General features: G+C 41.1%; 6 protein-coding genes, 1 non-coding gene and 2 pseudogenes across 7 annotated transcripts; 5 read left to right on the top strand and 4 right to left on the bottom strand.

Annotated features, from left to right (window-relative positions):
• Nucleotides 1–7873: 7873 nt before the first annotated feature.
• Nucleotides 7874–9283, bottom strand: LOC147936189 (uncharacterized). Its single transcript, XM_087468624.1, has one exon. It carries the CDS (start codon nt 9281–9283, stop codon nt 7874–7876), a length of 1410 nt encoding a protein of 469 aa, XP_087324750.1.
• A 3896-nt stretch (nt 9284–13179) lies between these two features.
• LOC104720441 (putative serine/threonine-protein kinase PBL24) lies at nt 13180–14830 on the top strand. The gene is made up of 4 exons (XM_019231000.2): nt 13180–13491; nt 13602–13791; nt 13890–14281; nt 14458–14830. Exons 1-4 carry the CDS (start codon nt 13231–13233, stop codon nt 14707–14709), a joined length of 1095 nt encoding a protein of 364 aa, XP_019086545.2. The 5' UTR covers nt 13180–13230; the 3' UTR covers nt 14710–14830.
• Nucleotides 14831–16445: 1615 nt separating this feature from the next.
• On the top strand, nt 16446–18998 carry LOC109126788 (uncharacterized; annotated as a pseudogene).
• A 4808-nt stretch (nt 18999–23806) lies between these two features.
• On the top strand, nt 23807–24598 carry LOC104720442 (NADPH-dependent aldehyde reductase-like protein, chloroplastic pseudogene; annotated as a pseudogene).
• A 1207-nt stretch (nt 24599–25805) lies between these two features.
• LOC109126864 (uncharacterized) lies at nt 25806–27836 on the top strand. The gene is made up of 4 exons (XM_087468625.1): nt 25806–26346; nt 26460–26918; nt 27207–27334; nt 27414–27836. Exons 1-4 carry the CDS (start codon nt 25806–25808, stop codon nt 27834–27836), a joined length of 1551 nt encoding a protein of 516 aa, XP_087324751.1.
• A 2084-nt stretch (nt 27837–29920) lies between these two features.
• On the bottom strand, nt 29921–30247 carry LOC147936190 (uncharacterized). Its single transcript, XM_087468626.1, has one exon. The coding sequence runs from the start codon at nt 30245–30247 to the stop codon at nt 29921–29923; it is 327 nt and encodes a 108-aa protein (XP_087324752.1).
• A 5690-nt stretch (nt 30248–35937) lies between these two features.
• Nucleotides 35938–37593, top strand: LOC104719150 (large ribosomal subunit protein uL13x). The gene is made up of 4 exons (XM_010437008.3): nt 35938–36287; nt 36799–36915; nt 37005–37092; nt 37272–37593. Exons 1-4 carry the CDS (start codon nt 36016–36018, stop codon nt 37413–37415), a joined length of 621 nt encoding a protein of 206 aa, XP_010435310.1. The 5' UTR covers nt 35938–36015; the 3' UTR covers nt 37416–37593.
• A 34-nt stretch (nt 37594–37627) lies between these two features.
• Nucleotides 37628–39346, bottom strand: LOC104719149 (uncharacterized). The gene is made up of 2 exons (XM_010437007.3): nt 39153–39346; nt 37628–38729 (listed from the first exon to the last, which is right to left on the bottom strand). Exon 2 carries the CDS (start codon nt 38621–38623, stop codon nt 37730–37732), a length of 894 nt encoding a protein of 297 aa, XP_010435309.2. The 5' UTR covers nt 38624–38729; nt 39153–39346; the 3' UTR covers nt 37628–37729.
• A 17614-nt stretch (nt 39347–56960) lies between these two features.
• LOC147936191 (small nucleolar RNA R71) lies at nt 56961–57067 on the bottom strand. Its single transcript, XR_015569744.1, has one exon. It is a non-coding gene; the product is annotated as a small nucleolar RNA R71 (small nucleolar RNA).
• Between the last annotated feature and the right edge of the window lie 13822 nt (nt 57068–70889).

Consider the following 70889-nt stretch of genomic DNA (forward strand, 5'->3'; position numbering starts at 1 on the left):
TGACCAACGAAGCATCTCCGCGCTCTCTTCCTTTCTCCGGGCCTGATGGGCCGATCAGTAATACGCTCTTGGCCCATTAGACAAGCCCGACCTAGGCCTTCTTGCCTATTGTCCGAGATGACAGATCGTGGGTACAACAGTTGCCCCCAAGTCTCCCGAGCTGAACAGTTCGGGGGACTTTTAACTTTCAAGCGATCAATTTCGGGAAACTGAATATTCCCCATATCTCCACGATTTGATCATGGTAATGATGGGATTTGCCTTCCCGAACAAGCTTCGGGGCCCCACTAGGTGGCGTGTTAACTATAAGAGAGAGAGAAAACAGTGCGAGACCTTTCACTTCCCCAGGTAATCATTACTCCCTGGTTCGGTGTATAAAGGTAAACTCGACTTCTCTCTTTCACTCTTAATCCCCAATTGTGCTTGTGTTTTCCGTTCTCCGATTTTCTCTCTTCTCCTCTGTGAACTTCTTTACTTTCGCCGGAGAATCCTTCACTCTTCCTTTATTTCTTGCTACTTTTACCGGAAAAGCATGTCTCCGCCGAAATCCTCATCGGGAAAAACCGCAAAACCCTTGATTCTGGGCGTTTTCGGCCCCCACCAGCCGTCGATTCTCTCTGCGGAGAGCATAGCCGAGATTAGAGGATCCACCGGGATTCCGTCGGAGGTCGAGATCAGATTCCCGGAGGCTCATGAGTCTCCGGAGAACCCCCCTCCAGGGTACTGCTGCGCGTTCGAGATATTCTTCTCTGCGTGCGGTCTGTCATTCCCCCTTCCCGAACTCATTGTGAAGATGATGTTCGAACTGGGCTTCGCTCTTCCCCAGATGTGCCCCAACTTTGTTCGGACTGTCTTGTGCCTTCAAACTCTGGGGGAGGAGTTCAACTACCAGCTGTTGTTGGCCGACTTCCTCCAGGTGTACACGGTGAAGACTGGTCGTACCAAAGGCACGCTTTACGTAAGCCCGCTTGCCGGGCTAAAGGTCTTTGACGACCTGCCCGAGAAGGATGAAAAGTGGCGGAAGTCCTATTTCTTCTTCCCGGTTAACGAGCTCACTTTCGGCCAGTGCGTGAGTTCGCACGTATCGAAGTGGACTTCAAAAATCGGTAGAATGGAGTTCCTTGCTAGGTCCAAGTTAAGTGTTACTTGACTTTCCATCTCACCTTTTAACTGTTTCTTTTTCAGATCACTTCGAGCGCGGATTGCTTTGCCCCACATTCGCAGAGTTCTTCTCGAGGTTCTGCAGCCAGGGACAGATCGCTTGGGATTCTTTTTCTTGCGAACGGATCAGAGAGTCCACGGCGAGGCTCGGAAGGCGTTCTCTCGTTTGTTCCACCCCCTTGAGCGTTTCGGAGATGAATTACAGGGAAGAAAGGGCGTGCCGAGCTGCCGAAAAAGAGGCAAAGAAACAGATGGCGATGGCCCTCGCCGAAGGCAAAGCTCGCATTTCTAACAAGAATTCCTCCGGCTCCTCCGTTCCTGAGGTGAGCGGGACTTCCGTGCCTCCAACTGGCTCTCCCGAGCTTGGTGCAGAATCAGCCAGGGCTCCTGCTGGCCCGCTGATTCCTCCCGTGATTGTCATTGCTGATTCTAACGACGAGCCACGGGAGGTCGCTGCTTCCCCCCCAGCACCGAAGAAAACCTCTGCTGAGGCCTCCTCTCAGCAAACTAATTCATCGAAGAAGAGGAAGGAGCCTGAGACCGCCTCCTCTTCTCGTGAAAAGGGGCGAGCCCGGAATGGCCCATTAGGGGATGAGCGAAGTAGATCTAGCTCGAAAGACAGGGGTCCCTCCTCGGAGAGGAGATCTAAGGAGGCCCCACCGCCTAAAGACTCCGGAGACTCCTCTGGAAGAAACCCTTTGAAGGAACAACACCCTTTCGCCCGAGGTAAAAATTCTTCTGAGATGCTCTTAATTTTATACCTTTGACTGTTCGATAGTTGATGACTGAAATGACTTGCTCAAAAATCTTTCAGTCCCCCCTGCTTCCCCAGCCGATCTAATGAGGAGCTACATTCGGCCCGGAGTTCGGATCCCGGCATTTGCTGACATGACCGAGGTCAATCGTGCGAACTTCTTCCGCTTTGCGGACAAAATCGGCGAGGTAAACATCCTTTGGTCTTTATTTCTGTTTCTTTCTACCATTTTATCCATTTTTGACGAGCTGAATTTTTCAGCTTATGATCGAGTTCAACTCCTCGTAGGCGTCCTACGAGGACCAGCTGTTCGTCTCCCCATCCTCTTCCGAGGTGAACCTTCTTCAAGAGAGGATCGCTGACCTAGAAGCCCAGGTAAAAGAGTACGCCAGGCTGGAGGCTGAGAATGCTAGCACCGTAGCGAAAGCCGAACAAATCCGAGCGCGGATGAAGAAGGCTGAAATAGAGGTACTCGACCTTGGGGTTGCCAACGAAGACCTCCGATACAAACTGAAGAAGGCGGGGGACCTTTACTTCGAAGCGGCGGAGGATGCGAAGGCGGCCAAGAACAGGTTGCACGAGATCGAGCTCCGCAATCAGCTACTCGAAGGTTGCAACAGCTGCGAGATTGAGAGGGTGCGAAGGGAGGAGAGGCAGGCAATGAGGCGGACTCTCCGTCCTCTGGTTGAGGAGGTGAGGGTCACCTTCGAAGAGAGGGAGAAGCTAGCTCCGCTTCAGGTCCGAGCTGCTGAGATTAGGGCGAACCGGATGCTGATCGAGGAGATCGCCAGAGGAGAGATCCAAGACATGGAGGCCGAGCTCGGACTCCTGAAAGCTGACGAAGAGGAGGCGGACGAGAAGGTTTCGAAGGTAACTCCTCGTGACCTCGACCTCTCAGTATTCTCAGATCTTTTGGCGGATACACCCGATCTCTTGTGCAGCGAGAACCCGCTAAGCGTCACAATCAACGAGTCCGGCACTAATCTCGGGCAAATGTCAAAGCAGGGAATGGACGATTTTCTGGCGAACACCAGGCCAGAAGAGGAGCTCGCAGAGATGGGCTTGGCCCTATCCGAAGCGGCGTCTGATCCCGTTCTTCCTAATCCTTAGTTTTTGTTTTGGGGTTGTTTTGGCACGGGTTGCCCCCCTGTTTGTAGTACTTATTTTCAGACTCGTTTTGGGGTGTTTTGGTCGTGGTGACCACTCCAAAAAAATTTTGTTCTGTCATCTTAAATGTGAACTTAATTTCCGCAATCTTTTGTTTTAAAAGATGATATGAGCAGGAATAAACACGAAGTAAGAACTTCGGTTAAGTAGTTCGAAAAGATGACACCCCAACTTTAATAAGTAAAGTTGAGTACGAAGTGGATACTTCGGTTTAGATAAGAAACTAAGTTTTGACTTTACTAAGTAAAGTGGAGTACGAAGTAAGAACTTCGGTTTAGAGTTTTCGCAACGTTAAGCTTTAAAGTAAAGCTGAGTACGAAGTGAAAACTTCGGTTTAGACCTACGAAGATGAACCTCGGCTTAAATGATATATGCGAAGTCAGACTTCGGCTTTTTTTTTTTTTTTTTTTTTTTTTTTGGGCAACCATTATTAATAAAAAAGTTTAAGAAAACTTTAAATTTTATTAATATGGATAGCTGGACCCGAAGTGGGCTGCCTACGTACCCTTATCGGGATCAAGCTAAATCGTAGTTCGATACAAATAAATTAACTGTAAAAGAGTTTAAGGTGTAAGGAATTCCAGGACCTCGGGACTAGTTTTCCCTCTGAATCCTCGAGCTGATACACCCCATTTCGCACCTCGCGAGTAATTCTGTACGGTCCTTCCCAGTTAATTCCCAGCTTCCCTGCATTGAGCTCCTCGGTGTTCTCGTGGACTTTTCGGAGGACTAGGTCGCCAACTGCCAAGGGCCTGCCTCGGATTTTGGAGTTATAGTACCGAGCTACTGCATTCTGGTAATTCTGGATCCGAACTAAGGCCTGGTCCCGACGTTCATTGATTGTGTCGAGAGTATCCTGTAGGTATTCCTCATTTTCCTCAGCTCGGAATGGGTTCAGTGAGGTACGGACTCCAGGGACCTCTATGTCAGCTGGGACTACGGCATCAACTCCGTAAACCAGGGAGAAAGGTGTTTCATTAGTGGCCCGGCGTGGTGTTGTTCGAATTGCCCAAAGAACGCCTTGCAGTTCGTCTGGCCAGCGCCCTTTGCGAGAATCGAGCCGTTTCTTCAAGTTAGCAAGAATGACCTTATTCATCGCCTCGGCTTGCCCATTACCTTGCGGGTAACGAGGAGTTGATTTATTGAGTCGAATCTTCCACTTCGTGCAAAACTCTACAAACTTCGAGGAGATGAACTGTGGGCCATTGTCCGTGATGATTTCGCGGGGAACACCGTAGCGATAAATTATACTTTTCAGCACGAACTGTTCCACTTCTTCACTTGTTACCTTAACGTAGGCCGCTGCTTCCACCCATTTAGAGAAATAATCGGTAAGAGCGAGCACGTATTGAACTCCTCCTGGTCCCCGATGCAATGGACCAATTATGTCCATAGACCACCTCATGAATGGGTAAGGTGCGGACACCAAAGACAGGAGCTCGGTAGGCTGGTGGATTGACGGGGCGTGCTTTTGGCATTTCTCACAAGCTCGAGAATAATTTTTGCAGTCTGTGACCATAGTGGGCCAGAAGTAGCCTTGCCATTTGATTTTGAAAGCCCGAGTCCGTCCTCCGGAGTGATTCCCATTGGGACCGTCATGAACAGCTCGCATTAGCATCGCGGATTCTTTGCCGGCAACACATGTTAGATAAGGACCAGCTACACTTCGGCGTAAGAGTATTCCGTTGTAGAAGCAATACCGCGCACTGACAATCTTGAGTTTCCTGGCCGCCCATTTGTCAGCTGGGAGTTCTCCTTTTTGCAAGTAAGCCCAGATCGGGCTCCGCCAATCGCCTGCCCCCCAGCTGTTAGAACTCGCACTGCCCGAAGTAGTATGTGGGATAACAGCTTGATTGTCAACTGATGAGCTCGTCGATTCCGGAGTTTGACTCGCGTCTAGTTCGGCCAGAGGTGGGTGAACTTCCATCGGAGTAGGCATAGCGGGGACTGGATCCTCCGATGGCAAAGAGTCCGTAGTCACCCCGCGAGCTGCCTCCTTAGGAGCCAACCTTTTTTTATTTGCCCGGGTGACGACATTCGAGCTCTCTAGACGGATGCTTGGAAACTGGATGACTTCGACGGGGATAATCCTAGTCATCGCAGGATCCGAAGTGGATGCCAGAGATGCTAAACCGTCCGCAGCGGAGTTTTCACTTCGCGGGATCTTAGTGATTTCAAAATCCTCGAATTTAGCGACTAACTCTCGTGCTGTGGACAAATAAGCCTCCATACGACCATCCTTTGTTTCGTACTCCCCCAAAAACTGGTTGGTGACCAGCTGCGAATCGCAAAAAGTTCGGAGTCGTCGGACTCCAATCCCTACTGCGAGGCGTAAACCAGCAAGGAAGGATTCATACTCGGCTTCATTGTTTGACGCGCTGAAAGCCAAGCGAAATGACTGCTCGATTACTTCGCCAGTAGGAGAAGTGAGGCGGACCCCAATTCCCGCTCCCGATCTGGAAGAAGCGCCGTCAACATACAACGTCCATGGGACTTCAACGTTGTCGCTAATTGAAATGGTTAGTGGGAGGTCGATCAAAAAATCGGCCAGCACTTGCACCTTAGCACATGTTCGAGTCCGGAACTCGATGTCGTATTCACTTAACTCGACAGACCATTTAGCTAGTCTCCCGGACTGGCTCCGACTATGTAACACCGTCCGAAGTGGTTGCGTCGTCAGGACTATGATTGTATGGGACTGGAAGTAAGGTCGCAGCTTTCTCGCCGAAGTGACAACTGCTAGGGCCAATTTCTCCATCATAGGGTACCTGGACTCCGCCCCAGTAAATGACTTACTAACATAGTAAATTGGTCGTTGCTCCCCCCTTTCTTCCCGAACCAAGACTCCGCTGACTACACCGTCTGAGACAGCTACATAAAGAAAAAGTGGCTCACCGAACTCGGGCTTAGCCAAGACCGGCGGTTCAGACAGATAGGCTTTGAGCTGGGCGAACGCCTCTTCGCACTTCGCATCCCATAAGAAGTTTTTTCCCCCTTTTCGCAACAGCTGGTAGAATGGGAGGCATTTGTCCGTAGATCGAGAGATGAAGCGGTTGAGGGCTGCGATCCGTCCATTAAGGCGTTGCACTTCGCGTAAAGTCCTAGGAGAACTCATAGACAAGAAGGCATTAATCTGCCTCGGATTCGCTTCGATTCCTCTTTCTGTGACGATATACCCCAAAAACTCCCCTGATGGGACTGCAAAAGTGCATTTCGAGGGGTTAAGCTTCATCTCGAACTGATTCAGGATGTCGAAGCAAACTTTCAGATCCGCGAGATGCGAGCTAGCTTCCATTGATTTTACCAGCATGTCATCGATATAGACTTCCATGGTCTTTCCGAGCTGGTGTTCGAACATACGGTTTACCAGCCTCTGGTAAGTTGCTCCCGCATTCTTTAACCCAAAAGGCATCACCTTGTAACAATAAATCTCGCGGTCCGTAATGAATGCAGTCTTCTCCTGGTCATCAGGGTTCATAAGGATTTGGTTGTAGTCGAAGAAGGCATCCATGAAAGACATCAGCTCGTGACCCGAAATGGACTCGACTAGCCTGTCGATATGCGGAAGTGGAAAGCAATCCTTGGGGCATGCCTTGTTGAAGTCGGTGAAATCAACGCAAACTCGTGATTTGCCATTCTTTTTTTTGACTACCACCGTGTTTGCGAGCCATTCAGGATACTTCACTTCGCGTATCTGTCCCGCCTTCAGTAGACGTTCCACGTCTTTGTTGACGATTTCAGCTCGCTCAGGACCTAGCTTCCTTCGCTTCTGCTTTACAGGTCGGAACGTCGGATCCACATTCAGCTCGTGGGAGATAACTTCTGGACTGATACCGGGCATCTTGTCTACGGACCACGCGAAGGTGGCCATATTTTCTTTTAGGAAGGTTATCAGACTGGCGCGGAACTCGCTATCCAATCCCCCTCCGATCTTGATTTCTTGATCCGGAAAACTATCATTGATAAAAATGGACTCAGTGAGGTCACCTTTTAGCTGCGTCCGAACTGGATTCTTGGAGACCTCGAGCTGTGGTTGCTATTGAACCAGGAGTTTGTGACTTGCGAGATAGCAGCTCCTTGCCGTCCTTTGGCTTCCCAGAATTTCCCGGACTCCTTCCGGGGTTGGAAATTTGACGCACTGATGGTACGTCGAGGCCACCGCCTTCATCTGGTAGAGCCAGGGAGTTCCCAGAATAACGTTATAGGCCGCAGGTCGGTCGAAAACCGTGAACTCCACCATTTTAACCACTCCTTGAGTGGACACCGGTAGTGTGATCGTGCCCAAAGACATTGACGTCTCGCTAGTGAACGAGACCAAAGGTGAGGGCGGTCCTACGATGTGTTCTTTCCCGATCCCCATTCTAGCGAGCGTCTCGAGGAAAATCAAGTCTACCGAACTCCCAGTGTCAATTAAGATTCGGCAGACCTCGTGGTTCGCCACGTCAAGTGAAATGACGAGTGCGTCATCGTGCAGAGTGTCCAGCTCTTCAGTTTCCTTCTCGGAGAAAGAAACCTCAGGTAGATCGCTTACCGTGACCCTAGCGCGCTTCGGCTGGGGGCTAGCGAGCTTCCGCTGATGGTCTTTGATCGTGGTGATGGAGTTACGAAAGAGGCGCGATCCCCCCATTATCACGTCGATTCTTTTCTTGGGGGTTTCATTGCCATCAAAATGCCTTGGTTTCTTTGAAGGTGGGGCATCTTCGTCCACCCCGGGAGTCACTTTCTGCTCCAACTCCTCGATCGTTACATTTGGCATTCCTCCCGCCACATACTTTTCTACGAGGAGATGCATCAGCTTCTTGCAGTCATGAGTGGAATGACTGTTGGTTTTGTGGAGCTCGCAATACGTGTCCTCATCTCGGACCTACTTGTTACTTGGGAGTACACCGCTCTTGGAGCGCGGTGAAAATGGAGGTTTGGATGGTGAACTCTTTGAAGAATTCTTTTTAGGAGATTGAGTGACTGCGAACGTGCTAGGCCCGGACTTCGGAGTCGTAGGCGGAGTTTTCTTGGCGGGCGCTTCGAACCGTGGTTTTCCTGTAGTCGGAGCGTTTTTTTTTTTTGCGCAGCGGCAATTTTGTCTTCCTCTGCGACTATCCAGTTCGATGCCCGGTGTAACGCGTCCTGAATGGTTGGGAACCGATTCACGGATAACTCTTCGCGGAAGCGAGATTCGTGCCAGAGGCCGTTTTTAAGCGCGGCCAGGGCTGTGGAGTCCGAGAGTCCCGGGATCTTGACCTGGATTTCCTTGAACTTTGTTATGTAAGACCGGAGAGATTCTCCACCCTTTTGGCTTAAGTTCCAAAGCTGAGCATCTGTCACCGCGGTTTCGATTAAGCTAGAATACTGCTTGATGAACGAGGTTGACAGCTCAGTGAAATTTGTTATGGAGCCGGCTGCTAGAGACGCGAACCAAAGTAGTACTGGTCCACAAAACGTTTCTGCGAACAGCTTGCAGTACCTTGCGTCGGCTTCGTGAGGCTCGAGGTCCACCCTACTAGCTGTCAACATGAAAGTCTTGAGATGATTGGTCGGATCCCCTTTTCCTTCGTAGCTCGGGAACTTAATTTTGCCAGTATCTTTGATGCGGACTTGGGCTATTTGATCAGAAAAAGGAGTTCGCCTTGACTCCTCGATCACTCGAAAGATATCCGGAGCTGAAGTGGTTGCACTATGCATCGCAGACCGCATGTCCCGGATTTCGCTCTGCATGCGGAAGATCTCGGGATTGGTAACATACTCCGGAGTCGAAGTGTTTTTATCCACAGGGAGAGGAAGACGGACTGGGACCTCGGAAGGTCTGGCGACACCGGGCTGAACCGGAGTGTGGCCATCGCCAACCAGCGATGGTGCTGTTTGCGTGTTGACTTGAGGTGGGAATGAATCTCCCGGAGTAACATTTGTTGCTGCTACCAGCGAGATGGAAGGTGGAGTAACACCGGAAAAATCCAAAGCACGTCGACGTGGGTTTTGGTCGGACAAGTGATCAACCCGATCGGCGTACGCGCGGTGGGAGGCTGAGAGTTCAGCTACGGACGTCGTGACTTCCTCCAAACGGGTGGAGACCTGACCCTCCAGGCTGTCAAAACGTTCGGTAAGAGCGGCGGAGGGGGCTTGCTGACGATCGGACTTCTCAGACAAGTCTTGTAAGAGCTTCTGAATCACCTCCAGGGATACATGACTGGGAGAGTTGGTTGCCATAGCGGTGGTTGTGTGTAGCGGATTTGTATATGAAGTCGGAACTAACGAGAGTCAGGCGATAGATCCCCTCCTTCTAGCGCCAAATGTGAGAACTGAAAACGAGCTTCTCCTTCCGAAGTGATTTAAATGTGGAGGAGCTTATCGCCGTTAAGTAGTTCCGAACTGAATTGAGAGAGTTTTTGAGTATTTGAATTTGTATTGCTGTTTTTGGAAAAATCTTCGATCCCCTACAAGTGACACCTCCCTTACATATTTATACCGACCAATTTATTGCCCAATCAATGCACAATTAATAGGGCACGATTTGCGCGGTCTAATTAATCCTCTTGAATGCGGGAATCTTTGACCGGGCCCGAGCTGCGAGCTGACCAACGAAGCATCTCCGCGCTCTCTTCCTTTCTCCGGGCCTGATGGGCCGATCAGTAATACGCTCTTGGCCCATTAGACAAGCCCGACCTAGGCCTTCTTGCCTATTTTCCGAGATGACAGATCGTGGGTACAACAAACAGTCCTAACATTTTTGTGATTGTATAGAACTAGGACGGTTTTGGGACTAATGTAAGAGTCTGTGTTTAGCAACTATTTTTGTAATTTGGATTGGTCACGAAGTGGTCACATTTTTTGAATTGGTTTGGTCACAAAGTAGTTACATTTTTTAAATTGGTTTGGTCACAAATTAGTCACGTTTTAGCAATCTTAAATCTGATTAATTTCGGATTTTGAAATGATATTAATCAAAAGGAATGATGATTTAAGGTACTAATCATGCAAACTTATCATCCTAAACAAAAAGATCCTCCAAAAAGTATTTAAAAGCAAAACAAGTTCATAAAAAAAACAGGGAATTGCAACACATTCAGTTGGAAGCAGTATTAGAGGAAGGGAAATTGGCAGCTGGACTGGAGGCTGGTGTGGTGCCTGGTGTGGTGCCTCCGTCAGTGGGTTGTGCATTGGTTGCAGGTGCGGTAGCTGGATGGATGGTTGCAGGTGTGGATGATTCAAGAGGAGAAACCATAAAAGCTTCGAACTCAGGATTTTTTTCTTTCATGAAGAGGAAAAGCCTCTTCAACTCAGCTTGAGACTCTCGGTGTTCCTGATCACGTCGTGCATTCTCAGCCTCGTGTTCAGAAATCTTGCGTGGAAGTTGATCTTGAAGCTCCTCAATAGTTGATGGAGAAGCGCTTGCATAACTCTCTATCCTTTTCCTTTTCTTTAGTGTCTCCACAAGTGATCCAAGTCCAAATGGGTTGCCTTTGTGGTCTGTATGAGTACATTAAACCAAGAGATAAACATTCAGTAATCATCACAGACTAAATGGAACCAAAATTTTAAAAAAAAAAACAGACAGAAACGAATTTACCTAAAGGAAGATTTCATTTCTTTCATCAAGGGAAAGATTATGATGTGTTGAACTCTCTGAACCATATGGACCATCTTCCTCCGTTTCAGCTTGTCTCTCTTCTATGGTCCTCTCATACGTCTCAGCAACTTGTTTGGCTTTTTGATCCAAAAATGTTCCATCCGGACGAGTGTGTGTTTTAAGAAACACTTCCACCAGTGACACAGGACGCCCCAACTCTTCCTCCTACAATGATAGATAAACAGATTAAATCATGGAAATATTAGAAAAATTTGAGCTGAATTCGACAAAAGAGAAGTCTTACCATCTCTTGATGAATTTGCACAAATGATTTCTGACCAGCTAAGTGTTTGTGCACTCCAAGACCTCCACGATCAGAAGCATTCTCACTCTTCTCAATTGCATCAGGGGTGTTCCAATGTTCCAACATAAGAGGCCATAGTTTTTCACCAATCCATGGTGGTTGTACACCACTCCTCTTAGCTTGACTGACAATTCCTTTCATCATTTTCTTGGCTATCTTCAAGAAACCTGCTTTAACGAGCTCAGTAATGCCGATATCCCAATTGTACTTCCGCTACAATAACACAAAACATAGTTAGCAACAATACCAAAACATAGTTAGCAACAATAACAGAAATAAGGAGTAAACCTTACCGCAAATGTCCTGAAATATCGCTCTTGAATGGGCAGTGGAGTAACCTTCCAACTGTAGTAAGGCCCATCAAACTTTCTCCTCAATATTCCAGAAATCGCTCGAGACAACTGACCTTTCTGTCGGTTAAACCTGTTACATAAAATAAGTAAGTCTACTACTAAATATGGACTTGAAACAATTGAAACAAACAATTGAATATCAAACAACAACTGAAACAACCAACACTTAAAGCAACAACTATACTTATTGAATATCAAACAACAACCAGAATTATTGACACTTAAAGCAACAACCTCGCACTTATAGACTTATAGACACTTATAGCAAAACCGAGTAAGCAACCTAGTAATCGACATTTGGATCAAAAGCAACCGAGTAATCAACAAGTACACTTAACTTCTACACTTCAAAAAACATAAAGCAAAAGCAAAGGAAAGAGTTTTATACCATAGCGTTTCGACGCTAGGGATAGGATGCTCAGACAAGAGTGGTAGTCGTTCTCGGCCTGAAAGTCTTAGCAAACCATCCAACAGCTCTTGGTAGTAATCGACATTTGGATCTTGTTGCTCTTCACCATTATCTTCCTCTTCACGATTAGGTTTTGTTGCAGTTGATGAGGAGGCAGTTGCTCCGGTTGATGAGGAGGCGGTTGATGAGGAGGCAGTTGGTGAGGATTTGTCCTCCGCGGTTGATGAGGAGGCGGTTGGTGAGGATTTGTCCTCCGCGGTTGATGAGGAGGCAGTTGGTGAGGATTTGTCCTCCGCGGTGGATGTGTTCTCGGTGGATGGGTTATAATATGGTTATATAGTAGATGTATTATAAAGAGTATATAATATGGTTATATAGTAGATGTATTATAAAGAGGACATGTTAGAATTAATAAAATATTATTAAATTTATGCTAACACGGGTTAAATCTTCATTTTATTATTTGTCAACACTATTAATATTAGAATATTTGACATATAAAAATTAAGTTGATTTAACTAAATTGTGTAAAATAATTAAATTATTAGGAAAAATGTGACTTAGTCATAGCGTATAAATGACGTACTGTGTATTTAGATCCCTTATTTTTTGTTATAATAATTAAAAATCAAAATAGAATCTCAAACACTAAGTAAAACAAAATAAATATAACTGGCAAATGGTCATGAAGTATATTGCGGGTTAAAGAATTAATGTAAAATTTTAGCCGCACAAACGGTCGGGAAATTTAGTTATTCTTCTATTTGAAAAACATTCAATATTTAATGAATAAATATAAATATAAATATAAATATAAATATAAATATAAATATAAATATAAATTATATACACACGGTGTACCGCAGGTTAAAATCTAGTTTGTTTGAGAATTACTCAAACTTTCAGAATCTCAAAAAACTAATGAAGCCAGCTTTGATATATACTGGATTGAGCTATTTATAGGCATCTGTTAGATATCTTTTTGCCATATATTACACTTAATTAAGCTAAATAAGAAACCATATAGATATAGATAACAAAAAAAAAAAAAAAAAATCTAAAAGAAGAAGTCACCATCATTGTATAATTTATTATTGGAAAACGTTAGCAAAGATTCTCTGTTTATTATTTTCCTCAAACCCTAAGCGGTTTAATGGTCGTTTTATAACCAAAACAAACAACCTTGTCACATCTCTCATCATGAAGTTGTCTTTTTCGTTTCTATTTCATCGTAGAAACATGTCTTCTTTCTTGAGAAACATCTGACGTCCAAGAACAAAACATAATCAAAGTCTGGATAAATAAATTAAAACAGGGTCTTGTAGGATCTCTGTCAAACTTTTTGGTTTTCTTGTGAAACCCATCAAGAAACTTCTCAAGATTTTTTCATCTTAAACTAAACAAGAAAGATCCTAGAAAAATAAGCTTTTAATTAGCTGAGATTTTGAATAATCTTTTGAAATGAGTTGTTTCTTGGGTCCATCGATGAACAACAAAAGTAGAGAGGATGAAGGTTCATCTATGGCTGTTCCGTATGATCGGAGGCAGATAGCAACACATGAAGCGGTGACGATGAACAAAGAATCACCAAACAGTATCGAGGCAGAGAGTTTCACATTTCGTGAGTTAGCAACCGCGACAAACAGCTTCAGGCAAGAGTTCTTGATCGGAGCAGGAGGGTTCGGGAGGGTTTACAAAGGAAAGTTGGAGAAGACAGGACAGGTAAAAATAAAGTAAGAAAAAAGAGAGAGCTGTTTTATTAATCAGTGGCTTCTGTCTGCAAGAAACCAGAGACAAGACTCTCTTATTTGTTTGTTAAATGGTGACTTTAGGTGGTGGCTGTGAAGCAACTTGACCGTAATGGATTACAAGGGGATAGAGAGTTTCTGGTAGAGATCTTTAGGTTGAGTCTTCTTCATCATCCCAATCTTGCCAGTCTCATTGGATATTGCCTTGATGGAGACCAGAGACTTCTTGTTTACGAGTTCATGCCTCTTTGTTCCCTCGAAGATCATCTCCTTGGTATATTTTCCTCAATCCCTTAACCGGTTTCAATTTTGCTCACTCCTTGGTATTGGGAATTTTTGATCGTAACCTGTTTAATCATCTAACTGAACCAGATGTTGGAGCGGAACAACAACCACTGGATTGGAACTCTCGGATAAGGATTGCCTTAGGAGCAGCAAAAGGGCTTGCGTATCTCCACGAAAAGGCAAACCCTCCGGTGATATATCGAGATTTTAAATCGTCAAATATATTGCTTAATGAAGATTTTGATGCAAAATTATCAGATTTTGGTTTGGCAAAACTTGGTTCGGTTGGGGACACACAAAATGTATCTTCCCGAGTTATAGGAACTTACGGTTATTGCGCTCCCGAGTATCAGAAAACCGGTCAGCTAACGGTTAAATCTGATGTTTATAGTTTTGGAGTTGTGTTGTTGGAACTCATAACTGGTAAACGAGTTATCGATACAACGAGAACGAGTCATGAACAAAATCTAGTTACTTGGGTAACTCTCTTTAACTTCTTGATATATTTCGTATTTATTAGCATAAATGGGGTATTCTTTGGATTGTATAATTTAGTGACATTGAAGCTTCTTGATTCCGCATGGACCAATAAAAACCTATTCAAGCCTTTTATGCTTTTAATTCATTAACTTTACCATCTATAATTTATATTTAGGCAAAACCGATATTCAGAGAACCAAATCGATTCCCAGAGCTAGCTGACCCACTTCTCCAAGGCGAGTTCCCTGAAAAAAGTCTGAACCAAGTTGTAGCAGTAGCGGCAATGTGTTTGCAAGAAGAACCAATAGTTCGACCATTAATCAGTGATGTCGTCACCGCCTTGAGTTCTATGAGTGCAACAACCGGTTCACCTCCCCGTACAACGGGTACTGTCCTTAAGACCGTAGAGGACCAGGGCGTGTTTTAACGTGAGTCAGCTCCAAGAGATATGTATGTACTCGTTACTATTACAAAAATTTTACTAAACGTTTCCAAATTTTAGTTTACGTGTTTTCACCGTTATATATATTTTATAACTATTCACGCCATGATTCTTGTTTTTTTGGACACACGCCATAATATTTCCCACAATAGAAATTACAAAATATTTAGCAAAAACTTGGTAGTCTCCATTTTTTACCGCTTATTGAATATTTTCTCCTAGTTAAGAATAGTTAAGAGTTGTAAGATGTTTTCATTCAACAGTGGCTATGGGCACGGACATAAACCATAGAAAGTCTAACCTAGGCGGGCCACTATAAATCCTACAACAGTTGTAAGATGTTTTGTCCATTTGACAAGGTCCCTCACTCCTCTGGTAACTTGACCATACCTTTGTTTGGGGCCTTGGGCATAGAATCAGGATAATCATAACCACTTGATATTGTGCATTTTTTTTTTTGAAATTGTGCATTTTTTTATTCTTTTGAATAGATGGCTAGCTGTGCTTGAGGGTACTTAAAATTAAGAACCAATTTGTGTACTAACCAAAAACACAAATAAAATTAAGAATATAACACCATATTCAAAAAAAAAAAGAATAGAACAAGGGTAAATTAAAATTCTCATTTTAGTGTGTTGTGGTAGTGGAGAGTAGTGGTGGCTGATGGCCTACGGTGGAGGCTGGAAGAAGTTGCCAATGGTGGTAACAGACGGTGGTGCCGCCGGTTATGTCCGGCGGTGGTGACCGACGATGGTTGATGGCGGTGGTGACTAGCGGTGGTTGCTAATGGTAGTGACTGGCGGTGGTTGCCGGTGGCGGTGGTTGTCGGTGAAGATGGTAATAAAGATGATGGTGGAGAGATAAAATAGTATATATTATAGTTTATATATATATATTTAGTTAGTTTTTGAATTAAATTTTTTTTGTTAGTTATAGAATGCAATTTGATAAGTAATCATTTGGGCCTCGCTTAGTTACTTAATGGGCTGTGTTGTTAAGCCCTTTTATCTCTCTATTTATTCTTCCTTTGTTCACTGTAGCAGGATTATGAAAAAGATCATCAAACAATCAAACTCTTGTTCTCTTTTGTTCTTCTCCTTTCTCATTCTATTTCTTCTGATTTCTCACCTCCTTCTTCTGTTTCTCATCTAGTTCTGTTACAGTAGAACCTCTATAAATTAATAATCGGTAAATTAATAACCTTTATAAATTAATAAATTTTTCTGGTCCCAAGTTATGACTAGTGTAATTTTAGACACTATTCGATAAAATAATAAATTAATAAATTTTTAAAAAATTTCAAGTAAAAATATGGTCCCATCAATATCATAAATTAATAATCAAATAAACTAGTATATATATATATATATATATATATCTAAGAATATCTAGTGAAATATGAATCTATTGTTGTTTGTTTGTTCTTGAATTAGCATTCTTGTTGGAGAGTATCTCTAATGTTTCTGATTGCATTAAAAACTTCTAGTGTTGTTTTCTCAAATCGCATCCAAAAATTATAGAGTTCTTGACGCGATAATTGCTTCCTTACGTGTAACTAGTTCTAAAAGTATCGTCGTATCTTCTTCAACTTCATCATCACTTTAAAAAATAGTAGCAGCAAATTTTTCTAATTTGATTCTTTTCATAAATTAATATTTTATTAATTTATCGATAAATTAAAACTTTTATATATTAATAAAATTTCATGGCTTGATCTTATTAATTTATAGAGGTTCTAGTGTATTTCTTGGATAGAACTAAATCCGGTTCTATCAATTGGTGCTTTGATTGAGAGTTATCAACAACTCAAGTTTTATTCTCATCTATTGACGATGGTTTTAAGCGGCGAACAAGTAGAAATCCTCCAAGGGGTGCTAGTTCATCTTGAGCGGATGCAATCGATAATTGAAGGATGGCAAGAGGATTCAAAGCGTGCGAAAGAGCTGAGGACCCGAACAGAGGAGTCCAAACAGATGGAGGTCTTAGAAAAACCTCTAGGGAATTTCGTCGAACATGTGGTGTACGTTTCGACTGGTAAAGTTTCTTATGTTTCTGGGGTTTACAAGTTTCAGCGTGTAAGGGTTCCTGTCCAACGGAGTTACCACAAGGTTCGAAAAAGAATAATGAAGAAGGATCATCGTTCTCGATCATTAAACCTAGCTTTCTCCAAGAAATCAATTGTATCTCGGAGATGATAGGTTCAGCTCGATGGCAGAACTTAGGGCAAAGGAAAAGCAACAAAGAGGATCTCCACGAGCTCTTTTCAAGCATCGATTGCACGAGTTTCAGAAAAGAAGGTGGAGAGAGAGATATCGAGTTTTGATTGCTTCCTTCAGATCGAAGCATTACTCTTGGGTGGTTGCTAAGAAAAAAGATAAAAAGCGCTCTCATACATTCTCGTACCCTCCTCGGAATCGGTTGACAACGAGTGAAGATGGTGTGTTATCTCAAACGGATTTTACACCCACAAGACTGGCCATGGAAGTGTGTGAGCGTAGTGTAGAAAGAGCTAAACAGGCTTATGGAAACTGTTTAGTAGGAGACAACAATCTGATGGTTACACAAAATGCTAGTGAATGGAGTTTTTTGAAAGGTGCAGGAACGTTTTCCACTACAACGAAGGGTATAAGTGATAGGATTGTTGATGTGGGGAAGATTCATGGTACAAATGAGAAACATATCACAAGTTTGTCTATGATCGATAAAGTGCTCGGGAATGAAATTAGGCTTTCAGGAACTTCTGTTCCTAGCCAAGTTTGGGATCCTGGAGATTTTTTTGCTGAACAATATCTACATGGCTGCATCAAACAGCCCACTGATTCTAAACGAGCTACTTGTATATGGGAAAATGGCAGTCTAGAGTTTAGAAAATCTTGGTGGCATTGGCTAGAGAAGGTGGAAATTGGTTGTGGTGTGTTAAGATTAAGACTGAAGCTTCATAAGATTGGAAAGAGGCCTTTTGAAATATCTATGGTGAGCCAAGTGTGGGATCCGGAAGAGATCATAACAGAACAAGCTTGGTTACAAAACCATGCTAAAGGAGAAAACGTGGGTACCCAAGAAGAAGAGTTTGAATGTGGTGGATTATCAGCTGTAAGTGTTGATTGGAAAGGGTTAAGGAAGCTTAACAAATCTGGTCTTCCTTGGAAATTAATGCCAAGGCTTCCCAAAACAGGTTTACAATACACTAGGAGTATGGACGCAGATTTGCGAAAATATGCAGTAGGTGATGCATTAAGAATGAAGACAAATTGTAACCTCTGGGAGTTGAGACCACAGAAGGTGTTTGTGATGGGTTAGTGAATACATGGCTTAGTGTGAGGCAGCTCCCTGAAGTTAAAGGACCCAAGAGAAAAATACAGAATCTAGAGAGTGACTGTAATGGGTGTTTTTTGGAACTTTAGCATTGCTGCTTCAGAACAAAATTTATTTGTCACTTAATCTTGAGGACAAGATGGGTCTCTCAGGGGTGAGTAGAGGAGTACAAGGAGTTACTACTACTAACATTCACAGGCCTAAGATAATGTTTGTGGGAGAGGTTGTGAAGGAAGCTACTAGGAGCGGAAATTATAAGAAGGGTGAACAACAAGCTAGTGGTGGTGTTAGAAGCAGTGGTCACAAGGCTGTTGGTAAAATGTTGGCACTACAGGATTTAAACCCATCCAATGAAGTTCGAAACATAGAAATTCTAGTGGAGACTACTTCTTCCAATACCAGCTCAGGATTGGTCATTTGTGGTGGTAAGTCTCATTTCCGGGACTCCTTCTCATATTCTCTACTCGCTGAAAGAGGATTAAGGCTGTTGCAGTGGGTTCACAAGCTCCAAGGAAACACAATAAGCGCAGAACAAACTGGAGAGTGGAGAGTGGAGAGTGGAGTTGAAAGTTGTTGCAGGATCCTAGAGCTGGCGGTGTTGAAGTCAGGTTCGTCATTTGGGGACCAGCTGACGGTGGGAATACAAGTTGAAGACATTGGATGGAAGCTGATGGAGGATACTCTTCAGGAGTCTAACAAGACCTTCAATGACAAGAAAACGTTTTTAATTGCAGGCACAACCGAAGCTAAGTCTCTCTTCCATGGATTTCATTTCCTTCCACCTTGAGGACAAGTTGGATCTCAACGGGACGGTATTGATAAGTAATCATTTGGGCCTCGCTTAGTTACTTAATGGGCTGTGTTGTTAAGCCTTTTTATCTCTCTATTTATTCTTCCTTTGTTCACTGTAGCAGGATTATGAAAAAAATCATCAAACAATCAAACTCTTGTTCTCTCTTGTTCTTCTCCTTTCTCATTCTATTTCTTCTGATTTCTCACCTCCTTCTTCTGTTTCTCATCTATTTCTGTTATTTCCTGGATAGAACTAAATCCGGTTCTATCACAATTCCCCTAAAATTAAATTCATCAAAAGAGTCTAAGTAATTTGAAGAAAAAAAAAAATAGATATTACCGGCATATCGTTGATTCGAAATATGAAACATGACGTATAAATTCGACGGATAATTGTTAATGTTATGTTGTTTTATGTAACTGGGAGATTTGTTTAACAATATCAGATTGGGTTTCTCGTATTTTTTTTAAGGTATATTCAAATCAAATATACAAATGCATGTGTCATGTGTGACGACTAAAACCAATAAGATCATCAGACATCAGAATTCGAAATTTCACTTAATAGTACTATCTTCTCATTATTTTTCCTCGCATAAAAGATGAAAACTTGTCTCAAATAACCGAAATTTTTTCTTGATTCTTTTGATTTGCATCTGAACCCGTGATCACAGCCTTTTCGCAATATAGAGAATAGAACTACAAGAGCCAGTATGATAATAGAGACAAAATGACGACGAATATGTTCATTCAGCTATAGCTAAATAATTTGAAATATAAAAGTATGTTGTACTTTTTTGATCGCTAGTGGCCCGTACTTATCATCAAAGTATCAATAACCGACAACATGAATGAGACAAAACTAATTTCGTCATTATCGTGCTACCGTTCGTAACTGCGAGTCTGCGAATATGTCTTCCACCACTGTGATCTATTAATGACGCCAACGACTAGAAAATAAAAACCATTATGTAAGCTTTCATTCAAGACTAAGGTGTTGAGAAAACCTCTTTTGTGAATTAAAATGAGTCTAGATATATACTTAAAAGTATTTTAACCCACCTTTTTGGAAGTGAAAATAATTTGAGTAGAGAATTTGAGAAGTCATTGTGGTCTTAAATTCTTAGTAACACTGTAATAACATAAGAGTGTGGTGAGAGATGATCACATAAGGTTATATACTTATAATGAGTGTGTAACTAGAGCTGTCAAATTGGGCTGTCTACGTCCATTTTGATCCGTCCAACATTGTCCAATTTGATTTTGGACAAATAGCTGTCCGTGTCCATTAACGTCCGGTCCATTAACGACCATGCCCACTTATGCCCATATTTTTATGGGCTGTCCATGGGTATCCATTGGACAACATATAACAAATTTTATAAGATGAGAAAAAATGGTGTAATTAGCTTAGAACATAAAACATAAGTGATCCTTTTGTGCTGCCAATCACATAAAACATAAAAGATCCAAACACAATGATCAACATCCAAACACAATGATCAACATCCAAAAGCAATAAAGCAAACATGAACATCTAGAATATTTTAAACACAATAACACACATATTTCAAACTCCTTCTCCTTCTCTTTCCCCTTCTTTGCCTTCTTCGAATGGATCAACAATCTCTTCAAAACCTTTAAGCCAATTTCTTGCGCAGATTAAAGCTTGGACATTAGTAAGAAGGAGTGAACTCCGATACTTGCTTAACACCCGACTTCCAATGCTAACGAAGATTCTGAAGCTACAGTCGTAATAGGGATGCTAAGGATGTCACAAGCCATAGAAGACAGTTCTTGAAAACGGTTTGCATTATCCTTCCAATATTTCAAAACATCCAAGCTCTTAAATGTCATCATGTCCAAAACCGGTTCATCTAATTACTTGTCTAATGCTGACTTGCCATTAGCACCAACTGTTTGGGAGATGAAAGCATAAAAGTCCTGAAACAGTTCAAACACAAATATGCAGCAGCTCAAAACACTTAAGTAGCAGAAACAAAACACTTAAGTAGCAGAAACAAAATCGATACAAAAACAAAGTAGTTTAAACAAAACACTTACACCATATCCAGGAAGAATGTTTTGCTCCATATTGTTTGACTTTGAACTTCCTGCTGCTGTTTTTGTTGGATTCTTCTTGTAAACATCAAAAAGCTTCTTCAGCTTCTTACGCAAGTGATCCACCCTTGCTTTACTAGTTGATGCATCAAGGGTATTGAAGCAATACTCTATATAGGTAAACTTCAATCTAGGATCAAAGACCGCAGCTAGAGCAAGTATGTCACTATAATCCTCCCAATACTTGTCAAATTTCTCCTTCATACCTTTCACCATCTCACAAATCACATCATCATAAGAGTACTCTTGAGCTTTCAGCCAAGTTTCAATTTTCCATACCTAAACCAAGGACAAATCAAAGTTAATATGTCGAATACCTAAATCGAAGTCAAATCACATCGTTATTATGTCAATCATACCTGATTGAAATACAAATTGGCAGTTGGATAAGATGAACCAGAGATCAAATTCGTCATCTCTGCAAATGGGGTCAACAGCTCATAGATCAACTCTGCTCTTGTCCACTCAACATCAGAAGGGAAAGATTGATAACTTGTATCAATCTCTGCAAGATGCCGAAGAGCTTCCTTATAGATGATTGCTCTTGAGAGCATAAGGTGAGTTGAGTTCCACCTAGTTGAAACATCTGAAAGTAGTTCACCCTTAGCTTCAATTCCCATTGTTTCCACACATGTTTGAAAGGATTGTTTTCTAGTCTCATTCACCCTCACAAACTTAACACTATTTCTGATTTTCTCTAGAGCACCATCAATCACATCCAATCCGTTTTGCACAATCAGATTCAAGATGTGTGCAACACATCTCACATGAAAGAACTCTCCACCACACACCAAATTTTTCCTAAGCTGCCTCTTGAGAATTCCTTGCATGTTGTCATTTGAGGAAGCATTATCAACTGTAATTGTGAACACTCTCTTTTCTATTCCCCAATCTTTTAGCAATGCCAACACCTTTGTAGCTATTCCAGCACCCGTATGTGGAGGAGGAAATGCATAAAATGACAAAATTTTTGTCTTCAAATTCCATCCACTATCGATATAGTGTGCAGTCAAACACATGTATCCCTCTATTGTGATTGCCCTCCACAAATCTGTTGTTAAACAAAACCTACCCGGAACTTCATCCAACATCTTTCTAAGCTTCAGTTTCTCTTTCTCGTAGATCTTTAAGCAATCAGCAGCCGCAGTATTTCTTGACCAAAACTCGATGTTGGAATTTGCATACTGAAAAGCCTCTCTAATTCTTCTGTACTCAACGAAAGAGTAAGGCAAATCATGTTCTATGATTGCCAATCCTATCATCTCCCTAAACACCATCATATCTAACTTTCTGTTTCCACATGAAGGAGTGCTTCCTGGATTCTTTGAGCATGATTCCATGTGACGCAAGAGAGTATTGGTGCCACTTCTACGAAGATCAAGGCAATAAGTATGCTCACAACGGGTGCATCTAAGATTATTCCTACCATCATCCAACTTATCTCCAACAATTTCAAAATTTTTCCAACACCTTGACCTTTTACGTTTACCTGTAGACTTGCCTGTCCTCTTATCAGCCGTACTAGCTACTGAATCTGCTTCTACACGTTCCTCTCCTACACGTTCTTCTTCATCCGGATTCATATCATGCTCAAGCATATAATCATCTCCACTCATATAATCATCTTCAAGGTTTAGTGTATCACCCATCTGAAATAACCAAAACCAAAGACCAATTAGAGAAAAAGAATCAAACTAACAACATGAAAAAGGTTTAAAAAACAAGTGTTATCTATGTCAAGAAAAAAGAGAAAGAGAAGAGAAGAAACATAAATCTCAAATAGGTCTCTCCCAAAATCGAAAGAGAAGCAAACCCAGTTTCAATCTAAGTAAAGCAAACCCAGTTTCAATCAAATTCAAACAAACCCAGTTTCAATCAAATTCAAAGCCTCGTAATTCATATTAAATATTGAGAAAATACCAACTTTAGAAGACTGAACCAGAGAGTCGAACACTATTGCTTCATCCATGATGATCCATACATAAAATTTCAGAAGGGTAACAAGTCCAGAAGCAAGGAGTCTTTGAATTCCCCACTCGTTGGAAGTAAGAAGAGAATCAAAAGCACCAATCCTCTGACTATAACCCCAAATTCAATCCAGGTATCATAGAGCACTAAAAACGAAAACCAACTAAATCTCTAATTTCAATCACCATTTAGAACTCTAAACCTAAATACCACTAAAAACGAAAGATCTCCACAATTCCAAACAAGCCATAGTCGAAGAACGATCGATCATCCGAGTTTCCAATAGCAGTAGGAAAATCATCACGAACAAAATCGACAGGCTTCGATGATTTTGAAGTATCAAAACCCTAATATACAACAACGAAAAATCCCCAAGAAGCGTAGTCGAAATAGAAGCAAACCTGAGTAGAATCTGGAGATATCTTCGATTAGGGCAAGAATGCTTTGCAACTCGATCGGAGAGAGAGCGAAGAAAAAAGGAAATAAGAAATCGATTTGTGTTTTCCCCAAATCGATTTTAACCTAGAATTTTCAGACCAATGTCCACGCTGTCTGTCCAGTTTTGTCCGTGGGCAAAAGCGGACCAAGCCCATTTAAGCCCGTTCAAAATATGGGCTTGTCCATGACCCGTCTATAATGAATTGGACATGGACAGACCATGGACAGCCCGCCCATTTTGACAGCTCTAAGTGTAACGCATACACGTCACTGCTTACGTATAACAAAAACAAATCTCAAAATAAGACTGTTGACTCGCCGGCCATGTGGCTGTACCTGAAGTGATAAAGACTAAAGTGTCCCTTTTGAGCCACCGATGTCACTATTATATCTATAAATGTGATCCTCCTTTCTTCTTGTTTATATCAAAATTTAGAACAAACGAAAAATGGAAAATAACACAAGAAGCTCATCATCTCTCCCTCTGGCCGGGCGTGTAGCTATAGTGACTGGAGCCACCAGAGGTATGGGCCGTGCAATCGCGATCCACCTCCACTCTGTTGGCGCAAGAGTCACCATCAATTATGTCTCGAGCTCATCAAAAGCAGAACTCTTGGTTTCAGAACTAAACGACTCATCTCAACCAAAGTCAGCAATTGCAGTTAGAGCAGATGTATCAGACCCGGAACAGATCAACAACTTGTTTGATCAAACAAAACAGGAGTTCGGATCTAAAGTTCACATCCTCGTGAACTGTGCAGGTGTTTTGGATCCAAAGTATCCGACTATAGCCGAGACCACACTGGAAGATTTCGAGAACACATTCACAATAAACACAAGGGGATCTTTCTTGTGTTGCAAGGAAGCAGCTAAAAGGGTTGTGAGAGGAGGGGGTGGAAGAGTCATTATGATGTCTACATCAATGGTTGGTGGTCTCTCACCGGGTTATGGAGTTTATGCAGCATCAAAGGCTGCAGTGGAGACAATGGTGAAAGTGTTGGCGAAGGAGTTGAAGGGAAGCGGGATTACGGCGAATTGCGTGGCACCAGGGCCGGTTGAGATAGAGATGTTCTTTGCCGGAAAGAGTGATGAATTGGTGAAGACATTTGCAGCGGCTTGTCCTATGGGGAGGATCGGTGAGCCAAAGGATATTTCGGAGATTGTAGGGTTTTTGGCCGGTGATGGTGGGGAATGGATCAATGGTCAGGTTATGAGAGCCAATGGAGGCTTTGTTATTTAATAAAATTGGGGTATTCTAAGTAGTTTAGGCTTTTGATTTTTGGAACATTTGCCTTCAACAAGGTGATGAAAATTGCAATATTGAATCGTATTATTAGTGAATTTTATTAAAAACATACAAGGGAAAACTTAGTCGAACAAAATTTTAATCAATAAGTAAAATTTGCAAAATAACCATAAAAGTATCATTTATTTATGTATATAATATCAGAGGCTAAATTGTAGTTAGAAGATAGCCAGAAATAAAGTTTTTTTTTTTTAATCTCAAATGCGTTGTTGTCTTGCCCTTATTGTTGTTGTCATTTTGTTGTTATGTTGAACTAGTTTAAAGCCAATGTGATGAGGAGTGGGTTGATACTCCCATTCTTACAAAGATGTATTGATTTTATGAGTGTGGGGACGGAGAAGTGTTCTCTCCTTCCAAACTGATTTATGTGTGGAGGAGTTTATCACCGTTAGGAGTTCCGAACTGAAAGGGAGTGTTTCAATGCTAAAAATGTATATTACTGTTTGAGAGCCAAAAAATATTCGATCACCTTGTAAGACTCCCCCCCTTACATATTTATACAGACCAGTTAATTACCCAATTAATGCGTAATTAATTTTACACGATTCTCGCGTCCTAATTAATCCACTTGAATGTTGGAATCTTTGACCGAGCTCGAGCTGCGAGCTGACTAATATGACGCCTCTCCGCCCTCTCTTCCTCTCTCTGGGCCTGATGGACCGACCAGTGCTACACCCTTGGCCCGTTTAGCGTGCCCGGTCCAGGCCCTCTGTCTGTTATTCGGGATAACGAATCGTGGGTACAACAGTTTCCCCCCAAGTCTTCTGAGTTGAGCAGTTCGGAGGACTTTTGATCACCAAGCGATCGATTTTGGGAAACTGAATATTCCCCATATCCCCATGATTTGATCGTGGTGATGATGAGATTTGCCTTCCCGAACAAGCCTTGGGGCCCACCGGGTAGCGTGTAAGCTATAAGAGAGAGGAAAAGCGGTCTGAGACCTTTCGCTTCCCCATATAATCATTACTCGCTGGTTCCGTGTATAAAGGTAAACTCACCCAACTTCTCCCTCCTACTTATAATTCTCAGTTTTCTTTCGTTTTGTCCTGCGTTTTTCTCTCTTTTCTTCTGTTAGTTTCTTTGCTTTCGCCGGAAAGTTCTTCGACCCTCCTCTATTTCTCACTACTTTTACCCGGAAAACATGTCTCCTATGAAATCCTCATCGGGTAAAACCGTGAAACCTTTGATTCCGGGCGATTATGGTCCCCATCAACTGTCAATTCTCTCTGCGGAGAATATAGCTGAGTTTAGGGGATCCACCGGGATTCCGCCTGAGATCGAGATCAGGTTCCCAAAAGCTCATGAATCCCTGGAGAATCCTCCTCCGGGCTACTGTTGCGCGTTCGAGATATTTTTCTCTGCATGCGGACTATCGTTCCCCCTTCCCGAACTCATCGTAAAGATGATGTTCGAACTGGGCTTCGCTCTCCCCCAGATGTGCCCGAACTTCGTTCGAATAGTAATGTGTCTCCAGACTCTGGGGGAGGAGTTCGATTACAAGCTATCCCTGGCCGACTTTCTTCAGGTTTACACGGTGAAAACAGGTCGTACCAAGGGCACGCTTTACGTAAGTCCGCTCTCCGGGCTAAAGGTCTTTGATGACCTTCCCGAGAAGGACGAGAAATGGCGGAAGTCTTACTTCTTTTTCCCGGTTAATGAACTCACCTTTGGTCACCTCTCGAGTTCGCACGTGTCGAAGTGGATTTCGAAAATTAGTAGAATAGTGTTCCTTGTTAGGTATAACCTCAATATATATACATTTTTTGCTTCTTACCCTTTGTCGTTTCTATCTCAGATTACTTCGAGCGCGGGTTGATTTGCCCTACATTTTGCGAGATTTTCTCAAAGTTTTGCAGCCAGGGCCAGATCGCTTGGGATTCCTTTTTGTGTGAAAGGATTAGGAAGTCCACAGTGAGGCTCAGAGGACGTTCTCTCATTTGCTCCGACCCCATAAGCACTTTGGAGATGAACAATAGAGAAGAAAGGGCTTGCCGACTTGCTGAGAAGGAGGCGAAGCTAAACATGGCGGCGGCTCTAGCCGAGGGCAAAGCTCGCTTTCCTACCAAGAAGTCCAGTTTGTCCGCTCTTGAGGTAGGCGGGACTCCCGCGTCCCCTGCTGGCCCTTCCGAGCTCCTTGCATGTGCCTCCGGACCTTCGACCGATCCGTCCGAATCCCCCGTGATTGTCATAGCTGATTCTAGTGACGAGCCACGGGAGTTCGCAGCTCGCCCCACGTCAGCAAGGAAGCCTTCTGGTGAAGTCAGCTCCCAGCGAACAGACTCGTCCAAAAAGAGGAAGGAACCCTAGACTTCCTTATCTTCCCGCGAGAAGAGCCGAGCCTGGACTGGTTTGTCGGGGGACGACCGGATTAGGCCCGGATCGAAAGATGGGGGTACCTCCTTCAAAAGAATCCGAAGGCTCCTTCGGGAGGTTACCTTAGAAGGAACTGCGTTTTCCCCCCCGAGGTAACGATAGCCCAAAGTGTTTCAATTTTGTTTTACAGATGGGTACTGAGTAAAATAACATTGCTCAAATATTTCAGCTCCCCCTGCGTCCCCAGCTGACCTGATGAGGAGCTATACTCGGCCTGGACTTCGGATTCCGGCGTTTGCCGACATGTCCGAACTAAACCGCGCAAACTTCCTCCGCTTCGCGGACAAGATTGCCAAGGTTAGTGATGCATATACCCTTTCAAGTTTTTTTTTACTTTACCACCTTCACCGCTTTTAACAAGTTGTGATTTTCCCAGCTGATGATCGAGTTTAACTCCTCGGTGGCATCTTACGAGGATCAACTGTTCGCTTACCCCTCATCTTCCGAGGTGAGCCTTCTTAAAGAGAGAATCGCCGACCAGGAAGCCCAGGTGGCAGAATACTCCAGGCTGGAAGCTGAAAATGCCGACACCGTGGTGAAGGCCGAACAGATCCGGGCTCAGATGAAGAGAGCTGAGGTAGAGGTGCTTGACCTCAGGGTTGCCAATGAGGACCACCGAGACAAATTAAAGAAGGCGGGGGACCTTTACTTTGAGGCTGCCAAAGATGCGAAGGCGGCGAAAAACAGGCTGCACGAAATCGAGCTCCGTAATCAACTTTGGAGGCTGGCAACAACTGTGAAATTGAAAGGGTATGGAGGGAGGAAAAGAGGATCACTTTCGAGGAGAGGGAGAAGCTAGCTCCGACCAATATCCGAGCCGCTGAGATCAGGGCTAACCGGATGCTGGTCGAGGAGATCTCTAGGGGGGAGATCCAAGATATGGAAGCTGAGCTCGGACTTCTGAGAGGCTATGAGGAGGAGGCTGACAGAAAGGTTTCGCAGGTAACTCCCCGTGACCTCGACCTTTCGGCATTTTCAGACATTTTGACGGATACGCCCGAGCTTTTGTGCGACAAACATCCTTTGAGCGTCACAATCGATGAGTCCGGCACTAATCTCGGACAAATGTCGAAGCAGAGGATGGATGATTTCTTGGCGAATACCAGGTCGGAGGCGGAGCTTGCAGAGATGGCCTTGGTCCTTTCCGAAGCGGCATCGGATCCTCCTCTCCCTACTCAATAGTTTTTATCCCGGAGTTGTTTTGGAACAAGTTGCCCCCCGTTTGTTGTTTTTATTTTTGAACTTATTTCGGAGTTTATTGGTCGTGGTGACCACTCCGTACTCGCGTATTTTGGGACAAAGAATTTTTACCTTCTGCGAGCTTTGGTTTTAACTGATACGAGCAAAAATAAGTTCGAAGTGAGGACTTCGGTTTTGATTAGAGTTCGTGAAATTTAACCTCAGCTTCTAATGATAAATAAAACTGAGTACGAAGTGTGAACTTCGGTTCTAATTAGAACTCACGAAATTAAACCTCAATTTTAAAGCTGAGTACGAAATGAATACTTCGGTTTAGGCTTGAGGTCGCGAAATTAACCTCAGCTTTAATTTGATAAGTAAAGCTGGGTACGAAGTGTGGGTACTTTGGTTTAGACTAGAGTTCGCGAAATTAAACCTCAGCTTAAATTTGAAAAGTAAAGCTGGGTACGAAGTGAGTACTTCGGTTTAGACTAGAGTTCGCGAAATTGAACCTCAGCTTTAATTTGATAAGTAAAGCTGGGTACGAAGTGAGTACTTCGGTTTAGACTAGAGTTCGTGAAATTAAACCTCAGCTTTAATTTGATAAGTAAAGCTGGGTACGAAGTGAGTATTTCGGTTTAGAATTCGCAAAGTTGAACGTCATCTTTAATCGATTTCTATTTGCAAAGTCAGACCTCGTCTTTTTTTTTTTTTTTTTTTTTTTTTTTTGGTGTGAACCATTTTTAATAAAAAGTTTCGGCAACTTTTGATTTTATTAACATGGATAACTGGACCCGAAGCGGGCTGCCTACGTACCCTTATCGGGATCAAGCTAAACGTAGTTCGATACAATGAAATTAACTGTAAAAGAGTTTAAGATGTAAAGAGTTCCAGGACCTCGGAACTGGTTTTCCCTTTGAATCCTCGAGCTGATAAACTCCGTTTCGGATTTCGCGAGTAATTTTGTATGGTCCTTCCCAGTTGATTCCCAGCTTCCCTGCATTGAGCTCCTCGGTGTTCTCGTAGACCTTTCGAAGGACTAGGTCGCCAACCGCCAAGGGCCTGCCTCAGATTTTGGAATTATAATACCGGGCTACTGCGTTCTGGTAGTTCTGGATCCGAACTGAGGCCTGATCCCGACGCTCATTGATTGTATCGAGGGTATCTTTTAAAAATTCCTCATTCTCCTCGGCTCGGGGTAAGTTTAGCGAGGTACAGACTCCAGGAACCTCTATGTCGACTGGGACTACGGCATCGACTCCGTAAACGAGGGAAAAAGGTGTTTCATTAGTGGCCCGGCGGGGTGTTGTTCGGATTGCCCAAAGAACGCCTTGGAGCTCGTACGGCCAGCGCCCTTTGCGAGAATCAAGCCGTTTCTGGCTAGTATGATCTTATTCATCGCCTCGGCTTGTCCATTACCTTGCGGGTAATGAGGAGTTGACTTATTGAGTCGAATCTTCCATTTCGCGCAAAACCTTTCGAACTGCGAGAAGATGAACTGCTGACCATTGTCGGTGACAATTTCGTGGGGGACGTCGTAGCGATAGATTATGCTTTTTTGCACGAACTGCTTTACTTCTTTACTCGTTACTTTCGTGTAGGCCGCTGCTTCTATCCACTTAGAGAAATAGTCAGTAAGAGCGAGCACGTACTGAATTCCTCCTGGTCTGCGATGTAAAGGGACAATGATGTCCATGGACCACCTCATGATGCGAGATGGATTGACGGGGCATGCTTTTGACATTTCTCACAGGTTCGAGAATAGTTTTCGCAGTATGTAACCAAAGTAGGCCAGAAATAGCCTTGCCTTTTGATTTTGAAGGCCAGAGTCCGTCCTTCGGAGTGATTCCCATTGGGACCGTCGTGAACAGCTTGCATCAGCATCGCGGGCTCTTTACCAGCAACACATGTTTGATAGGGACCAGCTACACTTCGGCGTAGGAGTACTTCTTTGTGGATGCAATACCGTGCACTGACAATTTTGAGTTTCTTGGCTGCCCATTTGTCGGCTGGAAGTTCCCCTTTTTCCATGTAAGCCCAAATCGGGCTCCGCCAGTCTCCTGCCCCTAATTGTTAGTGCTCGTACTGCTCGAAGTGGAGTGCGGGATAACGGCTTGGTCGTCAACTGATGAGCTTGATGATTCCGGAGTTTGATTTGCTTCTTGCTCGACCGGAGGCATGATGGGAGCTGAGTCCTTCTGTGGCAAAGAATCTGAAGCTGCCTTGCGAGCTGCCTCCTCAGCAGCTAATTGTTTTTTCATTGCCCGGTGTGACTACGTTCGAGCTCTCTAGTCAAATACTAGGAAACTCGATCACTTCGACGAGGATAATTCTTGTCATTGCAGGATCCAAAGTTGATGCCAGAGCTGCTAAGGCGTCTGCAGCGGAATTTTCACTTCGTGGGATCTTAGTGATTTCAAAATCCTCGAACTTAGTTACTAATTCCCGAGCTGTGGACAAATAAGCCTCCATACGACCATCCTTAGTCTCATACTCTCCTAGGAACTGGTTGGTGACCAGCTGCGAATCGCAAAAAGCTCGGAGCTTTCGGACACCAATCCCTACTGCGAGGCGTAAGCCAGCGAGGAAGGACTCATATTCGGCTTCATTTTTTGATGCACTGAAAGCCAAGCGAAATGACTGCTCGATTACTTCTCCAGTAGGAAAAGTGAAACGGACCCCAATTCCTGCTCCCGATCTGGAAGATGCTCCATCTACATGCAATGTCCATGGGACCTCGATATTGTCATTGACCGTAGAGGCTAGTGGGAGTTCGATCAGGTTCGAGTCCGGAACTCGATGTCGTATTCACTCAGCTCGACAGACCATTTAGCTAATCTCCCAGACTGGCTTGGACTATGCAACACCGTCCGAAGTGGTTGCGTCGTTAGGATTATGATTGTATGGGACTGAAAGCAAGGTCGCAGTTTTCTTGCCGAAGTAACTACTGCTAAGGCCAATTTTTCCATCATATGATACCTGGACTCTGCCCCAGTAAATGACTTACTGACATAGAAAATTGGTCGATGCTCCCCCCTTTCTTCCCGAACCAAGACTCCACTTACTGCGCTGTCCGAAACAGCTACGTAAAGGAAAAGTGGCTCTCCGAATTCAGGTTTAGCCAAGAACGGAGGTTCAGACAGGTAAGCTTTCAGCTGAGCGAATGCTTCTTCGCACTTTGTATCCCATAAGAAGTTCTTCCCCCCTTTCCTTAACAACTGGTAGAACGGGAGGCACTTGTCTGTAGACTGGTAGATGAAGCGGTTGAAGGCGGCAATCCGTCCGTTAAGACGTTGCACTTCGCGTAAAGTCCTAGGAGAACTCATTGACAAGAAAGCATTAATTTGCCTCGGGTTTGTTTCAATTCCTCGTTCTGTAACGATGTATCCCAGAAACTCCCCTGATGGGACTGCAAAGGTGCACTTCGTGGGGTTAAGCTTCATCCCGAACTGGTTCAAGATGTCGAAGCAAACTTTCAAATCTGCGAGATGCAAGCTAACTTCCATAGACTTTCCCAACATGTCGTCATTGTAGACTTCCATGGTTTTTCCAAGCTGGTGCTCGAACATTCGGTTTACTAGTCTCTGGTAGGTTGCTCCGGCGTTCTTTAACCCAAAAGGCATCACCTTGTAACAGTAAATCCCACGGTCCATAATGAATGCGGTCTTTTCCTGGTCATCCGGGTTCATAAGGATTTGATTGTAACCGGATAAGGCATCCATGAAAGACATCAACTAGCCTGTCGATATGCCGAAGTGGAAAGCTGTCCTTAGGGCACGCCTTATTCAAGTCGGTAAAATCGACGCAAACTCACGATTTTCCATTCTTCTTCTTGACTACCACTGTGTTCGCGAGCCATTCAGGGTACTTTACTTCGCATATCTGCCCCGCTTTTAGTAAACGTTCCACCTCCTTGTTAACGATTTTAGCTCGCTCAGGACCCAGATTTCTTCGCTTCTGCTTTATAGGTTTGAATGTCGGGTTAACATTTAGCTCATGCAAGATTACCTCCGGACTAATACCGGGCATTTCATCTACGGACCACGCAAAGGTGGCCATATTTTCTTTCAGAAAGGTTACCAAACTGGCGCGAAGCTCGTCATCCAACCCAGCTCCGATCTTGATTTCCTGATCTGGAAACTTACCGTTGATGAAAATGGGCTCAGTGAGGTCGCCTTTTAATTGCTTCCGAACTGGGTTCTTCGGGACCTCGAGCTGTGGTTGCTATTGAACCAGGAGCTTGTGACTCGCGAGGTAGCAGCTCCTTGCCGTCCTTTGGCTCCCTATAATCTCTCGAACTCCTTGCGGGGTTGGAAATTTGACGCACTGATGGTACGTCGAGGCTACTGCCTTCATCTGATAGAGCCAAGGTGTTCCCATAATAATGTTATAGGCCGCAGGTCGGTCAAAGACTGTAAATTCCACCATTTTTACCACTCCTGGAGTGGACACCGGTAGTGTTATTGTGCCCAATGACATCGATGTCTCGCTCGTGAATGAAACCAAAGGTGAGAGTGGTCCCAAGATGTGCTCTCTCCCGATACCATTCTAGCAAGCGTCTCGAGGAATATCAAATCTACCGAACTCCCAGTATTTATTAGGATCCGGCACACTTCGTGGTTCGCCACGTCTAGTGATATGACGAGTGCATCGTCGTGCGGAGTGTCTAGTTCCTCGGTTTCCTTCTCGGAGAAAGTGACTTCAGGTAGGTCACTTGTTGTGACCTTAGCTCGCTTCGGCTGAGGGCTAGTGAGCTTCCGCTGATGGTCTTTGATTGTAGTGATGGAGTTTCGAAAAAGGCGCGACCCCCCCATTATGACGTCTATTCTTTTCTTGGGGGCTTCGTTCCCATCTGATTGTTTCGGTTTCTTCGAAGGTGGAGCGTCTACGTCCACCTCGGCGGTTGTCTTCTGCTCCAACTCCTCGATTGTTACATTCGGCATCTCTCCTGCCACGTACTTTTCTGCGAGAAGGTGCATCAGTTTCTTGCAGTCACGAGTGGAGTGGCTATTGGTTTTGTGGAGCTCGCAGTACGTGTCCTCGTCTCGGACCCATTTGTTACTTGGGAGTACTCCACTTTTGGAACGTGGTGAAAATGGAGGTTTGGATGGCGAGCTTTTTGGAGAATTCTTCTTGGGAGATTGATTGACTGTGAATGTGCCAGGTCCGGACTTCGGAGTCGTAGGTGGAGTCTTTTTAGCAGGTGCTTCGAATCGAGGTTTTCCTGCAGGTGGAACTTTATGTTTCAGTTAGGCGGCGGCCTTGTCTTCCTCTGCAATTATCCAGTTCGAAGCCCGGTGTAAGGTGTCCTGAATGGTTGGGAACCGATTTACGGTTAGCTATTCGTGGAAACGAGATTCGTGCCAGAGGCCATTTTTTAGTGCAGCCAGAGCAGTCGAGTCCGAGAGTCCTGGGATATGAACCTGGATTTCCTTGAACTTTGTTATATAAGACCGGAGAGACTCTCCAACATTTTGGCTCAAGTTCCAAAGCTGAGCATTTGTTACCGCAGTTTCGATTAAGCTAGAATACTGCTTAATGAAAGAGGTCGAAAACTCCGTGAAGTTGTTTATGGAGCCGGCTGCTAGAGAAGCGAACCAAAGTAAAGTTGGCCCGCAAAACGTCTCTGCGAACAACTTGCAGTATCCAGCGTCTGCTTCATGAGGTTTGAGGTCTACGCAGCTAGCTGTTAACAAGAAAGTCTTAAGATGACTGGTCGGATCTCCCTTTCCCTCGTAGCTTGAGAACTTAATTTTGCCAGTATCTTTGATGCGGACTCGGGCTACTTGGTCAGAGAAAGGAGTTCGCTTTGACTCCTCGATCACTCGGAAAATATCCGGAGATGAAGTGGTTGCACTGTGCATCACAGACCACATGTCCCGGATTTCGCTCTGCATGCAGAAGATCTCGGGATTGGTGACGTAACCGGGAGTCGAAGTGTTTCCGCCCACAGGGGGAGGGAGACGAACTGGGACTTCAGAGGATCCAGCAATATCGAGCTGAACCGGAGTGTGGCTATCGCCGACCAGTGGTGGCGCTGCTTGAGTACTTAGCTGGGGTGGGAAAGTATTTCCCGGAGTGGAGTTTGCTGCTGCAGGCTGCGTGGTGAGAGGCGGAATGACGCCAGTGAAGTCCAGAGCACGTCGGTGAGGGTTTTGATCGGAAGACAGGAGATCGACCCAATCGGCGTATGCGCGGTGAGAGGCTGAGAGGTCGGCTACTGACGTAGTGATTGCCTCCAAACGGGTGGAGACCTATCCCTCCAGGCTGTCAAAACGCTCGGTGAGAGCAGTCGAGGCTGCTTGCTGGCGGTCGGACTTCTCAGACAAGTCATGCAAAAGTTTCTGGATAGCCTCCAGAGTTACCTGATTGGAAGAGTCGGTAGCCATAGCGGTGTTTGGATGAAGTGGGTTCGGATATGAGGTCGGAACTAGTAAGAGTATAGGTGATAACTCCCCTCCTTCTAGCACCAAATGTGGGGTCTGAGAAGTGTTCTCTCCTTCCGAACTGATTTATGTGTGGAGGAGCTTATCACCGTTAGGAGTTCCGAACTGAAAGGGAGTGTTTGAATGCTAAAAATGTATATTACTGCTTGAGAGCCAAAAAATATTCGATCACCTTGTAAGACTCCCCCCCCCTACATATTTATACAGACTAATTAATTACCCAATTAATGCGTAATTAATTTTACACGATTCTCGCGTCCTAATTAATCCACTTGAATGCTGGAATCTTTGACCGAGCTCGAGCTGCGAGCTGACTAATATGACGCCTCTCCGCGCTCTCTTCCTCTCTCTGGGCTTGATGGGCCGACCAGTGCTACATCCTTGGCCCGTTTAGCGTGCCCGGCCCATGCCCTCTGCCTGTTATCCGAGATGACGAATTGTGGGTACAACAATGAGGTAAGGTCAAAACATACTAGTCATTGATCCAGTCATTCACAAATTTCGTGATCGTCCTACCTTATCCTGAAAGTCTGAAAACGTTAAACAGAGGAACCACATCAACCAAAATTGTCATAACTGAACCGAACTAAAGTGTTTTGTTCGACAAACCATACGACCAACCGCGAACCTTGTCAAAACCGAGTGAAATTGAACTTTTTACTTTTCATACTAATTTTTTTTCCTTTTAGTTTGAATTCTTTGCAACTTACACCACAAATCTTTAAAATCAAGGTAATTTTATTGAAACCAATTATTTTTTTAATAAAAGATTTTTGATTAGTGCATGTTTTCGTAATTAATTTGGCATTTTTTTTCCTAGTGTATGTAATGGAAGAGAATGATTACTAAAATATTTTATTGGTAATGATTAGTTTGTTACACTTTGAGTTTATTACTTTTTTAAAAAAACATTATGATTATTGATGTATTTTATTTGGTGTAACCAATTATATCATAGTTGTAATCATTGAAAAAAAAATAGAACTATCATCAAAATCAATTGAACTCGAACCATATTAATTTATGACCCATAAGCTTTCCCGGTTCAGTTTTAAAAACAATGGTCATAAGTTAACTTTGACATAACCGAGTCAAAGTTATGTCAAAGTTATGTTCGGTTCAACTCAGTAAATAAAAAACTCCAAAAAAATATACAAAGAACCAAACCGAATTGATCCGAACGCCTAGCTGCAGTCAGCATTTTGTACCTAACGATTCTTAATTTCGTGGGCCAAATTTGGGCTTTAATACCATTTTTGAAAATTAAAGAAACCCTAAAGCCTTGTGTTGTGCGTTATACCTATTACGCGCAGCTCAAGTTTTGTCAGAGAGGAAGCTCAAGGGAAGAAGAAGATGGTGTCAGGGTCAGGGATATGCGCGAAGCGTGTGGTCGTCGACGCGCGACACCATATGAGTGGTCTTCTTGCGTCGTCACTTGCAAAGGAGTTGCTCAACGGCCAGAAAGTGGTGGTCGTCCGATGCGAGGAGATTTGTCTCTCGGGAGGTTTGGTTCGGTTAAGGATGAAGTACATGAGATTCCTTAGGAAACGTATGAACACTAAGCCTTCTCATGGTCCTATTCACTTTCGTGCTCCATCAAAGATCTTCTGGCGCACAGTTCGCAGGTTAGTTCACTTGAATTTTCATAATTTATGATCAGTTCAGAATTATGAGAATGCAAATGCGTTTTCTTTGAGTAGATTTCGAGTACTTTGTTATGTTTTCTCTGTGTTTATAAGAGAATTAGCAGTTTAATTATTCAATTCTGTTTTGTATCTTCTGTGTAAGTTATATGTAGCATTTATACAAACTTTATTCCCCTTTTTGGATTTTGGGGTGTAACAATGATTAAATAGTGGATAATTTGATTAGTCCAGAGATATGGCAGCTCTCAAGTGTGTTATGTACGAGAATTAGTAGTTCAATTGTGCAATTATGTTTAGTATTTGATGTGTTAGTAATGATCATTTCTACAAAGATCTAGTTTCTATCTTTAGTTTTTGGGGTTGTTACAAAGAATTGAATTGTGACCACTCTGCTGTGTGAGTAATAGGAATGTAGCATTTTTAGAAAGATGTCTTTTTTTTTTTTTGAGTTTTGTGAACTTGATGTTTTGTTTTGTTTTTGTGGTGGCAGTATGATTCCACACAAGACCAAGCGTGGTGCTGCTGCACTTGCTCGCTTGAAGGTTTTTGAGGGAATCCCACCTCCCTATGACAAGGTTAAGAGAATGGTTATACCTGATGCTTTCAAGTAAGTTCTCTTTGTTGTTTTTGTGTTCTGTTTTGTTTCATGATTTGGTAATAGTTACTGTCCAAATATCAACTGATTTTGTTAATCAGGGTTTTGAGACTCCAGAGTGGTCACAAGTACTGCTTATTGGGACGTCTATCGTCTGAGGTTGGGTGGAACCATTACGATACCATTAAAGTGAGTCTCTCGTGTTTGGGTTTGAATAACTTGTTTCATTTTTTGCTACTGCTAATCTGATGATTCTATAGACATAAATCTATGGATGATACAATACCTGTTTGGAGAATTTGTTAGGTCACTGAAACTGATGAGATCAATGTTTCAGTCTGATGTTTGGAGTTTTATGATTCTAACAGGAACTTGAGACAAAGAGAAAGGAAAGGTCACAAGCGACGTATGAGCGCAAGAAGCAACTCAACAAGCTCAGGACCAAGGCAGAAAAGGTTGCGGAAGAGAAGCTCGGATCACAGCTCGATATTTTTGCCCCGGTTATGTATTGAAGAAACCTGTCTAATCACCTCAACCAAGTTCCGTGGAAGCCTATTCTTGATTTTGCATCTGAAGTTTTGTTTTCTTAGTGTCAAAGAAAGAAGCCTCTCTTTTCATTACTCGATTGTTCTGCTACACATATGCTTTACTTATGTTGGTTCTTATTTCAATCAAAATAATGTTGTTTCATATGGATCCTTATTAATATTCACAAAGTACCCCATTTAAAACTTCAAACTTATACATTGATATTCACAAATTACACCAAATCTACACAAACACACATTGAGCAAAACAGAATCAACCAACAACCAGAATAAGAAACTTATGGGAGATGAATGAAAGATGAAGTAGGTGATGAAACTGAATCATGATCCTTGACTATCTCTCGAAGTTGGTTCACTATATCTTCCATTTGCTTCATCTCTCCGTGTTCTGCCACATCATCATCCCTCACCTTATCATTACAGTTATTATTATCCTCAATGACATGAACATCATACACAACCGGTTCTCTATCCTCAACAACATCGCTTGCTCTCTTGTCATTGAAACTATCGTCTTCTTCCGTCCCTTGATCATCCTCATCAATGTGCTTGTAAGTCTCAAGTTCTTTCTCCAGAAAATGCTTCTCTTTCTCCCTCTTTAAAAGAATCTCTTTGAGTATATTCATCTCTTCCTCGTCATAAGCAAATTTCTCATCAATCATTCTCTCGTATTGCTTCCCTTCCATCTCAAGCGAAGCTTTATCAGCTTGTAGCCTCAGAATCATAGCCATAGCTTCATCAGCTGCTGATGCTGAAGCTGCTCTTTCTTCCTCCAGTTCCACCACTAAAGCAGCTTTGGCTACTCTCTCTTCCTCAACAGCTTCTTCCAACAACCTCACTTTATCCATCAATTCCAAGTATTTATCTTTATCAAACGGATTCTTCTCTTCTTGGTCTTGTACTTGATGATGCAAAAGGCTTGGTCTAGTGGTAGCTAGCTTCTGGATTCTGAGTATGATTCTGAATGGCCAATCAAAGAGAAGTTTTTGGATGCAGAGATCACTGTTTTGGTACCCAAGAACTCCAGAACAGGGACAAGGCAAATACACTAGCAACTTATATGTAATAAAGACGAAAGCCGATACACAAAGAAGACAATAAGCAAATGCTAATTCCATAAAAGCAACCAAAATTCCATAAAACGTCAACCTATAACTTTCCGGGTAGTCCATTTTTTTTTTATTGTGGTTGCTCTCAATCAATCAATAAATACACTCTGAAGTCCACAAAATGTAAAACCTTTGCCAAAAAATCTGGAGATCTGCTGTGAATAGGAACCTATATCAAGAAAATCAAGAAAAGGGGGTATTAAGCTCGTATAGACTAGGATAAAGATTTCAAGAAGAGTTTTGAAACCTTAAACAAGATTTGAAATCTGATAACAGGGAAGGAGATTTTTATGAACTCTAAGACAATATTTATGTAGCCAAAACACAAATTCATAAAGTTCAAAGACAAGATTTATCCAAGAAAAGCTGAAAAAAAAAGAAGGAAACTTAGATTGTAAAAGCAAAAACAAAACAATTTGGGAAACGAAATCACTAATGAAACCCTAACGAAGAAAAAACTTTTTTACAAAGTCAATAATTAATTGCGTAGTTCAGAAGAAAAAGTCAAGAACATAAAATAGACAAAGAGAAAAAAGAGAAAAAGAAAAAGAGAAGAGGATAGAGATGGAGCTGAGGTCAAGAGTATAAACACCTGAGAAGTCTAAGGAGGAAAAAAGAGGAAGGAGCTTCGGAGTTCGGACAGAGAATCTTGGGTTCGTTGTTGTTTAGTTTTCTTAATTAAAAAAAAATGAACAAAAAAAAAAAGAGTCGGTAATAATTTTGTCGCGTAGTTCACAAGTTCTCCAGATAATCAAAATGAGATGGATCCACGTGACAAAACAAATTGGGTAGCTAGACCTAAGTAGCTTAAACAGATGGAGTAGTGGCAACAGATCTAGGCTTGGGCAATAGAGTGCATTATCTACTATTTTGGCTTCCCAGTGAATGGAGAGGGCAATACCAACCGGTTTGGGACGGTTCAATTATTAACTGGTTTAAACACAGCAATTACGGTTTACAACATTATTTAGCATTTTAATAGGTTGGTTTAGATGCTGATTGGTTCTCCCACTGTTACCTTCAAACATAATGTTTGCAGGTGATAACAGTTAGTAGCGACTGGAACCAATCAAAAAAATCACTTAATAGCGTTTGAAACCATAACCACCTATTTCCGCAATCGAAATCGCAAACGTTGTGTTTAAACCTGTTAGACACTTAGTGGTTGTTAAAAGAGAGATTTACAATTTGTTGATGAGCGAATCGGTTAAACCAAAGTTTACCAAAATAAATGTAATATATAATTGTGAAAAAGTATTAAAAAAACCAAAAACTATATTAGGAAAAGGTACAAATTTTTTAAACATGATTAATAATTAAAAACCATAAATAATTACTAAATATTATTTAAATATTAAACAAATATTTTATAATGCAACACAAATAATTATTAATATTTGAAAACTAAAGGTAGAGAATGATTATTTGAGAATTAACATGAATATAGAGGAAATTCTCCTTTCGCACCTTGATCTAGGGCTATTTTCACTAAGCCGAATCTGTGGACTGTGCTTTTTATTGATTGCACTAGCTAAGAACAGATCCACAATCTATTATCTAATGAATATTCATTATGTAGAGAGATGGTAAAGGATGATCCTTATTCAACAATGCACACACATATTTATACAGGAGGTTGTTGAGATTGTTAAGATCACAATCTCGATATTCTTGGAGAGTAAGAAATCTATACAAGATAAACACAAATATAGATAAAGACTATCTATACTAATACGCCCCCTCAAGATGGACGCCGGCGACAGAGTCCAATCTTGGCCGAGAGATCAAGGAACCGAGCACGCGGAAGCGGCTTCGTTAAGGCATCAGCAAGCTGGTCTGCAGAGCAAATATGAGCTACACGAAGCTGTTTACCCTGGACTTGTTCACGAACAAAATGATAATCCAGCGCAAGATGCTTCATACGAGAGTGAAACACCGGATTTGTTGAGAGATAAGTAGCACCAATGTTGTCACAATAGAGAACAGGAACATCCGTAGACTTAAGACCAAGCTCCGACATGAGAGAAGTGAGCCATTTGACTTCAGAAGCAGCTGCCGTGAGAGCTCGATACTCTGCTTCTGTAGACGAACGAGCAACACCAGTTTGCTTCTTAGACGACCAAGAGACAGGTTGATGACCCAAGTACGTAATGTAGGCTCCCGTGGAAGTATAATCATCTCGATTGCCAGCCCAGTCAGCGTCAGAGTACGCATGTAAGTTAGACGGAGACTGAGCAGAGAAAAAGATACCCATGTTCGCAGTTCCCGCAAGATACCGAAGCACACGTTTTACAGCTTCCCAGTGAAGTGTGCGTGGCTGATGCATGTATTGAGACAACCGGTTAACCGCGAAGGCAATGTCAGGGCGAGTTAACCCAAGGTACTGAAGACTTCCAATAGTAGCACGATAAGTAGAGGGATCAGGAAGAAGATCACCAGAGGAAAGAGTGAGAACCTGACCAGAGGACATCGGCGTGGCAACTGGTTTGGCATCAGCCATTTTTGTTTTGCGGAGAAGATCGGTGATATACTTAGTCTGAGTTAAATGAAGCCCATCACGTGTGCGGGAAGCTTCCATACCAAGGAAATAGGAGAGCTCTCCAAGGTCTTTGAGAGAGAACTTGGCAGCAAGAAGATCCGTAACTCGAGTGATAGCAGACATGGTTGTGCCCGTGATGATGATGTCGTCAACATATATGAGCATATAGACAAAGGAGCTGGCAGATCGCAGAACAAAGAGTGATTCATCCGCGAGAGACTTCTTAAAGCCAATACTAACAAAGAAGTCTTTAAGAGCCGTGTACCAAGCACGTGGTGCCTGTTTGAGACCATACACAGCCTTGTTAAGACGACACACATGATTAGGACGATCTTTGTCTACAAAACCCGGAGGTTGAAGCATGTAAACTTCCTCTTCAAGCGGTCCTTGAAGAAAGGCATTGTTAACGTCGAGCTGCTGGAGGGGCTAACCCGAAGCCACAGCCGTGCCAAGAACAAGACGAATGGTAGCATGTTTGATGACCGGGCTAAAGGTCTCATGAAAATCCACTCCTGGGCGCTGGTGAAACCCTTTAGCAACAAGACGAGATTTGTAATTGTCGACCGAGCCATCAGGTTTACGTTTGATCCTGTAAACCCATTTAGAACCAACAATGTTAGTAGCAAGAGTTCTATCAACAAGATCAAAGGTATGATTCCGTGAGAAAGCGTCGTATTCAGTGCTCATAGACCGCCTCCATTTCGTATCTTTCAGTGCTTGTGTGAGATTTTCTGGCTCCAATTCCTGCAAAACAGTATGAAGGCCATACTTTGTGTTCGGCTTCGTGATGTTGTTTTTAGATCTCGTAACCATCGGATGCACATTAGTCACAAGAGGAAGCGACGTTTGTGATGCAGAGGAACCATCAGTAACAGTTGCAGGACTAGAAACGGCATGGTTGGACTCTTGTGCCATGGAAGACACATCAGTGGCAGGTGAAGGAGGAGAACACGGGAGAGTGGCCAAGACAGGAGTTTGAGGAAAGATAGGGACAAGCGATGCAGAAACGAAATCAGAGGAAGTGGTGTTTTCAGAAGGAGAATGTGTTTGAGCTAAAAGACGCGAGAAAGGAAATACCGATTCAACAAAATGAACATGTCGTGAGATGTATACACGAGAAGTCTCAACGTCCAGGCAGAGGTAAGCACTCTGTGTGAGAGAGTATCCCATGAACACACAGGGTTTGGACTTCGGTGTGAACTTGTGTTGACCATATGGTTTGAGCCATGGGTAGCAAAGACAACCGAATATGCGCAGCTTCGAGTAGTTCGGTGTATCATGGAAGAACAGTTCATACGGAGCATGATTCGCCAGAGTGGGTGTTGTAAGGCGGTTGATAAGATAGACAGCCGTCGCAAAGGAGTAAGTCCAGTAAGTCTGCGGGACTTGTGCGTGTGTGAGAAGTGAGAGACCGGTCTCCACTATGTGGCGATGTTTTCGTTCTGCCATTCCATTGTGTTCAGGAGTGTGCGGTGGACTGGTGAGATGGGAGATTCCGTGAGTAGCAAGAAACGGACGTAACGCAAGATACTCACCGCCATTGTCAGAGAATAAGGTGATGATCTTTTGGTTGAATCGGTTTTCGACGAGAGATTTGAAGATTGGGAAAATTTGAGCAACCTGAGATTTTGTTTTAAGAGGATAGAGCCATGTATAATGAGTGTAATGATCAACAAAAAGTACATAATACTTGTAACCATCAATAGAAAGTATGGGAGAGGTCTAAACATCAGAGAAAAGTATTTCAAGAGGTCGAGTAGAAACAAGAGAGGACTTAGAGAAGGGAAGCTTATGACTTTTATTAATGGAGCAAGAGTTGCAAAACAGAGAAGAGGATACAGAGGAAGTACTTGGTAAATGAAATCTAGCTAACATAGTATGAAGAGTTTGAGTGTTTGGATGTCCTAATCGAGAATGCCAAGCCGAAGAAGATGACTTGATTGCAGAAAAAGCTGAAGCAAAAGGTTTGGATGAAGAGAGTGGCCACTCATACACGCCCTCATGGCCTTGCCTTTGAGTAGTGTCAGTCCCGTGTGAAGGTCCTTCACCTGAAAATCAAACGGACAGAGTTGAACCATAACGTTATTAGTTTTGCATAACTTGTTGACTGAAATGAGGTTTCGTCGCATGTCAGGGACACATAAAACATTTTGTAGTTTAAGTGGTCTGAGATGAGAAGGGAGAGAGACTAAACCGGTGTGGGAAATGGGAAGGCCAGTACCATTGCCAACCATCACATTATCACTGCCCGTGTAAGGTGTCTGCAGGGAAAGAGAACCAAGATCACTAGCGATGTGATGGGAGGCAGCGCTATCAAGGAGCCAGGGAGTGACATCAGCCTGGGAACCAGTGGTCGTGTAATGAGCCTGAGGTCGCCATTGAGGAGCAGGAAGAGGAAGGTGTGGAGCAGGGGAAGGAGAGAACCCTCGAAACTGATTGAACTACGGAGCAGAGTAGGAGAACTGCGGTGATGATTGTTGATATTGCGGTGACTGTTGTTGATATTGTGGACAGCGTTTGGCTCCATGACCTTGAACACCACAGAGCTGACATTTGCCAAGATATGGGCGAGATGGACGAAAACCACCACGAGATGAGTTGAAGCCACCACGAGAAGATTGCCGGGAGAGTTGTGTAACGTTAAGTTGCAGGAACAGAGAGATTGGTGTCACCTACAACTTTCAACGCATTTTCTCTGTTGATGAGCTTCTCATGGAGCTCTTCAATGGAGATTGGTGTGTCACGGCCTTGAACCATCTCGACAATAGCTCTGTAGTCGTCGTTAAGTCCGTTGGTGATATAGTCAAGGAGATCTTCATGTGGTAATGGAGCATCAAGCAATGCAATTTGATCTGCTTTAGTGATGATACCTCGCAGATAGTCATGCACGGACTTGTTCCCTTTGGTTCTCTCCTTGAGTTGATCTTTGATCTGACGGATGCGACCTCGAGATGATTTCCCATAGGTGTTGGTGAGGATTTTCCAAACGTTGCGAGAAGTAGTGGCACGAGCAACGATAGATTGTACGGGAAGAGAGAGAGAACCAAGCAAGGCACTGAAGAGAAGCTTGTCTTGTCGTTTCCAAGCAGCAAAGTTTGGATTGACTTGATTCGCAGCGGCGTCAGAAGGGAGGGTTGCCGGGGGTGTGTTGTCTGCATCGGCAATGAAACAATGAAGTTCATGTGCTTCAAGGAGAGATCTGACCTGGAGACGCCAGGTGATGAAGTTATCCGGAGAAAGTTTGGTTATGTTGCTCACGTTGAGCGAGATCAGAGTTTTGTGTGGTTCGGTGACATTAAAAACAGGAGCCGAATCAGAGGAGACGGAGGATATTTCAGAAGCCATTAGAAGAAGAAGAGAAGAAAAAAAAAGAAGAAAAAGGAGGCAACAAGTTTTAGGTTAGAGTCGTCGCTCTGATACCATGTAGAGAGATGGTAAAGGATGATCCTTATTCAACAATGCACACACATATTTATACAGGAGGTTGTTGAGATTGTTAAGATCACAATCTCGATATTCTTGGAGAGTAAGAAATCTATACAAGATAAACACAAATATAGATAAAGACTATCTATACTAATACATTAGATAGCTAATTATCCTTTGCCTAGCTGCCCATTGCTAGAACTTCCAGCATGCACAAGAGAGAGGCAGCGCGGGGCAGTCAAGGAACACATTCGGCTTTCACATACAATTACTTTACTTACCTTACCCTACAGTCTTAGTGAACCTTACAGTTCCTTTTACAAACCTGGAAGTGGGGGAATACCTATCAACGGGATTTGATAATATATATTTTAATTTGTAGATTTTCCCTTTTCAGTTTCTTTCCTTTTTGAAACTAAACACAACTACAATCGTTTACGGGAAAGAGATTTTGAAATCCACCGATTTCAAGTGGTCTGAAGTGGTATAAAACAATGTTTACGAATAGTAACAACTACAACCGCCCTCTAACAACTGCTATCACCAGCAACTGCAGCATTTGTGTTATGTTGTGGTTGGTAGTGATAGTAACTAATTAAAGATAATTTTTTCTACCACTCCGAGTCACCCAGAATCGCTAAATTCCAATAGTTTTTTTCCACAAGCGTTTGTATTTCTGGCCGTTAACGGAAGTTTAAAAAAGGCAAGAAAAAATCACATAATAGCAAATACAAAATATATTATAAAACTGTATATATATTAACATTAATTCTCAAACACTGACAATTCTCTTTAAATTTTTCCAACTTAAAATTTCATATATGAATAATTATTTGTGTTTCATCATAAAAATTTGTTGTTTCTTTTTTTTTGGAAAATTATTTATAGAGTCTCTTTAGCAATTATGTTTATTTTTTATACTTCCACTATCCCATTATATAAAAGTTTTTAGCTAAAGAAATAATAAATACTAGGATTTAACCTGCGGTACACCGCGGGACTATATTTTTTAATTTTTAAATATTTAAATTATATATATTATATTTCATTGTTATTTTTCTGTTATTTTATTAATTTTAGATTGTATACCTATAAATATTTATTAGATTTACGGGACGATTTTAATGTTTATATATTATTTTAAATAAAATGGTTAAGTTTCTTAGATTTTTAATATAGATGTTATATTGCTATCTAAGTTTTGATCCAGGGTACACCGCTTGATTGTGTTTCTTTTGTAAAATAATATAGAGATATGTGGGAAATAATAGTTATTTTATGTGTTTAATGTATATAAAAATTAATTGTTTTCATTTTTATTTTATCAATTAAAATTCGTTGTTATAAAAGTAAACCGATCATGTTACTATGCAGTGCATCTATATATATATATATGTGGGTAGAAATGCAAGTTAATAAATTCCAAACACATATGACAATTTTATAATTTATGAAATTAGTAATAATTAATTTATTCAATATATTCTAAGGTTTTAATTCTAGAATTTAATCCACAGGACATTTTTATTAGTATATAAAATTTTATAAGATTTTTACAGGTTGTTACAGTTTTTTTTTCTAATTCCTTCGGAAAAAAAACATCATTTCCATAAATTTTCTCCAACTAAAATATAACATGAAAGCATCAACGTAATAAAATTTGACCATGTTTTAATACAAAGTTTTTTAGCACAACAATCAAAATTTATACACTTCTTATTCTTCCATCGTTCCTTATTGACTTTGTACTGTTGTTTGTTGTTGCAGTTAGCGACACCTACATTCCGAACACCCTGGTTCAAAAAAAAAAATATATAAGAATAAAAACTAACCAAGACTGGTTTTGGGTCGACACTTATAACAGAGATTTCAGTGCTCCTGTGTCAAAAAAAAAAGAGGATGACATTAGCAAATTTACAGTTTTGTATTTGTAACAGAACCAGTTTATGTATATTATTACTGTATTATTGCTCAATCCCATACTTTTTCAACTACACAAAGAGTGAAATAGTATATAATTGTTTTTCAAAGAATTCAACAGATGAATAATATAAGGATGAGCACCAAGGCTCTTCAAAAGCAACATTACACATTTAGTTCATAATCAAACGATCTGCTAAACATGATTGAGATCCAAATTGAAAATTTCACGTTTAACTATATCAAATAAACCCACGAAAATGTGTTGACTTTCTTGAAGGGATCCTTGGCATAAAGTTTTATTTTTTTTTGGTGGTGTAGAAAGAAAAAACGCTATATTAATAGAACATTGATATGCTAATTAGCAATGTTTTTAAATCCGGACTTTTAAATCCGGACTGGACTGGCCGGTCGGACCGGTCCAACCGCGACCTGGTAGACATTCCGGTCCATGTTACCTCTAAAAACCGAATAACTAAAAACCTGCAAAAAACTGGAAAAAACTCGTGAACCGGTGGTTGAACCGGCAGGTTAGACCAAAGGGTCAGTATCAAATTAAAATATTTTATTTTTATCACATTTCAAACTCATACCAAATTAAAATTAAATGTTGTTATTTATAGAAAAATCACTTAGTTATTTTATCTAATCATTTAAAAGTTTGATTTTAGTTGTTTTATATTTCATTATGTATGTTTTCTTCATATATTTATAGAAAATTAGATGTTATATTTATAAAATGTAAATAAACCAATAAACTAATTGACTCGTCGTTCAATCGGTCCGACCGATCCTACCGATTGACCCAGTGACCCGAAATACTTCCGGTTCACCTTTCGGTCCGGTTTTAAAAACATTGCTAATTAGTTTTGTATCTGGTGAAAGATTATTTATAGAGGTCGTGATAGTTAAGTTTATGTTTAAAAGAAAGTCTAGAATATTGTAGTGATCAAATCTTTTTGCAATCTAAAATGAATGCCAAGTATATATTTTTTTGATATGATAGTCATATTTGTAGAATTATTCGTCGACTATTTTTTTTATATAACTATTTTAAGTTTTTAACACAAAGATTTGATTTTGATTTCACGCTTTATTAATACCATTTAATCGTTCTCATTGTTATCCTTTTGTAGGAAATTGGAGATATTGTTTGTTTCTATTCTCGATTTTAAGCTAATATTATGTATATTTCTTCAATGAATGTATACAATATTTTTAAATTTTAAATGGAAACTATTGATTAAGTCGGGATAATTTAGGGATACTAACAGATCTTTTATTTTATTGAAATTAACCTTGATTTCGATAGGATTTTATTACACAGTTTATCTCTAAGTTTTACTAATTATACAAATGGCAGTGGATTAATTATGCAAATCTTATAAATAAAAGGGTATAACCCAAAATGTACTTCAAAAATGTATATATAGATTTTCTTATTTATAAAAATTCAACCAATAGAAAAATATACTGCAGTATTTTAATAATCATAAACTATTAAATTATATAAATTGTACATTGAATTTTTAAAAAAGAATTGATTAAATGGAACAAATAAAAAAATTGAAAACTTTTATATAAACGTACGAAGGGAGTATATTTTCATAAATATTGTTTCGGTCTTTTATAATTTTTTATAAATATAAATTACATTTGTTTTGGTATTTTTTTGTCTAACTCCTATCACACCCGTTGATCAATCAATCATAAATCTCACATAAACGCACTCTTTTTTAACCGCTAAACCAGTTTTTTTAAATGCTTAACAGTGCTTGAAACAGAAATTGTCCGCTTCTACAACTCCTACAACCACAATCATAACGCTACGTTTAAACCAGTCATGCCCTAAGTCACCACCATTACAACACTTCATGACATGCTATATGTGGTTAGTAACTAAATAATAGTAATGAATAAAAGTCGATTATAGGCTGTTCATTAATTTACCAAGTAAATTGTTGGACCTTATATGAAAAAGAAAAATATTGGCATATCCTATGGTGTGGTTCAAGCTTTTATGTGCAAATATCACTACATTTCAATGCCTAAACCAAAATTACATGATCATCAGCAGAACAAAACAAAACACATCTGTTTTTTTTCACCCAAGCACGGACATCAAGGCGCCGCTACCATCTAAACTCTAAGACGCCGGTAGGTCTCCTGCTCGCTGGTGTCAGGGTATCTCGACCTTAGCTCCCTTTATTTGGTTCCTTTGCTCTCTCTTACATTTACTTTTCAATCTTCTTTTTCCCTTTTTTCCCCTTTTGCAACCTACCCAAACGTTCTCAAATCAACCAGATCCAGGCAAAAGCTTGCTCATCACCGCATACAGAAGAAGGTGAAGATTGGTGAGCTCCATTCTCTATTCCCTTGGCTCGGCCTCACCGCCATTGGAAATCAAGTCCTTTGTCCCTTTAAATCTCGATCAAGAATGTGTCAGGCGGAAACGACGACGACGGTTGGCGATGAAACCTCCAGAGAAGTATATGCTTTCATTTAAGAGGCAAAAGTTTCTTTCAATCTCTCCGGTCAGCCTCCGTGCGCATCTATTCTCATGGTCATTCACACTAATCCTGAGACTAATGTAGATGAACCTTAGATCTGATATCAGCCTGCTTGCTTTCCAAAGGTTATTGCCCAACTTCCAAAAGCCCAGGTTTTCTTCTAGCCTTCTGTTATTTTGTCAACATTGTCTAGCTTATTTGGTTGCCCTTGGTGTTCGAAGACTGCATCTGAGAACCCATCTAGCTAGATTGTTTTGGATGTACAAAGGTTATGTTGGAACCATGGCTATTGCTCATCTTGTGACATTGTTTGTGGATCTCAAAACTGGAATTTTCAATGCTTATTCAACCCACTCCATCTAACGATTCTAGTCCTCAACCAAAAACAACCAACCAAATCATGTTTGTGTTACCAACAACACATAACCAAGCATGATCCTTACCTTTCATCGTTAAACCGACTACATCCTATGTGTGGTGTTCTTAATCTCTTTGACAATGAAAGAGAACCCATCTTTATTGTTATTGTTTCTCGTTTATCTTTTGAAACTTCTAGTATTTGCTTCTTGTGAATGGTCTGTTTGTAAAGGCTTGCAGCTCTCTAGTATATTGCCTTGGACTCCAATGCGTGCATCTGACGATGCTAAGCCATCTTCACCACCGGGCTGTAGCGAATCATTGCAACTACATTGATTCTGTTAATGCTCCTCACTCCAGTGAGATATTTGGCTTCAATTCCTTCATTATCGCCACCGTTTCTATTGACCATGGCTACTTTTTCATCCGTCAATTCCATCAAGGATGATCACTCAAGCAACTGTTAACTCACATGTTTCAAGTTGCTTCTAAGCGATTGTTTCCAAGCTCTCATGGAACTTTGCTTGTTGTATTCTATCTTTTTATCTTTGGCTTTAGGGAAAAACTTTGTTTTGTAATATTTTAAACTTTGGGGTGTTTGATATCCCTCCTTGTTCTGGTTTGGTTTTGAATGAATGAAGTCATCGCTTCAAAAAACAATAAAAACCACAAATTACATGATGGTAATTCTTATCGGATTAAGTACACCTATTTTCTTATATTTTAGAACTGATACAATTTGATATTATTTTACCATTATTTGATTATTGAAACCGCCTACTTTGATTTTTATACTCCATCTTTCATATTTAGTAAGATACTTTAGAAATTTCAATTTATTATAGTTTTTCAAATTTCTATGTGTAATGTATAATTTAATTTTGTTTGATGTTTTACGACTGTGTAAAATTTACAATATTTTTTCTATTGGTTGACTTAGTTTTATTTATATAGTAAATGATATAGAAGATTTCGACCAAAAAAAAAGAAGAAAAAGTCTTTGTTATATATTAAAAAATAAAATTAGGCTCATGAATTAGCTCTTATGGCTTAATTCATAAACTATGTTGGGAAAAAGAAATTCAAATTACAGAAACATTTTTTAATTTAGAAATAAAAAGAAGAGCTCATTTTGCTTTGATCCATCATAGTTTTACCTCCTTGGTGGTCCTCAAACGTATCTATTCCATGACTGTACACATTTTGGTGGGTCATCAACCTTTCTTCTAAAGTATATCCCATCTAATTTGGCTATCCATTCACGTAGTTGACCACATCGAGGAATAAACGTGATTTTACTTGCTTTATATGCTGTAAATTCAACAAACGAATTCTCAAATCCCAATTGACAAATCCATTTTGTTCCTTTGCCAACATCCTCATGAAATTTAATGTTACGAACGCCATTGAATTTTAAGTCTTTGATGCCAAGATCGTTACCTCCTGAAAAACAATGGAATTTGAGGATATATTTTGGACCAAGTTGGTTACGAATCACTACATTATTTGTCTTGCAAGCTTGATTTTGCCTTGAAAATGTAGCAATAACTAGAATAAAAAATATGAGTTGATTCATTTTTTTAAAAAAGATCAATGAATCTCATAACGTGTAGTATTTATAACTTTGTGGAAGATGTTTTTTTTAATTACTAAATATTTTTTTGGTTGCTTTACCTAAATTTGAGCACAAACTTAAATCAATGAAATTTGTGGTGAGAGGAAAATAGTATCGAAAAATATTGTTGGCCATTAAGATCAAACATCTAATAAAAGGCTTGGAAATGTTTTATATTTCATCAATAATGTGATGAGTAAAATTTATTGACTGAAACACACACAATAATAACACAAGATATTAAATCCATTAATTCAATCAGATCAGAGATGGTGTTTGCGATGGAGCAGTTTTGTGTCTGGAAAGCCAAGGAATTAGTGTGAAAGTGACAAAGATGGAGTTGATGGAGAAGCCATGGCTGTTGTCGGGAAAAGAAGTGAGAGTTAAGATCAGGCTTTGTAAAAGAGATTAAGGTGAGGAGAAGGAAAGAAAGAAAATATACAAAGATAGGGTTAAAAGAGTCATTTTCTCTGGCTCTAAAATGCCTAAACCTGAGAGTCCGGACAATAATACTTAATCTCAAATTTTTGGTCCAACAAAGCCTCATTCCCGTAAATATCCCATAAAAATATAGAGAAGAAAGAGAAAAAAAGATAGAAATCTAAATTAAATAAACTTAAAAGAAGTTTCATGTCATTAATCCAATAAACTTAAAAGGAGTTTCATGTCATTAATCCAATAAACTTAGAAAGAGTACTAGTCTCCAATAAACTTAGAAAGAGTACTAGTCTAGCTAGTAGAGTAGAATGACATAAAATCCACGAGAAGAAAGACATAAAACTGAATAGTAAAATTGAGTGATTGACCAAAACTAAAGAGTATGATAGATTGTTCAAATCTTCAAGAGTTAAAAGAGAAGAGAGAATGTGACAAAGAGATTGATACTAAAAACTCTTGAAGACTCTTGAAAAGAAAACGCCAACTGTCCATGTGTAATGTAATGTGAATTACATCAATATTCAAAAGTATGAAGCAAAAAAATGTGAAAAAGATTAATACAAAACAGATTAAATACTTTGTAATCAACAAATAAGAAACTAAATCAAATGGATAACAAGATAATTAGACAACAAATGTACCTTTTTCAAGCTCATCTTCAAACTCAACTTCTGAAAGTTTATGTGCATTTGTGAGCACTTTTGATACACATTTGATGTCTTGTTTCATCCATTGTTCTGTACACATCAAAACTTCAACATGTTTTACTACCTTCCCCATACAGATCCTCAAAACACATATTTGCAAACTGCATCTTCTTTCTTTGATCAAAAACACTAACAATTACCAACAACTTGTTATTGTTCTTCAAGCTATCCCAATACTTTTCAAATTTCATAAACATTTCCTCAGCTTTTTATCTTAAGATCAGCATCAAAACAGTTACTATGCAATTGAAGCTTGCCTGTTATATTAACTATCCCACCATAACATTTGTGTGCATTCAGAGTAGTAGAAGCTGAAACTACCAATGTGGATTGATAGAAAATATCAAGAAACTTCACTAACCTCTCAACTTGACACCAATGATCTACTAAAGGTGGTCCAATCCTTTTTTACCATTCTTAACCTCTAAGAAATGGTCATTATACAGCTTGTCCTCAGACTCCATCCTATCAAATGCTCCCTTGAATTTAACTGCCCTTGTTAACATCAAAAAGGTTGAATTCCATCTAGTTTTAACATATAGAGGCAAACTACCCCTTGTCATCCTACCAGTATCAATCCTAAGTTCAAATGCCTTTTGTCTAATAGTGCCTGACCTTACATACGAGAAGCTATTACGAACTGCAGTCACACATTCGACATAATCAGACATTCCATCCTTCACTATCAAGTTAATGATGTGACCAACACATGTAACATGCATAAAATCTCCATTCATGACCAAAGATTTATCTGATACCAGTGAAAAACTAGACTAAAAACTACCCAATGAATTACTATTAGCAGATGCATAATCCACAGTAACAAAAAATACTCTTTCTATTCCCCAATCAGCAAGGCATGCAAGAAGTGTGTTGGATATGGTTTTACCTTTGTTGTCGGTTACATATTTGAAGCCTATAATTAGTTTCTTCAACTGCCAAAATTTTTCAACGTAATGTGTTGGTATCACCATATAACTAGCACCTATCCATTTTAAATAAGATAATGATTAGATTAAATAACGAGATAAGAAGCTAATTATTAGATTAAAGTAAAGAACATCACCCGTAATTGGAAAAACCCAAATGTAAGTTGTGAGTGAAACTCTTTGCTTGCTATCAAAAACCATTGTCTAAGAGAAGCTGTCCACTCAACATACATCTTCACAATGTCTCTTGATGTTGTTCTTCTTGACTGAGGCTTGTACAATTTTACTTTAAAAAACATGTATATTAGCAAATTTGTTGAATAAAAAACAAAAACAAAAAGATAATAAGAAGTTGCAAAAGTGTCTTGTTGCAAAAGTGTCTAAATGCCATACTCTCTACAAACGCCAATGGTAACTCCCCTATCACAAGCATTTCATTTACTGCTTCTCTGAAAACATGCTCATGCACTTTTGCATTCTGAAGAGTTCCATCTTTACTAATCACATTCTGATTCTTAAGGTTGATCTTGACCCTCTTACCATACCTTGTATTCTTTACATATCCTAAGATGATTCTTCAAGGTTGTAGTCTCTGACTTTGTTGGACAATGTAAACCCTTCTTATAGTAGTTGCAGACACATTTGTTATGGTTATTCGGCAGCCTTGAGAAATGAGCCCCCACAATAGACCTTGTGGGGAGTATCCTCTGGCTCTTAGCATTATTTTGCTGAGTATCAGCTTCATCAGCTATATCACCATCATCAGCTCCACTCACAGCTTTTTTTTTTTTTCATTTTGCCTCTGGATTTGAATCCAGCGTCAAAATGTCTTCTTCTTCTAAGTCATCATTATCATGTTCATCTCTGTCTCGATTATTATGGATTGAAGATGATGAATCCATCTGCAAATAATAAGACATCGGTTAAGTACTAATGCAAATCATGGGTCTCGATTAACTGATTAAGTACTAATGCAAACGATTACTGGATTCATCACTTAAACATGAGAATATCAACCCAACAATCATGATTCATCACCTAATAAAAAATTATTTTCAGTTTCAGATGCAAACGAGTATGAATTTCAACCCAACAATCATGATTCATCACTTAAAAACGATTATTGGTTTGACAATCGAAAATACAACAAGAAAAATAATCGAAAATACAATTATCAAATCACCTAATCAAGCATGTATTTTCAATTATTTGAAAATACAACAAGAAAAACAAAACAAAAAAAAAGCAAACAACAACATATATTTTTAAAAAAATAACGATTGAACAAGAAGAAGCATAGTACCTGAGATTGCCTTTGAGTATTTTCAGACGGCGGAGGAGATGGATTTTGGAGATTTAGGGTTTCCAGTTTGAAGAAATAGGTCTTATATCGATTTAATAGTTTTCGAATTTCACAAAAGGAGCCTATGGCTGTGGGTAAATCGAATTGGCAAAGGAAAGAAAGATAGGGGATTGCTAATGTTTATATATGTTTAGTGCATTCGGTTTATATAGGGTATTACCCAGTGTTCTAAAACGCGGGTGCCTAGCACGTTTAGGCGCCGCCTATTCTCTACTCGGTGTACTAACGTTTCAAATACATCATATTCGGCTTATTCTGCGTTTTCTTATAAAGCGGGCGCCTGGGCACCGCATAAACCGCGTATACGATCACCGCCGAGACGTCCGTATATTCTCGTAAGTGGGAAAAACCCTAGTTTCATAATATTTAATGAAGACAATCCCAAAATGTAGTGATATGTCTATATTTTGTCTCTGCTAAACATGTTTTTGTCATGCATTTAGTAAGGATAACTAATTGTTTTGCATAAATTTCTAGTCTCTTTTGTACACTTTGCATATTTAGGTAGTTCTTGCATTATCTTCGCATACATCGTGCATTTTGGAGTATTTCAGGTATTTAGGAGACTTCGGAGTCGTGCCGATCGAGTCGCGCAGACGTGCCGATCGAGTCGTGCAGTCGTGCCGATCGAGTCGCGCAGTCGTGCCGATCGAGTCGTGCAGTCGTGCCGATCGAGTCGCGCAGTCGTGCCAATCGAGTCACGCAGTCGTGCCGTTCGAGTCGACTACCGTTCGAGTCGATGTCACTCCACTCGAGCCAACGCCATCACTCCACTCGAGCCAACGCCATCAGTCACTCGAGCCATTACTCATTCGCACATGTCAAGAAGACGTTCCATCTTACACGCTTCAGGAGATTCCCAAACCGACTCCTCATCTTGTCGTTTTAAGTTTTAGGGATTTTATATCTTTACTATAAATACGTTTTGTTAAGTCTTGGTGACATCATCTTAGTTTTTATCTCGTTTTCTTTTGTAAGGTTTCCCTAGCCACCAAAAACGTACTCTGATTTTGTATCCCGAGATCTTTGAACTTATTCAGTATTTTGATTTGATTCCTTCTACAAAGTTGTTCTTCACATTTTTACTTATCTAAGAATGCTTGTTTCAATGTTTTCTGAGTTTGTATTGTTGATGATGATTTTCGGATCTGAGTAGTGCGTTAGTTCTTGAGGATGGGATAGATTAGGTGGAGGATCTTAGGATGTAGAGTGTTTAAGCATTGATTGTATGATTCCCTTCTGGACTAGAGTAAGAAATACTAGTTTTTCTCTGATCAACTGGGACTAGGTTTGAGACATTTCCACACCCAAAAGGTGTTTGATGAAATGTCTGACCAACTAGTGCCAGAGACTTACGTTCCTAGCCTAAGAGATTAGTTGTCTAGGATGTTTGTTGATGTGAATGAACTTGTTTTTCATGCCATGCTTGATCATGTTTCTCTAGCGAGAGCTAGGTTTGGAAGTGGTTGAGTTTGAGTAGCTTTTGTTAAGAGATTGGATTAGCTAAGAAGTGATGTTCATTGTCTAGGGATAGATTGCTTGTGGCATCTTAAACACTCTGTAGACTAGGATACTCCACCGACGTCAATTACTCCCATCCTTTAGGAATTCTTTCTTTCTGATTTTTATTACATTCGTGGAATTGTTTCGTTTCCTGCTTTTTAGTTCATGCTTAGACTCATTTATGTTTTTATTCATTTTTGCTTCTTGTCATGCATTCTCGTTTCTAGTTCTGTGACTCATTTCCGTTTTGCATTTTGATCATTCTAGGATTGTTACATAAAAACACTCTTTGAATTGGCTTAACTTGTGACTTCTTGATTGCATCTTGAGTGATAGTAAACTTTCCCAACTAGATTGACACCTTAAGTATTACAACGCATAAGGTTAATTGAGACCTACTAGGAGACACAAAAATCTTAGTATCAATTTGGCGCCGTTGCCATTTGGGATTCGTTTTGCTACATTTAAGATTTCAAGTTTTGCAAAATTAAGTTCTATTACACATATCGTTCTGAGTACTGATTTGTTTTGGTTGTCTGCTTGTTTGTTTTGCATCTCAGGTACCTGTTGATCGCAACCTTGCATGCACACCAGATCCAGAGGGCATCAGAATCTCCTTCCTGTTATCGACGAAATCAATCGGTTGCAACGACCACGACAAGCTCATCAACTCACTGATCATCCCGCACCCGTCACTATGGAACAACCGAATGGACCACCTCCGGGACCGCGAAACATTGGTGATGGGGATGCACCGAATACTCATACTCAGCGTGCTGGAATCGTCCCTCCCGCCGTGCAGAACAACAACTTCGAAATCAAGGGCAGTATGATCTCCATGATCCAGGGAAACAAGTTTCATGGGCTACCTATGGAGGATCCGCTAGACCATTTGGACGAGTTTGACCGTCTATGCAGTCTCACCAAGATCAATGGCGTGAGTGAGGATGGTTACAAGTTGCGCCTCTTCCCATTCTCCCTGGGAGACAAAGCTCATCAATGGGAGAAAAACCTTCCCAAGGGATCAATCACCACTTGGGACGCTTGCAAGAAAGCCTTCTTGGCCAAGTTTTTCTCCAATTTCAGAACAGCACGTCTGAGGAATGAGATTTCCAGCTTTACTCAGAAGAGCTTAGAATTATTCTGTGAAGCCTGGGAGCGTTTCAAGGGTTACCACAGCCAGTGTCCACACCATGGTTTCAGCAACGAGTCATTACTGAGTACTCTCTACCGTGGTGTCCTTCCCAAAATACGCATGCTGCTTGACACTTCCTCTAACGGTAACTTCCTGAACAAGGACGTAGATGAAGGTTGGCGACTGGTGGAGAATCTCGCTCAGTCTGACGGCAACTACAATGAGGATTATGACCGCACAGTTCGCGGCGATGTTGGGTCTGAGGAGAAGTATAAGAAGGACCTCAAGAATGTAAATGAGAAGCTTGATCGTATCTTGCTGAGCCAGCAGAGGAGCGTCCACTTCGTATCTGAAGATGACCCTTTCCAAGTTCTTGATGGGGAGGGTGAGCAGAGTGAAGAGATCAGCTATGTCCAGAATCAGGGTGGATACAACAAAGGTTACAACTCCTACAAGATGAACCCCAATTTGTCTTACCGAAGTAACAATGTTGCTAATCCACAAGATCAGGTGTACCCGCCTCAACAACAACAGCAAGGTCAACAAAAACCTTTTGTGCCTTACAATCCGGGATTCGCTCCAAAACAACAGTTCCAGCAGGGTTACCAAGCTCCCTCAGGACCACCGCCAGGATTCCGCCCTCAACCAGTTCAGCCTACTCCAGCCCCAGATCAAGAAATGAAATAGATGATGCAACAAATTCTTTAGGGCCAAGCTAACGGTTCTATGGATACTGCTAAGAAGTTTGCTGACCTTAGTCAGAGGATGGAATGTTCATACAACGATCTAAACGCAAATTCAAAGCTCTGAATTCGAAGATAAGGTACATGGAAGGCCAATCCGCTTCTACAGACGCATGCCATTTGGCTTGTGCAATGCTCCTGCCACCTTTCAGAGGTGTATGACTTCAATTTTCTCGGATTTACTTGAGGAGTCAGTGGAAGTGTTTATGGACGACTTCTCTGTATACGATTCCACTTTCTCCTCCTGTTTGTTGAATCTGTGCAGGGTATTGACGCGATGTGAGGAGACGAACCTGGTGCTGAACAGGGAAAAGTGTCATTTCATGGTTGAAGAAGGGATCGTTCTGGGACACAAGATTTCTGAAAGAGGAATTGAGGTTGACAAGGCAAAGATTGAGGTCATGGTTCAGCTTCAACCGCCTAAGACAGTGAAGGACATCAGGAGTTTTCTGGGACATGCTGGGTTTTACAGGAGATTCATCAAGGACTTCTCAAAAATTGCAAGACCTTTGACAAGGTTGCTGTGCAAGGAGGTTGAGTTCGAATTTGATGCAGCATGTTTGGAAGCCTTCAGCAAGATCAAGGAAGCCTTGGTTTCAGCACCCATAGTGCAAGCTCCGAATTGGGATCATCCTTTTGAGATCATGTGTGATGCTTTAGACTTTGCAGTTGGAGCAGTTCTGGGACAGCGAATTGACAAGAAGCTTCATGTCATCTACTACGCCAGTCACACCTTGGACGAGACTCAAGGAAGGTATGCCACCACAGAGAAGGAACTCCTAGCAGTTGTGTTTGCATTCGAGAAATTCAGGAGTTATCTTGTGGGTTTGAAGGTCATTGTGTATACCGATCATGCCGCTCTGAGACACATCTACTCGAAGAAGGATACCAAACTGAGACTGTTGAGATGGATCCTGCTTCTCCAAGAGTTTGACATGGAGATAGTTGACAAGAAAGGAATAGAAAATGGAGTTGCAGACCATTTGTCAAGAATGAGGATAGAAGATGCTGTTCCAATAGATGACTCAATGCCTGAGGAACAACTTCTGGTCGCCCAGGTTTGTGAGCAGATGCATGACACCGGGGTTGAGAACCTAAAAATCAACTGTATGGCGATCACTTCGGATACTGCGCCATGGTATGCTGACTTCGTGAATTACAAAGTCTGTGGAGAAGTTCCTGATGACATGGATCCTTACAGGAAGAAGAAGTTTTTTCAGAGAAGTAAACCACTACTTCTGGGGTGAACCCTATATGTACAAGAGAGGTTCTGACGGTCTGTTCAGGAGGTGCATAGCAGAAGGGGAAGTGCAGGGAGTGCTTGAGCACTGTCACGGCTCCACCTATGGAGGTCACTTCGCCACGTTCAAGACAGCTCAGAAGGTTTTTCAAGCAGGTCTCTGGTGGCCAACCTTGTTCAAAGACGCTCACAGTTTCATCACCAGGTGTGATGCTTGTCAAAGAATGGGCAACATCACAAGGAGGAACGAGATGCCCCAGAACCCGATCCTGGAAGTAGAGATATTTGACGTTTGGGGGATAGACTTCATGGGACCTTTCAACCCGCCATCAAATGGCAATGTCTATATTCTGGTGGCAGTTGATTATGTTTCTAAGTGGGTCGAAGCCATTGCCAGTCCTACCAATGATCACAAGGTTGTTCTGAAGTTGTTCAAAAGTATAATTTTTCCAAGGTATGGGATACCTAGAGCAGTGATCAGCGATGGCGGAACTCATTTCATCAACAAAGTGTTTTGAGAGTATGCTGAGAAAGTATGGGGTCAAGGACAAGGTATCTACTGCGTATCACCCTCAGACCAGCGGACAGGTTGAAGTCTCAAATAAGCAGATCAAAGGTATTTTGTCAAGGATTGTCGGGGTTTCGAAAAAAGATTGGTCTGTCAAGCTGGACAAGACTCTCTGGACGTACAGAACAACGTTCAAGACGCCAATAGGCAGAACACCGTTTCAGTTGGTATATGGTTAAGCATGTCATCTCCCTATGGAGGTTGAGTACAAGGCGCTTTGGGCAATCAAGCTGCTGAACTTGGATATTGACACAACTCAGGCTAAGAGAACTCTTGACATCCATGAGTTGGAAGAAATAAGACTTGATGCTTATGAGAGTTCCAAGATTTACAAGGAAAGGACAAAGAATTTTCATGACAAGAAGATTATTGTCAAGGAGCTCAAAGCTGGAGATCAGGTTTTGCTGTTCAATTCCAGACTTAAGTTATTTCCTGGAAAGCTTAAGTCTAGGTGGTTTGGACCTTTTATAGTCAAAGACGTTCTGCCATTTGGAGCTATCACTCTTCTGAACAAGGATGGCAGCGAATTCACTGTAAACGGCCAAAGAGTAAAAAAATATTTAGCTGATCAAGTCCGTCCAGAGGGGTCTTCTGTGCTCCTTTATGAACCTCCAAAAGCCTAAAATGCTGAAAAGTCAAGCTTGGGACTTTAAACAAGCTCACTTGGGAGGAAGTCCCAGAGGTATCACTGTAAATATTTTTTTTTTTTAGGATCCTTGTGTTTTTAATTTTTGTTTTTGATTTTCTTGTGTTCAGGAATCTACAAAAGGGAGTTTAAGCAACATATATAAAAAAAGGGGCAGTCAAACTAGTGAGATCAGGGGTCAAACCGAGTATGATAGTGCTACAGAAGCGAAATCAACAAAAAGAGGGAAATCTACAGAAGGAAACAGAAGGCAATATAAGGAGGAAATCTTAATTATTGGTTTTGTCACCCTTCCCCTCTATCCCACGTGCCCATTACTTCAATTTACCTCACCCCTTGTTTCCCCCCACCAGACATATCATCTTTATGTCTCACCACCTCACATCACTCCCCCTTCACTCTCTTTTTCTCTCCACTTGCACGACATATCAACTCCATCACCTCATCATAATTCATCTTTCTCACCAATCTATTTAACCCTTCTCCCGTTTACTCTCAACCCACCAACCACAACAAACAACCATCAAACCCTACTCAATTATTCACTCACTCACTCTCTCTTTTCTCTCTTGCTTGACGTCGACGAAGGTAATTATCACCTTGCTGCTCAACTTAACCAACGATCGAAGCAACCGGATCCGCCGTTCACTCCACCAACATCGACGACGAGATTGCCTTCCATCCCGCTCTGCCGCTCGAACCGCTGACCATCGACTCGACCAACGGTACTGCTTGCCGTTATCACCACTCGATCCGCCCCCTACGCGCTCTGACTCGATCAACAACGACGAACGTCTCTCGTACTGCTTGACTCGATCTACCGCTGTTGTTATTAACACGTCTTCACGCCAACCACTCGAGTCACCGTCCAAGATTCAAATCCCGGAATCTCCCTCGCTCGAGTCACCGAACCGTGTCGCTTGAGTCGACCCACGCTCTCCACTCGACCCTCGCCGTAAAAAAATCACGATCGATTCGCGCCATCACGGCTCGACCCACATCCGCTCGAGTCACCGTCAAATCCTCCCTCGAGTCGCGCCATCACTACTTCACTCGATCGATTTTTCTCGCTCTGTCGTCACCGCTCGTTCCACTCGATACACTAAAGTCACCACCGTCGACTCGATCCAAGCCCCCCGTCGACTCGATCCAAGACCCACGTCGACTCGAACCAGCTTCACCCACATCCGATCGAGTCACGCCATCACCGGACTCACCTCGCTCGAGTCACGCCATCGAATTACCGTCCACTCGATCCAGCTCGTTTGATTCACCGACGTGAACCATACTTGTCGTTGCTGTTTGATACACTCCTCTCTTAGCATTCTAACAATCAAGTTTGTTAATTGCTCTTATTATTTGCTCACTAACGTATTAACGTTTAGCTTTAAGTTTACATGTTTCAGCGAAACAGAAAAAGTACTGAGTTTATACACGAGATGCGAGAGGCATATGGTTGTGTCGCCGGAGAACGTTCATCCCCCGAATCCATGGTGAAGCGTTTCATAAAAATGAAGAACATGGTTGACAAGGTTGTTGGGGGTTCAGAATAACCAGCGGGTTCGAGCAGACCAGACAAACCGCTCTCCAAGAGCAAGAGTCGGGGGAAGAGACCGGCACAAGCTTCCCTCTCGGGAGACCAAGGCAGTGATTACGAACTGGAAGAACCTGCGTTGCGTCCAGCACAAGAGCCAAGGAAATCTGTACGACGGCGACAATATGAGACGAAGCTGACTCCCAAAGAGTACTACGAGCTGTTCCAACAGTGCGAGTTCAGTGGAACCAGATATCCACATCCTGAGACGATGGAGCTGCTAGGGATTGGGGAGGATGTTCAGTACTTGTTTCGGCGATGTCATCTGGAGAGAGTTATGAACACCCCCAAGAATGGATACAGAGAGGAGACAATTCAGTTCCTTTCCACCTTGGAGATGCACTGGTACGCGGATGAGCCAGGCATGATGTCTGATGGAGGATTGGGCTACATTACCTTCCGCGTTCATGGCCAGTTCTGCAATCTTACATTCCGAGCCATCGAAGAGATATTCGGTTTTCCCAGCAGAACAGGAACCACGACGTAGTTTGACAGGAATGAGATAACTGCTCTCTGGGCAACGATCAGTAGCACGCCAGCATTTACTACATCAAAAACAAAGGCAACGAACCTGAGAAGCCCGGTGCTGCGTTACTTCCAGAAAGCCGTCGCAAATGCCTTCTATGCTAAGGAGATTAAGGGATATATTACTTATGGCGAGCTTGAGATGATCGATCTGGCACTTAAGGGACTCTCGTTCACTTCCATGGATTGTACCGCACTGCAAGGCGACATGTCCAACACCTCCGTCTCGCTCTACCTTCTCAACTACATCATGTCATACAAGACTTGGGTCTCGAGACTCAACAGCAACCACACTCCAGGAATAATGTGCATGGGAGGTATAGTGACTTGGTTTCTTGAGGCTGCAAGAGTTGCTCTACAATCCGAGCCGTACCTACCACGCTGGATAGACATAAACAACTTGCGGCAGCTACGCACTTTGGAATGGGGTTTGAGGAATGGACGATTGCTATACAAGTTTGTGCATCTTGCGGTCGGTCCCTCGAGACTACTCCTCCCTTGCGTCGACTTGACTACAATCTTGAGCGGTGAGCATATCGAGTTCATTCCCCCTGCAGAGACATTATACAATTCTGATGTTGAGGAGCACCACGTCAACGTAGCGGAAGCAGGAGATGATCCGATGGAAGACAACGCAGTTGAGTACCGCCCTGAGCAGTTCCACTTTGATGAGTACTCAGAACCAAGAATGGCCAGAGGGGTCAGAGCAGCTCATGACCGCCTCAACAAGCTTCAACAATGGGGGAAAGCTAGAGACAAGGTGCTCACCAGCCTTTCCAAGACTGTCAAGAAACTCGTGCGTACGTTTAGCTGCTCGACTTCCACAACCGCCGTCCCTAGGTCTATACCCGAGGATAACAGACCAATGTCAGCACGCCCTTCCGCGAACCTAGAGCGAACACCATCTCCGATTCCCTCTCCAGCACGTCAATCTTCATATGTGTCACGGCAGTGGCAGCCTACTCCCGCCCCTTCACGCCACTCGTCACATGAATCTAGGGAGAGAAGGGGACACGGTTCGCGTGGTTCAAGAGCCTCCTCAAGTTGTCGATCAGCGCGTCATTCTGCAGCTCAAGCTGAGCAAGAGGTTGAGCAACAAGTTGAGCAGCAAGGCGATTACCAGCCTACGGAAGTGGTAATGTTAGTCTCGGACCATGGCGAATCCAGAGTTGATGACATGCAGTGCAACGAGCAGCCGAACACTTATCAGAACACGCAAGCGGTTGAGCAACAAGTCGACCAACCAGCTGAGACCACTCCCGCGGATCCTGAACACCGTGAAGGACAGAGCCAGTATCACACACCAACTCCTTGGGCGAGCTCCGACTCCTTCTACTACTGAGGTACTCCGACCTTCCCTTGTATATACCATTTCATTTGTGCATTGTTTCTGCTGTGATTCTTAAATTCTCCTGCAAATTCTTCTTATACAGGAGACTGTGTAATTTAAGTTTGGGGGAGAGTTTGAGATGATGTATCTGATGACATTTTCTGTGATTCTTATTTCAAATTTTTGCATCATATCATGTTTGAGTCTGCATTCATCTATTTGCATAGAAAAGCCATAAAAATTTGAAAAATTTCAAAAATTTCCACAAAAACAGAGTGTTCATGTAGTTTGCATTTGCATATTAGGATTGAGTCTAGTGTTGTTCATTTAGGAATGTTGCACTTAGCATAAGGGTTGATGATGATTGTAACCTTGTTAACATGCTGAATTCAATAGGATAGGATCAAGGCCATTGTTATTAGGTCTTTGAGGCATGTTTTTGATTGAACTTGAAATGTAAGACTGAACAAGGTTTTGAATTCTCGAAATTGCATTCTAGTCTTGATTGAAGCCTGTTTTGAATTGACATCATTCCCTATCTACCTGAACCTAATCCTGACTTGCAATTATCATGTTATGCATTGAAGTTGAACTCATGGATACCACATACATACTTGGATTTTCTTTCTCCGTTTTACCACCCTTAATAATCCAAGTAGCTGATTCCCATCTTTGGAACAGTTTCCCGCACCCTTAACCAACTGTTCTTTCAAGCCAATTGTATTCTTGAGTGTGAGGTCTTTTCCGAGTTGAGCTTGTTAGAAAGTGTTAGGTTCTAGCCAACAAGAGTAGGATCCTGTGTAGTTCTAGTTCGCGCTATCCGGACTAGTAGGACTAGGTGAGAACTCGATTTTGGGTTTTGGGATTGGATTTGTTCTGAAAAGAGAAAGAAAAAAAAATGGGTAAAGAGTCTTTAGGAGGGGGAATGTGTTTTCAAGGTTTACAAGTCTAGTAAAGGATGTTGGTTGTGCAATGTATGTAAAAGAATTATTGGTTCTGGGCATAGAAAGAAAAGTTTAGACAAGGAAGAGAAAGCAAAACACTTAAGAAGTCTGAAATTCTAAGAAGAAAAGAAAGAGAACCATAGTGATAAAAAAGTTTCCCATCCGCTAGATTGAAATGAAGTAACCTCCTCCTAAGGCTAAGTTAAAAGAATGAGAGCATGGGTTTTAGAAGAGATATCGACGAGGGGTAGAGATAGGACCAACTTCTGGGTCAGAAAGTTAGAGCTAAGTTTTCTTGGGACCTTTGGGTAGACGGGGCACTGCTCTTGTATGTATCAGTTGGTTTCAACCTTTAGCCTTCTCTTAAGCTCAACTCATTTTCGCGAGAGATCCCTGTTCTATATTGTTAACACCACTTGTAAAGAAGACCAATTTTTGTCTTTACCGCTTCACCCCAGCCAAATGAGTTTGATGACATTGCATAGCTTGATTCATGGTTCTTTGTTAATGAATGTTAAAGGGAATGATAGAAATGATGGCATGTGTAGACTAAGGTTCGGAATCGTTTCAGGTTGAGATGAGCTTGTCTAAAGTTTTTAAATAGAGTTCCTTCACCATGCATCATAGAACTAAAAACAAGGACCTTGATTCTAACTACTCTATTCAGCATGTTTTAGGTTCTGAGACCCCCATTTTCACACCTCTTCTCCATACTTTGTTCTTGATCGTTTGCTTGAGGGCAAGCAGAGAATAAGTTTGGGGGAGTTGATATGTCTATATTTTGTCTCTGCTAAACATGTTTTTGTCATGCATTTAGTAAGGATAACTAATTGTTTTGCATAAATTTCTAGTCTCTTTTGTACACTTTGCATATTTAGGTAGTTCTTGCATTATCTTCGCATACATCGTGCATTTTGGAGTATTTCAGGTCTTTAGGAGACTTCGGAGTCGTGCCGATCAAGTCACGCAGTCGTGCCGATCGAGTCGTGCAGTCGTGCCGATCGAGTCGTGCAGTCGTGCCGATCGAGTCGCGCAGTCGTGCCAATCAAGTCGTGCAGTCGTGCCGATCGAGTCGCGCAGTCGTGCCAATCGAGTCACGCAGTCGTGCCGTTCGAGTCGACTACCGTTCGAGTCGACGTCACTCCACTCGAGCCAACGCCATCACTCCACTCGAGCCAACGCCATCAGTCACTCGAGCCATTACTCATTCGCACATGTCAAGAAGACGTTCCATCTTACACGCTTCAGGAGATTCCCAAACCGACTCCTCATCTTGTCGTTTTAAGTTTTAGGGATTTTATGTCTTTACTATAAATACGTTTTGTTAAGTCTTGGCGACATCATCTTAGTTTTTATCTCGTTTTCTTTTGTAAGGTTTCCCTAGCCACCAAAAACGTACTCTGATTTTGTATCCTGAGATCTTTGAACTTATTCAGTATTTTGATTTGATTCCTTCTACAAAGTTGTTCTTCACATTTTTACTTATCTAAGAATGCTTGTTTCAATGTTTTCTGAGTTTGTATTGTTGTTGATGATTTTCGGATCTGAGTAGTGTGTTAGTTCTTGAGGATGGGATAGATTAGGTGGAGGATCTTAGGATGTAGAGTGTTTAAGCGTTGATTGTATGATTCCCTTCTGGACTAGAGTAAGAAATACTAGTTTTTCTCTGATCAATTAGGACTAGGTTTGAGACATTTCCACACCCAAAAGGTGTTTGATGAAATGTCTGACCAACTGGTGCCAGAGACTTACGTTCCTAGCCTAAGAGATTAGTTGTCTAGGATGTTTGTTGATGTGAATGAACTTGTTTTTCATGCCATGCTTGATCATGTTTCTCTAGCGAGAGCTAGGTTTGGAAGTGGTTGAGTTTGAGTAGCTTTTGTCAAAGAGATTGGATTAGCTAAGAAGTGATGTTCATTGTCTAGGGATAGATTGCTTGTGGCATGTTAAACACTCTGTAGACTAGGATACTCCACCGACGTCAATTACTCCCATCCTTAGGACTTCTTTCTTTCTGATTTTTATTACATTCCTGGAATTGTTTCGTTTCCTGCTTTTTAGTTCATGCTTAGACTCATTTATGTTTTTATTCATTTTCGCTTCTTGTCATGCATTCTCGTTTCTAGTTCTGTGACTCATTTCCGTTTTGCATTTTGATCATTCTAGTATTGTTACATAAAAACACTCTTTGAATTGGCTTAACTTGTGACTTCTTGATTGCATCTTGAGTGATAGTAAACTTTCCCAACTGGATTGACACCTTAAGTATTACAACGCATAAGGTTAATTGAGACCTACTAGGAGACACAAAAATCTTAGTATCATGTATTATTGATATCTTTGTGGCTATACCTCTCGTTTTCACAACCCTTTGTTATTCCATATTTGGTTTGTCCAGTCTCTCTCTACTCCGATTGACCTTTTTCCCAACGTGAGCTGGTTCACTTTCGTGTATATAGTTTTTGTGGTACAATTCTTTCTTTCTAATTTAATATTACTAAACTAATAACTAATAATTTAATAGCTTAACTTTTAGTTTTGTTATGTCTCTATTTTACTTTGATAGTTTTTTGATGTCTCTGTATTCGTAAATCTGTTGTTGGAGAACATCATATACAATCATGTTTGATCTGTTGTCATGATTTAATTATTTAATTATTTCTTTATATTTATATTTGTCTTTCCAATAAAAATGCAGGGGATTATCATCAAAATTCTGCTGCTATGGCTGAATCTGCAGAAACATCAGCTTTATGAAGAAATTCAAAAGATGTTGCTTGGGAATATGGGATGTTGTGTAATCCCAAAAATCCTGATAAGGTGAAGTGTAAGTTATACAGGAAAGAATTTTGCTTCTAAGCGAAATGTGAACTCACATGTTTCAAGTTGCTTCTAAGCGATTGTTTCCAAGCTCTCATGGAACTTTGCTTGTTATATTCTATCTTTTTATCTTTGGCTTTAGGGAAAAACTTTGTTTTGTAATCTTTTAAACTTTTGGGTGTTTGATATCCCTCCTTGTTCTGGTTTGGTTTTGAATGAATGAAGTCATCGCTTAAAAAAACAATAAAAACCACAAATTACATGATGGTAATTCTTATCGGATTAAGTACACCTATTTTCTTATATTTTAGAACTGATACAGTTTGATATTATTTTACCATTATTTGATTATTGAAACCGCCTACTTTGATTTTTATACTTCATCTTTCATATTTAGTAAGATACTTTAGAAATTTCAATTTATTATAGTTTTTCAAATTTCTATGTGTAATGTATAATTTAATTTTGTTTGATGTTTTACGACTGTGTAAAATTTACAATATTTTTTCTATTGGTTGACTTAGTTTTATTTATATAGTAAATGATATAGAAGATTTCGACCAAAAAAAAGAAGAAAAAGTCTTTGTTATATTTTAGAAAATAAAATTAGGCTCATGAATTAGCTCTTATGGCTTAATTCATAAACTGTGTTGGGAAAAAGAAATTCAAATTACAGAAACATTTGTTAATTTAGAAATAAAAAGAAGAGCTCATTTTGCTTTGATCCATCATAGTTTTACCTCCTTGGTGGTCCTCAAACGTATCTATTCCATGACTGTACACGTTTTGGTGGGTCATCAACCTTTCTTCTAAAGTATATTCCATCTAATTTGGCTATCCATTCACGTAGTTGACCACATCGAGGAATAAACGTGATTTTACTTGCTTTATATGCTGTAAATTCAACAAACGAATTCTCAAATCCCAATTGACAAATCCATTTTGTTCCTTTGCCAACATCCTCATGAAATTTAATGTTACGAACGCCATTGAATTTTAAGTCTTTGATGCCAAGATCGTTACCTCCTGAAAAACAATGGAATTTGAGGATATATTTTGGACTAAGTTGGTTACAAATCACTACATTATTTGTCTTGCAAGCTTGATTTTGCCTTGAAAATGTAGCAATAACTAGAATAAAAAATATGAGTTGATTCATTTTTTTTAAAAAGATCAATGAATCTCATAACGTGTAGTATTTATAACTTTGTGGAAGATGTTTTTTTTAATTACTAAATATTTTTTTTGTTGCTTTACCTAAATTTGAGCACAAACTTAAATCAATGAAATTTGTGGTGAGAGGAAAATAGTATCGAAAAATATTGTTGGCCATTAAGATCAAACATCTAATAAAAAGCTTGGAAATGTTTTATATTTCATCAATAATGTGATGAGTAAATTTATTGACTGAAACACACACAATAATAACACAAGATATTAAATCCATTAATTCAATCAGATCAGAGATGGTGTTTGCGATGGAGCAGTTTTGTGTCTGGAAAGCCAAGGAATTAATGTGAAAGTGACAGAGATGGAATTGATGGAGAAGCCATGGCTGTTGTCGGGACAAGAAGTGAGAGTTAAGATCAGGCTTTGTAAAAGAGATTAAGGTGAGGAGAAGGAAAGAAAGAAAATATACAAAGATAGGGTTAAAAGAGTCATTTTCTCTGGCTCTAAAATGCCTAAACCTGAGATTCCGGACAATAATACTTAATCTCAAATTTTTGGTCCAACAAAGCCTCATTCCCGTAAATATCCCATAAAAACATAGAGAAGAAAGAGAAAAAAAGATAGAAATCTAAATCAAATAAACTTAAAAGAAGTTTCATGTCACTAATCCAATAAACTTAAAAAGAGTTTCATGTCATTAATCCAATAAACTTAGAAAGAGTACTAGTCTCCAATAAACTTAGAAAGAGTACTAGTCTAGCTAGTAGAGTAGAATGACATAAAATCCAAGAGAAGAAAGACATAAAACTGAATAGTAAAACCGATTGAGTGATTGACCAAAACTAAAGAGTATGATAGATTGTTCAAATCTTCAAGAGTTAAAAGAGAAGAGAGAATGTGACAAAGAGATTGATACTAAAAACTCTTGAAGACTCTTGAAAAGAAAACGCCAACTGTCCATGTGTAATGTAATGTGAATTACATCAATATTCAAAAGTATGAAGCAAAAAAATGTGAAAAAGATTAATACAAAACAGATTAAATACTTTGTAATCAACAAATAAGAAACTAAATCAAATGGATAACAAGATAATTAGACAACAAATGTACCTTTTTCAAGCTCATCTTCAAACTCAACTTCTGAAAGTTTATGTGCATTTGTGAGCACTTTTGATACACATTTGATGTCTTGTTTCATCCATTGTTCTGTACACATCAAAACTTCAACATGTTTTACTACCTTCCCCATACAGACCCTCAAAACACATATTTGCAAACTGCATCTTCTTTCTTTGATCAAAAACACTAACAATTACCAACAACTTGTTATTGTTCTTCAAGCTATCCCAATACTTTTCAAATTTCATAAACATTTCCTCAGCTTTTTATCTTAAGATCAGCATCAAAACAGTTACTATGCAATTGAAGCTTGCCTGTTATATTAACTATCCCACCATAACATTTGTGTGCATTCAGAGTAGTAGAAGCTGAAACTACCAATGTGGATTGATAGAAAATATCAAGAAACTTCACTAACCTCTCAACTTGACACGAATGATCTACTAAAGGTGGTCCAATCCTTTTTTACCATTCTTAACCTCTAAGAAATGGTCATTATACAGCTTGTCCTCAGACTCCATCCTATCAAATGCTCCCTTGAATTTAACTGCCCTTGTTAACATCAAAAAGGTTGAATTCCATCTAGTTTTTTCATATAGAGGCAAACTACCCCTTGTCATCCTACCAGTATCAACCCTAAGTTCAAATGCCTTTTGTCTAATAGTGCCTGACCTTACATACGAGAAGTTATTACGAACTGCAGTCACACATTCGACATAATCAGACATTCCATCCTTCACTATCAAGTTAATGATGTGACCAACACATGTAACATGCATAAAATCTCCATTCATGACCAAAGATTTATCTGATACCAGTGAGAAACTAGACTAAAAACTACCCAATGAATTACTATTAGCAGATGCATAATCCACAGTAACAAAAAATACTCTTTCTATTCCCCAATCAGCAAGGCATGCAAGAAGTGTGTTGGATATGGTTTTACCTTTGTTGTCGGTTACATATTTGAAGCCTATAATTAGTTTCTTCAACTGCCAAAATTTTTCAACGTAATGTGTTGGTATCACCATATAACTAGCACCTATCCATTTTAAATAAGATAATGATTAGATTAAATAACGAGATAAGAAGCTAATTATTAGATTAAAGTAAAGAACATCACCCGTAATTGGAAAAACCCAAATGTAAGTTGTGAGTGAAACTCTTTGCTTGCTATCAAAAACTATT

Source organism: Camelina sativa, chromosome 10 (genome assembly GCF_030686135.1).
Source record: "Camelina sativa cultivar CO46 ecotype springtype chromosome 10, ASM3068613v1".
NCBI lineage: Eukaryota > Viridiplantae > Streptophyta > Magnoliopsida > Brassicales > Brassicaceae > Camelina > Camelina sativa.

Coding starts and splice junctions, on each gene's coding strand:
- LOC147936189 (XM_087468624.1), bottom strand. CDS start 9,283: ATGGCAACCAACTCTCCCAGTCATGTATCCCTGGAGGTGATTCAGAAG.
- LOC104720441 (XM_019231000.2), top strand. CDS start 13,231: ATGAGTTGTTTCTTGGGTCCATCGATGAACAACAAAAGTAGAGAGGAT. Junction 13,792..13,889: donor CCTCGAAGATCATCTCCTTG/GTATATTTTCCT, acceptor TAACTGAACCAG/ATGTTGGAGCGGAACAACAA. Junction 14,282..14,457: donor AACAAAATCTAGTTACTTGG/GTAACTCTCTTT, acceptor ATTTATATTTAG/GCAAAACCGATATTCAGAGA.
- LOC109126864 (XM_087468625.1), top strand. CDS start 25,806: ATGTCTCCTATGAAATCCTCATCGGGTAAAACCGTGAAACCTTTGATT. Junction 26,347..26,459: donor CACCTTTGGTCACCTCTCGA/GTTCGCACGTGT, acceptor TTTCTATCTCAG/ATTACTTCGAGCGCGGGTTG. Junction 26,919..27,206: donor GTCAGCAAGGAAGCCTTCTG/GTGAAGTCAGCT, acceptor CAAATATTTCAG/CTCCCCCTGCGTCCCCAGCT.
- LOC147936190 (XM_087468626.1), bottom strand. CDS start 30,247: ATGGAAAAAGGGGAACTTCCAGCCGACAAATGGGCAGCCAAGAAACTC.
- LOC104719150 (XM_010437008.3), top strand. CDS start 36,016: ATGGTGTCAGGGTCAGGGATATGCGCGAAGCGTGTGGTCGTCGACGCG. Junction 36,916..37,004: donor GTTATACCTGATGCTTTCAA/GTAAGTTCTCTT, acceptor TTTGTTAATCAG/GGTTTTGAGACTCCAGAGTG. Junction 37,093..37,271: donor ACCATTACGATACCATTAAA/GTGAGTCTCTCG, acceptor TGATTCTAACAG/GAACTTGAGACAAAGAGAAA.
- LOC104719149 (XM_010437007.3), bottom strand. CDS start 38,623: ATGGACTACCCGGAAAGTTATAGGTTGACGTTTTATGGAATTTTGGTT.